The 65,600-nt window shown below is 45.4% G+C and overlaps 1 protein-coding gene across 1 annotated transcript; it reads right to left on the bottom strand.

Moving 5' to 3' along the window:
* Positions 1 to 17,733: 17,733 nt before the first annotated feature.
* Positions 17,734 to 47,053, bottom strand: Acbd3 (acyl-CoA binding domain containing 3). The gene is made up of 8 exons (XM_021170997.3): positions 46,710 to 47,053; positions 39,735 to 39,876; positions 38,545 to 38,685; positions 35,811 to 35,969; positions 33,853 to 34,027; positions 27,068 to 27,254; positions 25,266 to 25,550; positions 17,734 to 20,664 (listed from the first exon to the last, which is right to left on the bottom strand). The coding sequence occupies exons 1-8, from the start codon at positions 46,984 to 46,986 to the stop codon at positions 20,453 to 20,455; spliced, it is 1,578 nt and encodes a 525-aa protein (XP_021026656.1). The 5' UTR covers positions 46,987 to 47,053; the 3' UTR covers positions 17,734 to 20,452.
* Positions 47,054 to 65,600: the final 18,547 nt, after the last annotated feature.

Genomic DNA, 65,600 nt, shown 5'->3' with positions numbered 1-65,600 from the left:
CGTAGTTCAGATTTCTTCCTGTGTAGGCTGGGGATGGAATCCAGGTCCTCTAAATGCTTGGCAATCATTTTACCTGCAGCTATACCCAAGCCCAACAGATCAAAGCATAAAAGGGCAGAAGGGAGCCAGCCAAGCATGGTGGTGGCACATTCCTCTGGTCCCAGCTACACAGGAGGTTGAGACAGAGTCCCCAGGAGATCAGCACAATGCCATGGTGCAAGACCCTAGCTTTCTGCCAGTGGTATCTTTTGCACTTTTATTTATTTTGTGGAGGGATTCCCACATGTGCCACGGCACATGTATAGAGGTAACTTTGGGCATCAGGTTTGTCCAATGAGTCCCAGAGATCAAACTCAATTCATCAGGTTAGACGGTAGTAATGTATGCCACTGAGCCATCTCTCCAGTTCTGATTATTTACGTTGGTTTTTTTTTTGTTTTATTTGTTTGGTTTTCCTGAGACAGGGTTTCTCTGTATAGTCCTGGCTGTCCTGGAACTCACTTTGTAGACCAGGCTGGCCTCAAACTCAGAAACCCACCTGCCTCTGCCTCCCGAGTGCTGAGATTAAAGGCATGCACCACCACGCCCAGCTATTTACGTTGTTTTTGTTTGATTTGAGCCTAGGGATCTTGCTGTATAACCCGCATAGGCCTTGAACTGGATGCAGTCCTCCAGCCTCAGCTTCCCCAGGTCCTACCTGCTTTAAGAAAATCCAGCTGGGGCCTGGCACACGTTAGGCAAATGCTTCACCTATTCTAGACCCTGGCTCATAAGTAAGCCTAGTAGTAAAGGGACTTTGGGGGACAACCTGAGCCCCCCCTGTGCCTCCACCTCTAGCCCCTGGCTGGGGCTAGGGAGTCAGGGTCTGTTTTGTGTTTCAGATGAGAGGTTTTGGCTCTCAGAGATGCAGAAAACATTTCTACATCCATGGAATTAAGCAAGTATCTGCCAGGAATACCTCCAACCCCAGGACTGGAAGGGGCTGTGTTGATGGCTCAGAACAATGACAGCCAAGACCAGAGGATGAGCGGGCCAGATTCAGACCTAGGAGGAGATGTGGCTGAAGCTAGCTGGCTGGGACAAACACTGACGGCCTGTGCACAAGTATTTGTTACTTTCCAGATGTAATTGTCTCCTGTCTTCTGCTTTCTTCAATGTTGGCGACTTTTCTCTTAATCACCTTGGATTTTTCTTCCCACCATGTTGGACATCAAATGTAAAATTATTTTTTTCTTCTGATCTAATTGTAATTACTGGCTAATTGCTAACCTAGGCCTAGTCCTGGAAGCTTCTAGGCCTCATACGAACTTCAGCAATCTGCTCTAACCTTCAGTCTTCACCTGTGTCTAACTTGTTCTCTCTCTTCCGTCTGTCTCTGTACGACTGTCCTGGTAAAGCTACCTTCTCTTTTCATTTCTCTGCACTGCTTTCTCTTAAGTTCCCCCTTAATTCTCTCTGTTCCCTTGAGTGTTGGGAGTATCCTAGTCTGTTAAATCTTTCTCTGATTCGTCACTTTGTCTGCCACTCAGTAGGCATCACTGCTAAACATGGGTACTTCTTCAACGAATTTTGCCTTCATTGTTTAGGATTAAAATTGTGTACTAAAGGCTGAGTCACACCACAACTAAAAACAGGTTTGTTCCCTCCACATCCCCCAGTGAATGACACAGTCTTGGGGTTCACAGTGTGATCAAATATCCTGCAACACCCTTGGTTCATCAGTGTCTGGAGAGCAAAAAAAAAAAAAAAAAAAAAAAAAAACGGGTCTTGGGCTAAAGGGTGTATCTCTTCTTCCTGGGTTGTCCCAGCTCTCCCTTTGTCCCCAGACCAACTTCAAACCTCAACAGTTGGGAAATATCAGTGCTGGGTCTCAGTGAATGCCTCCCCTCCTCCCCTCCTCCCCTCCTCCCCTCCTCCCTGCACCACCACAAAGTTCTGAGGGCCCAGCCCTGGCCATTGGAGCAGGAGTTCTCACCATTTGGCTTGGGGGGAGACGCTAGTTGTTTTGTGGGTGACACAGAGGCTGTAAGAGCTTCAGGGAACTGAGTCTGAAGGGAAGTTAGGCATTTCCCCTTATCAGGTGGCCTGTCTGAGCAGGGAGGGGCCTATTCTTTCTGGATGGGTGGCAGTTCTGATGATGACAGGGAGGTGAGGAGTTAAGGGAAGGAACGGGACCTTCATCCTGGGTCAGGATGGCCTCTGTCCAAGTTCAAGAGAGTGAATTCACTGCCCTGGTGGTCTCTCTCTGGTCGACTGTGTGATCTCTCTCTCTTTTTCTCTCTCCCCCTCTCTCTCACCTTGCAATGCTCCCTGGCGGAGGGACAGAAGCAAGGAAAGAGATGGTTTGGGGAAAACAGATTTTCTCTCAAGGGAGGACCTTGAGGCTGGGCCCTGGCTGGAGGGCACAGTGTTGGAGGTAGATCTTCCTAGTGTAGAAAGGCTTATAGAGTGTCCTGGGGAGGGAGGGCCACTCTCTAAGGGCAGGGAGCAGGAACAGGCCAGGGCCAGCTTCCGGGAAGGTCTTTAGAGACCGTGAGATGATAAGACTGAGGTGGTCTAGAGAGCTTTTCTTCCTGCCTGCCCTGGCTCACCCAGGAGATCTCAGTTCTCAGTCAGCTGCGGGCCACACCTGAGGGGTGGGCAGTGAGTCTCTCCTCTGCGGGAGTGAAGTGGCCTGGCTATCTCTGCTTTGGATTCTGCCTTTTCCTCATCTGACTTGGAGTGGGGTCTGTGCATCCACTGGCTTTGAGAACTTCAAATTTTCACAAAGCCAGCAGGGCAGATGGCTCAGTGGACAAAGAAGTTTGATTCCCTGGAACCCACGTGGTAGGAAAGACTAAGCGCTGTGAATCTGGGGGCTCACACAGGCTAAGCAAGCAGTCTGCCACCCAGAGCACCAACTGTTTTACTTTTTGTCCTCACATTTACTTGTGCCTACGTGTGTGTGTGGGGGGGGGGGGGCTCTCTCCTTCTACCTTTGTGGGTTCTGAGGATTACACTCCAGCTTGGTGACAAGTGTCTTCACCGAGTCATATTACCGCAGCCCATCACTTTTAAGATAGGATCACTCGCCGGGCAGTGGTGGCGCATGGCTTTGATCCCAGCACTTGGGAGGCAGAGGAAGGCAGATTTCTGAGTTGGAGGCCAGCCTGGTCTACAAAGTGAGTTCCAGGACAGCCAGGGCTACACAGAGAAACCCTGTCTTGAAAACTGCTTTCACCTCCAGAATAGCTCGTATGACAGGCCTGGGCTAACTGTTATTTTGTCAAGAAAGATCCTTTGCAGGCAATTTGGGTTCAACTAGCAAGACCAAATCTGGGGAGTGAGGATTTCTGAGCCCCATGCTGCTGCCGCTTTCTCTTCTTCTTCTTCTTCTTCTTCTTCTTCTTCTTCTTCTTCTTCTTCTTCTTCTTCTTCTTCTTCTTCTTCTTCTTCCTCTTCCTCTTCCTCCTCCTCCTCCTCCTCCTCTTCCTTCTTCTCCCCTCCTCTTCCTCTTCCTCTCCTCCTCCTCCTCCTCTTCCTTCTCCTTCTTCTCCCCTCCTCCTCCTCCTCCTCCTCCTCGTCCTCTTCCTCCTCCTCCTCCTCCTCCTTTTTCAGGCAAGGGTCTTATGTGTTTATTTGTTTGTTTGTTTCCAGCAAGTTTGCTTATGGGCAGGACAGAGCTCTTTTACTGAAAAGAAAGATCCGGCTTCGGGTTGTAGATTTCATGCATAAGGGCAAATGCTCAATCTGGGGTAAGGAGTGCAATAGGACCAGGAGGCTCCTCAGCTCCCAGCCTCTGAGACAAGTCCCTGCAGGATTAGAGCCACCAAGGGCCTCCAGGCCACTTCTACTCCACTGCCCGCTGGAGGGAGCCTTGGAATCATACCCAGATAGTGCTTGCTGTCCAGAGACCCAGTTTCAGGAGGATTAGCTGCCCCCTCCCCCGCCACCATGGAGGTCGCACAATGACCCAACTAACTGTGTTCTCGGGCTGGTGATCACCAGTGGCTCGGGTCTTAGAGAGAGTCCTCATGATGGTCCCTCCACAGTGCCAGCATCATTTGACTGCCTTAGGTAGGGGCACTGAGTGAACGGTCTGGGTCTGATCTTCCTCAGCACCCCGACCTGGGTCCTGTGCCCAGGGGCGCAGGGCGTCCGGCCCTCGTGGCGGCGCTCGTGCGCCCTCTGGTGGCCATCTTGAGAGCCTGGGGCGCACAGTCCCCGGACCAGAGCGGGAGGGGTGACCCAGATCCACAGACCCTTTGCGTGTGTCTTCTTGATTGCACAAAGGAAGCATACTTTCATTGACACTTAATCCCTGGGAAGCCAGTGGGGAACGCTTGGACCACCAAATAGGTGAGGAGTGCTCCGGAGACCTGTGCCCTGGGAGGAGCGGGCAGGGACCGCGCACCCAGCGGAAGTGGTGGCTTTTGTGCTAGCGTCCGATCTACCCCTCCCACTTCTGTGGCGGCCGATCCACCCCGTGGATGCCGCGCTCCCTGGGTGTGGGAGGCCCGGAGACCAGCTGGTCAGAGTGGAAGAACCACAGTCACTGTAGAAAACACGGATGGCGACTGAGCATTCCCCTTTCAAATTCTCCCTTGTTTACAGAGCCTATTGGAGGTTCCAGATCATTAGAGAGTAGCTATTTGGCTACTTGGGTTCCTGCTTGGAAAGGTGGCTCAGACACCGCTGCAGCTCTGGCAACCAGGAAGGGCTGCCCTACCCAGGCCCAACACATCCTTGTGTCGAGACCCATAATGGTGCCAGACCCAGGCAACTTCCCGCTAGGGCAAAGGGGTGGGTGATGGGTGGTGGGTGGTGGTGAGGCTGCAGAGGGTGCTGGAGTTAGTCTTGGTCCTGCTGGGGACCTCACAGGAAGGGAGCTGGGTGGGGAGGGAGCCTCGGTAGAGTTCCCTCTAATGTACCTGCTGCCTGTTGGAGTGGCTTCTTAATTCTGGCTGGCCAGGGAGGAGGGATAGGTTCTAGTGGACATTTTGAGTCTGTCAGAACCTGGAGGGGAGACAGACAGAGCAAGGGGAGTACTTGGAAGAGGCAGGCACTCCACCTTGTGGGGCTGGAGAGAAGGTTGGTTAGGTGGTGAGGAATCTGAGGAGGGTATTTCTTCATCTGTGCTACTGTTTACGTGTGGTATGTAATCAAATCAAGTCTGTTTTCAGAGTGCTGGAGGTCTAGAGAACATAGCGCCATGGTAGAGTGCTTGTCTAGCATGCAGGAAGGCCTGTGATCCTCGGGGTGGCAAAAATCAGCAGGGGTACACATCTATAGTCACAGCACAGGGCAGGCAGTGGCAGGAGGATCAGAGGATCTCAGCAACTGAGTAAATTCAGAGCTAGTCTGGGCTATGTAACTCTGTCTCCAAACCAAACCAAACCAAACCAAACCAAACCAAACCAAACCAAACCACTGTTCTGGAGGGTTGGAAGGCCAAGATCAAGATGCGGAGTTTGGCATCTGGAGAGGCTCCTCCAGGGAAGACACCTGTGTGTCCTCCAAGCCAGAGGAATTGAGGCCAAGAGGCCTCTTCCTCTGATTTCTAGCTCCTCTCTGAGGATCCCACCTACTGGGGAGGCTCCTGAGCACTCACCCATTAGGTAACTTGTTGAGCTGCGGATTGGATGTTAGCCTGAATTTTGGAATAGATTCCACCTCTCAAACTGTAGTAGTTCCCCAGAGGAGGCAGCCCCTCTGAGGAGGAAGATGAGGCGGCATGAGGTGAAGTCCAGAGTACACCACCCCCTTAAAGTGAGAGTCATGTCCAGTTAGCTTGTCCCCAGTACATGTTCAGGAGGAAACGGGCTAGTGGGTGTGTTCTCTCTGCTTGCCAGAGGGAAGAACCCTTTGGGGTGTCTCTTCTGGATCGAATGCTGGAGTTGGTCCTTGGCTGTTGGTGCTTTGGGGAAATGGTGGAGCCTAGCTAGAGGAAGTAGGTTACCAGTTACTGGGGGCAGGCACCTTTGAACGTTACAGGAAGCCCTGTCCCTTCCTGTCTCTATTTTTCCATCTAGCTAGAGGTAAACAACCTGTTCTTCCTACACACGGCCCATTGGCCACGATTGCCTCTGCCTCTGCCTCTGCCTCTGCCTCTGCACCTCTCTCTGCCTCACAGGGACCCAGAATTGATGAGATAAAGAACTATGGGTGGAAAACTCTGAATCAATAATTCCTTTTGTTTTTTGTTTGACATGAAGTTTCTCTGTGTAGCCTGGGCTGTCCTAGAACTTGCTTTGTAGACCAGGCTGGCCTCTAAGTCAGAGATTCACCCATCTCTGCCTCCAGTGTGCTGGCATTAAAGGCATGAGCCACCACCCACCATCCAGCTAGTTATTCATTCTTTTCGAGACAGGGTTTCTCTGTGTAGCCCTGGCTGTCCTGGAACTCACTTTGTAGACCAGGCTGGCCTCGAAGTCAGAAATCCACCTGCCTCTGCCTCCCAAGTGCTGGGATTAAAGGTGTGCACCACCACCGCCCGGCTAGTTATTCATTCTTCACGTTGTCCCATCCGATATTTTCTCAGAATGACACAAAAATAACCATTCCACTCTGCAGAGCCTGGAACAGCATGGTGGGAGCCAACTGCATTTCCTGAGTCCCCGCCTACCTTAAAGACACAGTGCAGAACAACTGTCTTCCTCATGAAACTCTCAGTTTCTTTTTTTTTTTTTTTTTTTTTTTTGGTTTTTTCGAGACAGGGTTTCTCTGTATAGCCCTGGCTGTCCTGGAACTCACTTTGTAGACCAGGCTGGCCTTGAACTCAGAAATCCACCTGCCTCTGCCTCCCGAGTGCTGGGATTAAAGGCGTGCGCCACCACGCCCAGCTAACTCTCAGTTTCTTGTGGAAACTGCTGTTAGCAGTCACACCCTGACTAACAGCTGGTCCTGATGCTGTTCCTGCAGAGGCGTGCTGATGTGGCCTTTTATGTGAACCAGGTGTCACCTGTGACATCAGGAAGGGTCACAACCTGGCTTCAGCTCCCAGGGGCCTGGGCAGGTTGAAAACTAAGGAGATTCTTAGGGAAAGAAAGTGTGGATGGTACCAAGCATGCCCTAATCCCAGCACTTGGGAGGCAGAGGCAGTCAGATCTCCGTGAGTTCAAAGCCAGCCTGGTCTACTACACAGTGAGTTCTAGGATGGCCAGGACTACTGTCTTAGTCAGGGTTTCTATTCCTGCACAAACATCATGACCAAGAAGCAAGTTGGGGAGGAAAGGGTTTATTCAGCTTACACTTCCACACTGCTGTTCATCACCAAGGAAGTCAGGACTGGAACTCAAGCAGGTCAGGAAGCAGGAGCTGATGCAGAGGCCATGGAGGGATGTTCCTTACTGGCTTGCTTCCCCTGGCTTGCTCAGCCTGCCCTCGGGACTACAAGCCCAAGGATGGCACCACCTACGATAGGCCCTCCCCGCCTTGATCACCAACCAAGAAAATGCCTTACAGCTGTATCTCATGGAGGCACTTCCCCAACTGAAGCTCCTTTCTCTGGGATAACTCCAGCTGTGACAAGTTGACACACAAAACCAGCCAGTACAACTACATAGAGATACCCTGTCTCAAAACCAAACAAACATCAGCCAAAACAAACAAACAAACAAACCCCAAAGAACAAAAAGTAAATGAACAAATAAGAACAGATGTTTGGAGATAGAGAAAGGGGAGATCAGAGCCCACTAGCCTGGAACTCAGGGGTAGCCTGAAAGTCAAAGCAATCCCCCCACTTTGGCTTCCTGAATGGGGGGTTACAGATGTGAGCCACCGTGCCCAGCTTACACTGTCCTGCAGTGCGGTTGGTAGAAGCTTCTCTAGTGCAGGGCATTTGTATTGTTTCCTCTGCTTCATCACGAACAATAGACTTTTGGCAGCACCCTGTAATCTTACCCCTGAAGAGGAGGAGCATGAATTTGAGACTAGCTTGGGCTGTCTACTGAGATCTTGTCTCAAAGAAGGAGGGAGGGCGAGGAGGAGGAGGAAGAGGAGGAGGAGGAGGAAGGAGGGTGATGAGATGATAGTGATGATGAGGAGGAGGAAGGAGGGTGATGAGATGACAGTGATGATGATATGAAGATGATGGTGGAGGTGGTGGTGGAGATGATGGAGGGAAGGGGAGGAGGGAGGAGGGGCTCACTGGTAGACCTGGCCAATGGACCAGCAAGTTGACTCAATGGTAAAGCCACTTGTTGCCAAATCTGTGGGATCCCCAGAGCCCACATGATGGAAGAGAGCATCATCTCCTGCAAGTTGTCCTTGTCACCCACTCAAACAGTGGTGAGAATCCTTACCACACAGAAAGAAACATAATGAAGATTTTAGAAAAGGAAACAAACAGGAGGTCCAAAAGCAAAATGTGGGACCAAAAGCAGAAGTAAGTCCTTGCAGGCCTGAATGTGTCCACTAGATGGCATCAAAGCTCACAAGATCGCCTTCCTCTCCCAAGGCAGAGCCACGAGGTCTGACCCTTCTGCTCCTGGAAGACCTGGGTGTGCTCTCTGAAGCCCGGCTGAGCTGCCGATGGTTGTTACACAGACAGTGTGGGTTGTGACACAGTCCACAACAGCCAGGGGAGCTACAACTTCCTTCTAATTTGCACAGGTTCAAAAAGTGCTCCCACGGAGGAAGAGTAGGAAGCTGCAAATCTGGAGGGGCGAGGAGGGGCGAGGAATATGCAGCCGACCCCTGCAGAGGAGCCAGCTGCTGCCGAAAAAGTTGGACCATCTGGAAGACCCGCCGTGTGGGCATAAAGGCTCAAGAATGACGACAGCACAGACCCCCTCGCTGAAATAGAATGAGCTGTCTGGAAAACTGAAAAGACAGGGGACAGGGTACCGGTACGGGTACTGGACGCAACGTGGGGTTGAAATTCTTAAAGTCCCCACCCACACAAGGGTCTTTGTCCTCATGTATCTAAGAAAGTTCCTCTGGTCACTACTGCAAAGCCAGCCCTGCTGTTCAGCCACCACCCCCTGCGGGGCCCGCATCTGCCCCTCTTTCCGGAACATCAAAAAGTTTTCTCAGGCTCCAAGTACCACAGACCTGATTTCTGAGCCTGTCAAGTGGGTTTGCAGAGCACCCACCTGCTGCGATCTGAGTACATCAGGCACACTTTGAGTGTGCTCCCATCACTCAAAGGACCAAGAAGGAGGGAAAGAGGACAACAGTGGATGCTGGCCACACAGAAACAAATAACAGTGTATCTCCCAAAGACAGCAGCACCCGCTCTTGAACCTCATCCACTTCTTACAACATGGGGTGGACAGACCTCTTCAGACCCTGGAGTCTGTTTCCTTCCCTTGGATCTGGGAGTTCTTGACTCCCGGTTTTGTGTTCCTGGTGGCAGGGACTCACGCCTGAAGTCCATCTACCTGGGAACCCCTACGCAGCTAGCCTGGGAGACTCAAGGTCTGGGCTGGGTGAGGGGCCTTAGATCAGACAGCAGAACATGGGACCAAGCCAACACAGTGACTCCTCGGTAGCTTTAAGCCATCGGAGCTAACAAAGCAGAACAGAGGGGAGATGGCTCAGGCCACACCGCCGACTCACACGAGCAAACTGTGTTAAGCTACTACCTTCTTCTTTATTTCTCCGGCGGCAGCTGTTTCACAACTTGTACTAGTTAGGTTTTGTTAATGTGACAAACTAGAGTCATCCAGAAAGAGGGAACCCCAACAAAGGAGTAGCTTCTGACAGAATGACCTGTGGGCATGTCTGAGGGACATTTTTCTTGATTAATGATTGGTGCGGAAGGACTTAGCCCACAGAGGGTGTGTCACCCCTGGGCAGGTGGTCCTTCATTGTACAAGAAAGCAGGCTGAGCAAGCCATGGAGAGCAAGTCGGTAGGCCCTGGCTCCTCTGCTGTTCCTGCTTCCCGTTCCTGCCTCGCTTCCCTTGAGCGTGGACTGTGAGGTGGACCGTGCAAGCCAAATAAACCCTTTTCTAAGTAGCTTTTGGTTAGAGTGTTTATCATAGCAACAAAAAGCAAACTAGACCAGAGCCACCTATTAAAACCCAAAGTTCCTGGTGGCAAGCTATCTGTTTGCATGGCACTAGAAGGTTTCCGGGACCCGGGCTTTCGAGTGGGAGTGGTGGCCCACGCCTGTAATCATAGCTCTCTCCGGAGGGCGAGGCAGAGCTATAGAACAAGGCCGCTTCCCCTCCCCCACCCAAGTACCCTCGCTCGGTGACTACAGTGACAGCACCAGACCGACTGGACCAGCTGGTCTCAACAGGGTTCTCCCGTCCAAGGGTGGGTGCATCAGAGACACCTGGGGGCTTGCAAAACCAGGTGTCCTGCTCCCCACCCCCCACCCACCCGAGTTTCTGGTTAGATCAAGGGTGGTGTTTGACACTTTGCATTCCTAACAAGCTTGCCTCTGTTGGCTGGAGCTCGAACTTCCAGAAGGACTGGTCTTAGTGAGATGCTGGGCCTGGTATCTTCAAGTTCCAAAAGCTCAGCATCTCCTCCAGGGCCCAGCCCGGTGGGGTAGCTCAGAACAGAGGGTGGCAATGTCCTTTCTTTGTCAACCAGGAAAGATCTCAGGCCTTCTGGAAAGGCTAACTGTGCCTTACGGCAACAAGGTTCAGCCCAGAAGGGCGAGCCCCTGTGCAGTGAGAGCTGTGGTCTCATCTGGTGAAAGCTGAGAGCAAGCTGTACTGTCAGGGCCATATCCTGAAGAGAGCAGCCATGAACGCCCCAGGACCAGCTTCCAGCAAAGGAAACCAGTGGCCGGAGTTCTAGGTCCAGAAACCACTCTCTTTTGAGTTGTGGGATGGAACCAAGGGTCAGGTGCATCATGTTGGGCACATGCACCACACTGAGCAACACTGCCAGTCTTGGGATTCCTTTTTGCCTTTGGTTTTGTTGAAACAGGGTCTCATATGGCTCAGGCTGGCCTTGGACTTCTGATCTTCCTGCCCCTATCTCCCTAGCCCTGGGGTTACAGGTTACACTGAGCCAGGCCCTAGCCTCGTCTTTTAACTGGGCAGGTTGCAGGCTAATGGCACTTTCTATTTTTCTTTAAAAACCAATGTTTTTTTGCTTTTAGACGCCATTCAGTGGTAGAACACTTGCCTAACAGATGTGAGGCCCTGGTTCAATGCCCTTCCTCCCCCACCCCACCCTCTGCCATGTTCTCAAACCAATCCCCCTTTCTCTCTCCCTCCCTCTCTCTCTTTCTCTCTCCAAGATCTATCTATCTATCTATCTATCTATCTATCTATCTATCTATTTATTATATATGACAAGTACACTGTAGCTGTCTTCAGACACACCAGTAGAGGGCATTAGATCCCATTACAGATGGTTGTAAGCCACCATGTGGTTGCTGGGAATTGAACTCAGGACCTTTGGAAGAGCAGACAGTTCTCTTAACCCTCTCCAGCCCTCTCCAAGGCCTTACACAGCTGAGACCTGGCCTTGAACTTCTGCTCCTCTTGCAGGAGGATTGAACTAGCAAGTTCCAGGACAACCAGAGCTACACAAGCCCTTCTCAAAAACAAGAACAAAAGAAGAAAAAACAAAACTGCTGGGCCTGCCTTTAGTCCTAGCACTTGGGAGGCAGAGGCAGGCAGATTTCTGAGTTCGAGGCCAGCCTGGTCTACAGAGTGAGTTCTAGGACAGCCAGGAGCCAGGGTTACACAGAGAAACCCTGTCTCAAAAAAAAAAAAAAAAAAAAAAAAAGAAAGAAAGAAAAGAAAAAGAAAACAGAAAACTATAGGTTAATTTGTTTGATAAACATAGAAAAATTCTTAACAAAATACCTGTTAACTGAATTTAGGAACACATTAAGAGGATTATACATTATGGCCGAGTGGACTTCATCTCAGAATGACAAGGTTAGTTTAATCTATGCAAATCATTAAGTGTAACATACCATATAAGTATACCTAAGGACAGAAACCACATAATCGTATCAATTGATGTTGAAAAGGCATTTAACAAAGTTCAATATGATGAAAGTTCTGAAGTCTTTTTTTTAAGATTTATTTTATTATATATGTATATATATAATATATATTTTATTATGTGTATGTGTGCACATTGTTTTCAGGTACACAGAAGAGAAAATTAAATCCCATTACAGACATTTGTGAGCCACCACGTGGTTCTGGACCTCTGGAAGAGTAGCCAGTGCTCTTAACTGCTGAGCTATCTCTCTGGCCCCCAGAGTTTTGGAGCCTTTAGAGACAGGACATATCTCAAGACAATAAAGGCTGTATCAACAAACCTACAGCCAACATTAAGTGGAGACAAAGGGAGCATTTCCCTTAGAACCAGGAACGAGACAAAGATGTCTACTCTCCCTCTTATTTTATACAGCCCTTGAATCTTTTTCTCTAAATATTTATTTTTATTTCATGTATTCATGTGGTTTGCCTGCACGTAAGTGCACCATGTGCATGCCTGGTGCCCGAAGAGGCTGCTGGATCCCCTGGAATGAAATTACAGAGGTTACAAACCATCATGTGGGTACCTGAACTGTGAGACGCCTGACTTGCCAGCAAGAAAGACACCACAATAGGATCCTTCTGCACACGTTTATTGGGCTGCGCATTGACTGTATAGGCAAAAGACCCTGAGCCCTGGGCTTCTCACTCTTATATACTATCAGTTCCCATCCACTCACAGCAGGCCACATCACCTCACCAGGTACGCAGCTTCAGCTAATCAGGGCAGCAGGGGCATATCTCCACCAAAATGGCTTCGACAGTAACCTGGTACACCTGTGCAGCTCTCACGATGTTTGTGGTTTATATGAGGAAGTCAGGTGCAAGTCATACGACTTAGCTGCAGTCCCTGGCGCCTTTGGAACTGCCGCCACACCCGCTCCCCACACTGAACCAAGTCAGGTCCTCAGCAAGAGCAACTCCATTGCACTGAGCCATCTCTTCAGAACCACAACCCCTCCCCGTGGCTTTTTTGAGACAAGATTTCCCTATGTATCGCAAGATGTGCTGGAATTCTGTATTTAGACCAGGCTCCCTTGAACTCATAGAGTTCTGCCTGCTTCTCTCCCCCTGCACCCACTCCTGGTTAGTGCTTGAATCTAGATACAGCAAGTTGATAAAGACAAGACAAAAGGATAAAAGAAGGAAGGGAAGAAGTCATACCATCCTTATTTACAGACTACATGGTTCTTCACTTAAAAGATTCTGTTGAGTCAACTAGAAAACTCTTGGATCTAATAAAGACCTACAGAACATTGGCCTTAGCTGGCCTGAAACGATGTAGATCAGGCTGGCCTTGGACTCTCGCCTCTGCTTCCTGGGAACTGGGATTAAAGTCATGCATCATCATGCCCAGCAAGAATTGCAGAAATTCAACACCAAGGAAATAAAACTGTCAACCAACAAATGGGCAAATGAACTCAATAGTCTTCAAAAAAACACAAATGCCCAAGAATGATCTCCAAGTGTTCGATGACTCGAGCCGTCAGGGAGATGCAAAGTGAAACCATGTCGATGTATTTATTACCTCACTCTAGTCAGAATGGCTACCTTCAACAGATCTGACAACACATGTTAGCGAGGGGGACCCCTGCTCACTGTTGCTGAGGTGCAAATTAATCCACCCGCTGTGAAAATCAGTTTAGATATATTTTTTAAAGATTTATTTATTATTATTCATTAGTACACTGTAACTGTCTTCAGATGCACCAGAAGAGGGTGCCAGATCTCATTATGGGTGGTTGTGAGCCACCATGTGGTTGCTGGGATTTGAACTCAGGACCTTCGGAAGAGCAGTCAGTGCTCTTAACCACTGAGCCATCTCGCCAGACCCTAGATATTTCTTAAAAAGTGAAAATTAGAACTACCATACAATCCCGCTATTTCAGTCCTGGGCAGAGAACTCGATACCCTAGCCCGGGCACACACCCAGAGAAGTCCATATACTAGCCGCAGAGATTTTGCATGTCCACGTTTGTTGTGGCTTTATTCACTGCAGAACTGGAATCAACCAAGTTGTCCACGGACAGATGAACGAATAGTGAAAACGTGGCACATGCATCCTCTCCAGGAAGTTGAGAACCCTCAGACTGACATCCACAGACAGACTTGCCCCCCCACCCCCCCACCCCCCCGCCTCCAGTTCTCCTTGGTCCGCAGCAAGCATGTCCCTTACTCAACAGCAGGTACTCTCTGAGTCAAGCAGCCTTGCTTCATGGGGAAGTCTTGTCATTTCCATTACTGATTTGGACCACACAGCCCTTGCACTCTTTACCAGAGCTTCAGCAGCTACTTCTGTGGCCATTTGCTTCTCACAGAAAATGCAAAGTTCCCATAGTTCCCATTCATGCCTTTAATCCCAGCACTCGCAAGGCAGAGGCAGGCAGATTTCTGAGTGCGAGGCCAGCCTGGTCTACAGAGTGAGTTCCAGAACAGCCAGGGCTACACAGAGAAACCCTGTCTTGAAAAAAAAAAAAAAAAAAAAGTTTGCGTTTACTGTCCAGCTCAATGGGTTTCTGGCAGCTGGCGGGCAGGAAGGAGACACCAGCTTCATCTTGACACAGCCAACTAACTCCCTCTGAGTTAATACGTTAAAGAGCCCAGTTTTAGTTAAGTTGTTATTGAATGCAATAGAGTCCCTGATGCAAGAAGCGGCTCCCGAGCTGATGTGGGCAGGCTGATGACACTCCTGTCCCCAAGGACACCACCTGGTTGCACGTGCCAGGATGAGGCATGAGCCTGTGAGCCTGAGTCTGTGGCTCTGTGCCTACCCACATCTTCCACACAGCTCAGGCACCAGGGCAGACTGCACTCCCACTGCCATCTGCGCCACGCTGGACTCTTTAGCAGATCACACCTTCCTGCTTGCCCAGTGCCAAAGTCCACTCTACTTCCTGCTAGTGAGGTGGCACTCCTTATGATGAGGGAGGCACCAACCTTTCTTGTTGGAATTGGAGGAGACCATGGTCATACAGACAGCAGGCGGGGGACACCAGTTCCTCTGGCCAGCTTACTGGTACAATGTCCAAATGGAGAAAAGGTTCACTTGTCCACACCCTGCAGCAAGGTTCTGGGACTGCTGTACCTCAACGGCCTACTGATGGGGGGTGGGGGATAAAGGCCAAATGAGGCACCTTCCCACCCCATGGTAACTACCATTTTTATTGCACTGCCTGCCAAGGCGTTTTACACACACCTTCAACCTGCCAGGAAAGACCTTCAGAGTTAGCTCTCATTTCCTAGACCATGAGATCACAGGTCAACAGGAGCACAGAGTATGTCCCCTGATGTGTGGCAATTGTCAGGTTTTGGGGTTGGTCTTGTAATGTTATGTCAGCTGCAGTGGGATGCAGCTCAGCTCTTAAAGCATGAGGCCTTTCCATCCAGAAAGCTCAAACAGCTATGGTGCTTTTTTTTTTTTTCTCCCCGAGTCAGTCTTGCTGTAACATATAGCATATAGCCCTGGCAGGCTTACCACTCAGTGTAAGTCAGACTTGACTCATGATTCCCTGTGTGTGTGTGTGTGTGTGTGTGTGTGTGTGTGTGTGTGTGTGTAAGCCCCAAGACAGGGATGGGCTTGGGCTTCTCAAGGAGGAGCCACACCACACACTCAAACACAAATTATGTATATGTGTGTCTGAGTATATGTGGAAGTAAATTTGGGCTCCCTGCAAAAACAACAAGGGCTTCTAAACTCTAAGCCCGAGGGTCAAATGACCCTTTTACAGGGGCTGCATATCAGGCATTTATGATTCGTAACAGTACCAAAATTACAGTTGTGAAGTAGCAACAAAAATAATTTTATGGTTGGGGGTTGCCACAACATGAAGAACTGTGTTAAAGGGTTGCAGCATTAGGAAGGCTGAGAACCACTGGTCTAAGCCCTCTTTCTGACCCCCATTCTCCTCTCTCCCTCTCCCTTCTTTGACATAGGGTCTCACTCTGTAGCTCAGAGATTTCTGCAACCTTGGTCATGGTGTCTCTTCGCAGCAACAGAACAGTGACTAGAAGAAAAACAGCTCCCCTGTGAGTCCAACTCTAGGAGACCTGACTTTCTCTTCTGACCTCTGAGGGCATACATCCCCACAGGCACAATTATTAAAAATGAAATTAAAATATACAACATAAACCCAACACCACAGAAACTCATACATATGGAAATAAGCAAAACCCTACAAGGAATAAAAACAAAACACCCATGCACACACGCAAGATACAGACTAGAGTTGGGAAGAAAGGTTTTTAAATTTTCCTTTTGTGTGCAGGTGTGCACACACATGCCATGGTTTGAATGTGGTTTGAAGAAGATGTTAAGTCTCCTGGGCATCCCCACCTTGGGAAATCGAGTCCTGGGGATTGAACTCAGGTCCTTAAGCTTGACAGTAGGTGAGCCACCCAGAACCGTTTGTCAGCCCTTTATGTAAAACGATGTAAACTATTCTTATTTACTTACTTATTTAGGGACAGTCTAGGTAGTCACGGCTATACTAGAACTTGTTACAGAGACTAGTCTGGCCTCAAATCCAGAGATCTCTTGCCTCTGCCTAATGATGGATTTAAGGCATGCACTACCATACTCAGCTTAAACTGAATTAAAAAAATGATAAAACCATACAAAATTATTTAACTGATGGTTGAGAAATCTTAGTTTTCTTGTAGAGGTTCAGGTCCCATCATGGCAGCTGCTGTTAAGTCTTCTCAGTGTATCTGATACCCTCTTCTGACATCTGTGCGCACTGTGTACATGTGTAGTGCACAAGCATACACACAGGCAAAACACTCAAACAAATAAAGTAACTCCAAAAGAAGTTTAATTGGGATAAGTAAAGGACACAGGAAATGTCCAGGAGGGGAAATGCAAACAATCAATAGAAAGAAATGCATTACGCTACTAGTGGTTACCAGGGAAACACAGTGGAATTTCACTGTAGATTTATACTTTATTAATGTGTGTGTGTGTACGTGTGTGCGTGCACGAGCACATACATGCCACAGTTCACATGTGGACATTAGAGGACAACTTTGTGGGATATGCCTCTCTCCTTCCACCCTTCCATGGGGTTCTGGGATGAACTCAGCTGGGCAAACATGCACAGCAATGTGGTTCCCTTTCCCTCGGGAACCACACACATTGTGAGTTTGTAAATGATCTCACATGGGGGGCCACTGTCAAATGCAGGCAGACTCATCTGCAGGCTATCAGTATAACATGCACACCAAACACAAGTGACTTTCATGCTCACACTCGGATCCCAGGACATCGTGTGTCTATACAAACACTCCAGTACATGAAAAAGCTTAAAACCAGGAACACTTGTGGTATCAAACACTTCGGGTAATGGTTATTACACCTGTGTTTAATATCTGGAAACATTTTCTTTTCCTTTTTTTTTTTTGTTTTTTTGTTTTTTGTTTTTCGAGACAGAGTTTCTCTATGTAGCCCTGGCTGTCCTGGAACTCACTCTGTAGACCAGGCTGGCCTCAAACTCAGAAATCCGCCTGCCTCTGTCTCCCAAGTGCTGGGACTAAAGGTATGCGCCACCACTGGCTTGGAAAGGTTTTCTAAAACAAACTATAGAGTTTTTAGAGATTTATTTTTTACTAATGTGTATGCATATATGTGTTTGCATGAGTATGCTCACAGAACATGGATACTCAGAGGCCAGAAAAGGATATCAGATTTTTCTGGAGCTCAAGGTATAATTATGAACAGCCCATGTGAGTGCTAGGACTGAACTCACATCCTCTGAAGAGCAGTACAAGCTCTTAACCACTGAGTCACCTCTGCACCCCCTAGATGCGCTTTTAAAGTTTAAAAAAAAAAAAAACCACCACCAAAAAAACCCAAAACACCCCAAAACGCAAAACAAAACAAAAATCCTTGTTTACATGTATAATCCAATGTATATGTGGCAACTCACAACTGTCTGTAACTCTAGTTCCAGGGAATTAATGCCTCTTTAGGCCTTTGCATGCTGTAGGCATGAACGTGGTGCACAGACATACATGTAGGCAAAACACCTATACATGTGAATAAATTAAAAGTCTAACACTGGCTGGGTATGCGTACATCAATAATCTCAGCACAGAGGGCAGAAGCTGGAGGCCATCCTGGCCACCACGATGGTGAAGAGAAATGAATTAAGATGTGCTTCGCCCCCAACAGATACACAGACGGTTTTACGCTGCATGAAAAAAAGCTGGCTTGGGTTGCTGAAGTGTCACGGTCAGTGGATAACTGACAGCCATTTACAATCTGCAAGCAGGTGCTTCTCTTCTGTAAGACAGTGGTTAAGACCTGGCCTCCAAAATCTGCTGATATCACAGGAGCTCCCGTCTGTCCTTGGGTTTGACTTAAGATTCACCACACCCAGAACAGGGACTAAGATGCATCAGTGTGGTCTGTTCCACATGCCCCAGGAGCCATTATAAAATAGGTTATCTCCCACATCACAGCAAAGGCGGCCCTGGAAAATACTTTATAACCTGGTCATCTGCAGGACAAAAAGCCAACACTTTTCTTCTTGTCAAGTCTGGACAATTTAAAGTCCATTATGATTCACAGGGGAAACTAGCCAGTCAGAAAGACTTTGGTATTTTTTCAACTAGGTAAACAGAAAACATCATCTAAGGCATTTCTCACTCTATCTCAATGAAGAAAGACAATTAAGTGCTTCAGGAAACTGTATTAACAGAAACATCGACGAGTTACAGAGAAACATTTTAATTGATTAAATATATTACTTTCAAGGTCTTTTTGAAATCGCACTTGTACGGTACTAATCAACAGCCAAAGGCAATAAAAAAAGTTATAACCAAAAATGTTCAGCTATGAACATGTGACAGAAACAGCCATGTAAAGTGACATACACTGCTCCCAAGAACAGGGTTTTTAGAAGATAATTTATCTTAACATGTGCAAGGACAAAACTGTAATCAAAGGCTGAAAGAAATATATATTAGTGCTTGCTTTTTAAAAGTTTATTTTACATTTTAAATACAGTATTTTTCTCATTAAAAAAAATCCTAACTCTGTGGTCTCTATATATACAGAAGAGCTGTGGGGCAGCCTAATGAAAATTCTGGATGTAACAGCATAGACATTTGACTACTACTGAAAGAAAATCCAAAAACACAAATTAAGCACTGGTTAGGAGAAAAGAATCCAGTTTCTTAACAAACGAAGAGAACCTATAAAACCAGGTGTTAAAAACAAAGAAATGCAGCATATGAAAACCTCAAATAGCCTGAATGTAGTGACCGGTGCACACTGCAGCTACCCAGTGGGACCCCTGGAAGGGACCTGTGATGTCAAGTTAAACCTAAGACTTCAGTGACAATACACTAGGTGTGCACTGTCTCTGTCATTTGCTATCTACACTACCCTCCCTTCAGATACTTAACCTCTTAGACAAATGTGAAAAAATGAATGTGGATTTGTTTTCATAAGAAAATTAAAGATATTCCTTTTACCACCAGCAAGTCATAATACAGATTAAAGCTGTAACATTTAGGCACGTGCAGTTCCAATTTTCTTTAGACTGTAATTCCACATTGGGACTGTGGAGTGGTTTGTGCCCTAATAACAACTAGAAGGAAATGTGGGCTGTCTCTGGCAGTGATTTCCTGTTAGTGCAATGGTACTCCTCAAATGTCAAATTATATTAAAGTGATTTTTGCATATTTTAGTTCAGATTTTGCATATTTTAGTTCAGTAGGTGCCAGGTGAGTTTATAAAACTCCTGGCTATAGGTTTTTTACAGAAAATAGTTTCAATTTGAGATGGTCCACAAAACTATATTAAAACAAAGTCACCGAGTTCTGTTTTGTGAGCAGCAGTGTGAATGGCAAATGAAGGAAAGGTCTGTGAGTCCAAGGACCTGGTGGGATGGGTGCTGAGGTCTTCTGTGAATCTCCACACGCCAGTATCGACTGCATTTGAATAGTCTAAGTTTAAGATTCTCTCAGAAAATAATTCTCTGTAACACAACTAACTACATAGCTGTACCCAAAGCAAAAGCAGCCTTGGTTACTCAGGTAAGACCAAGTTGAGGCCATTTGTTTTTCTACTATACTTGGTGAAGTCTCAAACTGCTGCACTTAGTCAAAGCCAGGTGCGTTGAAGGAGACCAGTACAGAAGCATCCCCAGTTACAGCTCTAACTGTGGCTCTGCAGAACACAGGCACAGACAGCAATGCGCCCCCCAGCCAGGTCAGGGCAACGCTGGGACGTCTATTTTGGAGACTGAATAGTAACACGAAGCTCATGTAACTCCATTATCCACTAGCAGCTCTGCTGGTCAGCACCCAAGGCTAGATGAGTCTTCCGCTTTTAACCTCAGAGCATTGATGCTAAAGAGTCTCAAGGAATCCTGGTTCTCAGTGAGTCATAAACCCTCAGAACAAAACCGAGAAGATAGACACGGACTCCTATGCGCCACAAAAGTCAAAGGAAATGAAACGTCATGTTCTGCTCAACCCTAGACTCCCGACTCTGTGACACCAGCTTTATCTAGTATAATAGACTCTGTAGTAGACGGACTTGGACCTCCACAGAGAGTAGGAGTTATCGAATTTGAGGAGATAGACTCCCCTCCCTGGATACTGATGGCTGCCTGCATATACTTCCTCGTGACAGTCCCGCCGGTACACAGGTACAATCTCATCCAGCAGAGGCTTGTTGGCGTTCTTTTTTGCTTTTTCTTCACAAGTGACATTTTCTGTAAGACAGTGAGAAAGAACAGAAGACACAAGACAAGTGTTAGACCCAGCAATCACCTCACTCACAAGCAATCAAACTGCACGTTTTGAGGTAGTCTCAACTCTGCATGCAGGCGCATGTTCGTCATTCACTTGAAGGCCTGACCACCACCATGCACAGTTGCTGGGCTCGGAGAGTGCAGTGACAGACACAGGGTGGAGGTAACAACCTGTACCCCAGCCTTCCGTGTTCCTGCTGCTCACATTCCTGGCCTTGTTTTACTCATTCTGTTTCTATTCAGTTCCTAACTCCTTCCTTATACATGACAATCTTAGTCAGGGAACACTGAAGAAAGCTCTGTGCTGATCTCCTACGAGGCCATCTTCATTTTAGGAATGGTAGAAGGTAGCCTAGGCAGACTATAGCTTCTATATATTTTAAATATAAAAACTACAGTAGAGAGGTATGCAGAGGCAGCTACAAAGTGTCAGTTTCCTAGTCCTGTTTAACAGACAAAACACGTGGATAAAAATGAGCTCTGATCAAGACTCTCACTGTTAATACTTTCCTGGGCTATAACAACATCAAGTGAGGAAAGAAACACTACTAGTCAGTCTAGAAGAATGAGTTAATTATTCCAAATTGTCTAACATATTACATATAAACAACCTCAAGGAAAAAAAGACTTCTAGGTTTCTACCATGGCAGAGTGAACCCTGGCAACATCTATTAACTGTATTTTTTAAAAAAGATTTATTATTATACATAAGTACACTGTAGCTGTCTTCAGATGAGCCAAAAGAGGGTGTCAGATCTCATTATGGGTGGTTGTGAGCCACCATGTGGTTGCTGGGATTTCAACTCAAGACCTTCAGAAGAGCAGTCAGTGCTCCTACCTGCTGAGCCATCTCACCAGCCCCTATTAACTGTATTTTAATGCTCACAGCCATGAAATTTAAAAGTGTGAGAAGCTCTCAAGAGGAATTTAAGGAAATAAAACAAGTTGTAGTAGCTTGTAATATATCTTAGAAAATGAGGTAAAAACTTGTATCAATAATGGTTCATTAAGATAAGTATAATGTACAATTTAAGAAGTTAAAAACTAGAGAAGCCGGGCGTGGTGGTACACACCTTTAATCCCAGCACTCGGGAGGCAGAGGCAGGCAGATTTCTGAGTTCAAGGCCAGCCTGGTCTACAAAGTGAGTTCCAGGACAGCCAGGGCTACACAGAGAAACCCTGTCTCAAAAAAAACAAAAAAAGAAAAACAACAACAACAATAACAACAACAACAAAAAACTAGAGAAACTAGCCAGGTAGTGGTGGTGCACACCTGTAATCCCAGTACTTGGGTAGCAGAGGCAGACAGAGCTCTATGAATTTGAGGCCAGTCTAGTCTATTGTATGAGTTCTAGGACAGCCAAGGCTACACAGAGAAACCCTTGGGGGTGGGGGGAATTCTAAACATTTGAAAGCTTGAGAGAGAGAGAGAGAGAGAGAGAGAGGGGAAGGAGACCCAAACACGGTGGCTCACACCTATAATTCCAGCACAAGGGAAACCAGGCAAGAGGGCTGTAATAAATTCAAGGGCAACCTAAACCACACAATGAGTATGAGAGCTGTCTGGGCCAGCTGTGAAATCCCAAATCAAAAGGTAAGAAAAACCAAACCCTGTGCTGACATGATCCGTGATCCCAGAGGAAGGAATGCAAAGGGCATTTTTGTGGACACAAGGCCACTCTGCCTACACACCAGCCTGAGCCATGAAACCCCATCTCAAAAAGCAAAACAAAACAAAATCTCAGCACACATAAAGGAGACCCAATAAAATTAGCTTTACTCCAGCAATGACTTTAATGAAATGTCTTTGATGCTGGGCTGGAAAGCAAGCCCAGTGGTTGAAGTTGCTTGCTACACTGCAGGGACCTGACTTTGGTTTCCAGCATCCACATCAGGTGGTCACAACCACCTCAAACTTCAGCACTCTAACACCTTCTTCTGATCTCCAGACACATGCTCCCACAAATAAAAGTTAATTTTTTAAGAAAAAAGGTATTTGGGGGCTGGCGAGATGGTTTAGCGGGTAAGAGCTGACTGCTCTTCTAAAGGTCCTAAGTTCAAATCCTAACAACCACATGATGGTTCACAACCATCTGTTATGGGATCTCATGCCCTCTTCTGGTGTGCCTGAAGACATCCACAGTGTACTTATATAAATAAAATAAATCTTTAAAAAAAGAAAATTTGCCAAAATTGATCTTTGGGTTTTTTTTTTCCCTTAAAAGAAAAAAGAAAAAGAAAAAGAAAGAAAGAAAGAGAGAGAGAAAGAGAGAAAGAAAGAGAGAGAGAGAGAAAGGAAGGAAGAAAGGAATGTTTATGAGCAGACACCCCGACCTTCCCTCGAGACACACACTGCAGAGCTTAGGTTTCCCAGTTCTCTTCTTTATAAACCTTATGATTGCCTTAGATCTTAATGTTTACTTGTACATTTGGGCCTATTTGTCAATATGCGTATCCTATATAAGCAGGTGTGTGAAAAGGACAGAGGGAGGTGTCAGAACCCCTACCTGAAGCTGCAGGCGTCTCTGAGCCTGCATCAGTGCTGGGAACTGAACCTGGATATCCTGCAAGAGCAGTAAGTGCCTGAGCCATCACTCCAGTCCATTTTACCAGCTATTGCCCCAGTGGCAATAATCCCCAAATTTATTAGCTAGGGGGTCAGAGGAGAAAGTAGGAAGGAATTTTCTTTTTAAAAATCTCTAATTGGGGGGCTGGAGAGATGGCTCAGTGGTTAAGAGCACCAACTGCTGTCCCAGAGGTCCTGAGTTCAATTCCCAGCAACCACATGGTGGCTCACGACCATCTGTAATGGGTTCCCAACTGCTGTCCCAGAGGTCCTGAGTTCAATTCCCAGCAACCACATGGTGGCTCACGACCATCTGTAATGGGTTCCAACACCCTCTTCTGGTGTGTCTGAAGACAGCAACAGTATACTCATATACATAAAATAAATAAATAAATAAATAAATAAACCTTAAAAAAAATATATGGGCTGGTGAGATGGATCAGCAGGTAAGAGCACTGACTGCTCTTCCAAAGGTCCTGAGTTCAAATCCCAGCAACCATACGGTGGCTTCTAACCATCTGTAATGAGATCTGATACCCTCTTCTGGTGTGTCTGAAGACAGCTACAGTGTACTTACACATAATAGATAAATAAATCACCAGGTGTGGTGACACACACCTTTAATCCCAGCACTCAGGAGGCAGAGGCAAGCGGATTTCTGAGTTCGAGGCCAGTCTGGTCTACAAAGTGAGTTCCAGGACAGCCAGGGCTATACAGAGAAACCCTGTCTTGAAAAAAAAAACAAAAATCAATCAATCAATCTTTAAAAAAAAAGAAAAAAGGGAAGAAAAAAAAATCTCTAATGGGCAGGACAAGAGAACATCAACCAGACCTTAGAGCAGACCAATTTCTTTCCTTCCTTCTTAGCTTTTTAAAAGACTCACTTTATGTGCATGGACTTCTGACCTGCATGTATGCATATATGATGTACAGGAAGTGAGTGCATGCCTGGTGCCTGCAGAGTTCCTCTGAACTATAGTTATGGGCAATTATAAACAACTACGTAGGTGCTGGGAATCAAGTGTGGGTCCTCTTCAGGAGGGAATGCTGCTAACTGCTGAGCCATCTCTCCAGCCCTTTGTCTTCAGTTTTTGAGACACAGTCTTTCTTAGTAGCCCAGGCTGACCTGGAACTCACTATATAGCCCTAGCTGGCATCAAATAATGATCTTGCAACATCAGACTCCTCAGTGCTGCGATTAGTTGAGGATATCACATCTAGCCAGAGCTAAGAACTAACTGTGTCTCGTCCTTTTTTGTTTTCAGGTGCTAGGGACCGTGTGCATGCAGAGCACAAACCCTATCACTAGACACTCCTCAGGACGCTTACGAAGCATTCACAAAATCGCTTTCCGAGGCACACACACTTTCCTTTCTATCTATTTGAATGAGTCTCTGTTGTATGAGGAAGGCTGGCACAGGCTTAGCTGCTGGCCCTGTTGCTGGGATTCAGGCAGTGCTTGCAGCTCAACTGTTCAGACCTTACTTTTCCTTGCCCCCTCCTCCTATTTTAGTTTTTGGTAAGTGTTATGGGAAATGTCTCACTCTGTTGCTAGTACTTAGGAATAAATATTGTTAAAAACAAAATGCCATCCCAGCACTCAGGAGGCAGAGGCACGAGAATTTCTGAGTTCGAGGCCAGCCTGGTCTACAGAGTGAGTTCCAGGACAGCCAGGGCTACACAGAGAAACCCTGTCTCAAAAACAAAACAAAACAAACCAAACCAACAATAAAATGCCAAAGCCTTGGAATTGGCTCAGCCGTTAAGATAACTGGTTCTGGGGTTGGTGAGATGGCTCAGCTTTCCAATATACAAGACTGTAAGTAAACAAGGTTCATAACCAAATAGACTTTCCTGGCATTTTAAAGAAACTCATGTTCAGGGCCTATGTGACAGATGGGCCTTTCTCAGAACCTTTTCACCCAACATCCCACTCCTGAATAGAGCACTCCCTGTCCGTGAGTGTTAGCAGGACCCAATGAGAGCCAAGGCCTACCTTCCTCCTCCTCCTCCTCGTCACTGGACTCACTGACATGCACACTGACAGCAGCGTTTGGAGAGTCTGTCCATTCAAAATAAACCCCAAACCCAATGTCATAACTGTCTGTGGCAAATTCCCAAAAGAGGTATGATCCTTCCTCATGAGTCGGGACTCGGACGGTGACTACTTCTCCTCGACGCACTGTAATCACAGAATCTGCATCCTGCCGAATCTTCTCTTTAAAGTCTTTGATTTGTGGTCTTGTCCACATGGATGGAGCTGCAATCACTGGAAGAGAGTCTAAAGGCAACAGGATTTACAAAAGCTGAAGCCAAAGGGTTCTTAGCCTGCAGAGAACATCTGCACAGGGCTACCTGTGTTCTGACACTGAGCGCAATCCAGCTAGCTCAGACCAAGGACGGAGGGAATAGAAAGGCTTCTCAGGTTATTATACTATCCAAGGTCAGAGGTGCTCAGAGGTCATCATACCCTTCAATAAAACAGAAGCCACAATCTTACGAGTGACTTTTCTTAACAATCTGCTTTCATTTCATTCTACCTGTTGAAAAATCTCAACCTCCGAGCATCTTAAAGTTCTAAGGGCTTTTCTGAAAAGAGCTAAGAGAAACAGAAAATCCTGGACAACATTAGAACCACTCACTGGAGGGACTCCAGTGAGTTCCAGGACAGCCAGGACAAACATCTTGTTACTGAGCAGTATTCATGTGTACTGCAGAACTCAGCAGGTTTTCCAGTTACGTTAATGGGATTCACTTACAAGATTTCCTCTCATGTGCAAACCCTTGCAGACCTGGGGACGTAGCTCAGGTCAGAGTGCTTGCTGGGTATGCACACATCCCTGGGTTCAGTCACTAGCACTACATAAAGTAGGAACTAGTATTCAAAGTCATCCTCAGCTACATAGTGAGCTGGAGGCCAGCCTGAGCTGCCACAAAAGGAAACAAATCAACAGTTGTGGTGGCACATGCACCCCTTTAGTCCTAGCACTCACTCATGCGGCTCTCTTGAGTTGAAGGCAAGCCAGGGCTACAGAGTGAGATCCTGCCTCCAAAAAAAAAGTAGGAAGAGGAGGAGAAGACAAAGAGGGGGAAGGGGAAGAGGAAGAGAACAAGACAACCGCTGATGAGAAGCCTCAGTAGGTGAAGGCACTGCCACCAAGCTTGATTACTTGAGGTTATTCATGAGAACCACATGGTAGAAAGAGAACCAAATTATGCAAGTTGTCTTCTGGTCTCCTTGTGTGCACACATATATTTATAGAGTAAATCAATAATTGAAAAAAATACTGGTATAAATTCTTGGTAAGACTAAAGTAAAGAAGGTCTTCTCTGAAGCGATTTTTCTGTTACTTGTTCTAAAAAGTCAAGGAAGGTCAGAAAGCGTTTCAGGAATCCTCCTTACCACGCATGCTTCAACCCAGCTCAGCACTCACAGGCTCAGGTGGAGCAGAAGAAAGAAAAACCACTTGAACCTCCCTATCCTTACTTCCAACTGCTGAGTTTGACAGATCTCTGCTGGAATAAGAGGCGTGTGCCACCACATCCAGTTTCATGTGGTGCCTCAAACTAAACCCAGGGCTTGTGCAACTGCTCTCTCTCAGCAGAACTAGATCCCCAGCCTTGCTTGTCGATGTCTGTATCACCAGAAGCATCAGAGTCAGAGTCAAAGAGCAAAGGAGCTGGGCTCACACTCTCTTAAGTGCTCCTAGAAGCTACTCTGCTTAGCTTCCTGATTTTTGCTTTTCAGGAGGTCTAAGAGTGACACCTGGATGGATAAATATATGTGCTAAACCATACCTTTTGGTCCATTTTCCAAGGCCTCTTCTGCAGCTTCTGGCTCAAGGACTTTTTCGGAATTTTCAGTGTGTGTTTTGGCCTGTCCATTAACTGACAGGGTATCACTTGCTCCAGTTGTGTTCACCTTTGATGATGCAGGCAATGATGCCCCAGCCATCACTACTTCTTGCTGCTTCTGTAATGCTGCCTACAAATTGAGAAAAAGTTAAGACGCTCTTACCAGAAAGGCTAACACTTGCCTAGGAGTGAAGTCTGACACCATGCATTTGCTCTACACTAAAGCATTAAAGATATTACTAATTAACTTTTGCCAGCTTTATCATTCCTGTAATAAATACCATATAACACCAGCCGACAGCCAAACATGATTAAACAGTCAACCTCAGAGAAAACTACTAAGGACCACACTTAGGCACAGTGACGTGTCACTGACCTCCTTGAGTGCTGAGACTAAGGGCATAGGCCACCATGCCCAGCAGTGATATATGTTCTTAAAATTGAATACAAGTAAATGCTTTAGTTTGTAATAAAATTCAACTATAGGCAGGGGATGATAGTGCATGCCTTTACTTTTAGCACTCATGATGGAGTCAGGCAGATCCGTGAGTGTGAGGCTAGCCTGGATTAAAGAGAACCAGCCCAACCAGGGACACACAGAGACACTTCCAAACTACACAACTGGATATGTTAAATATGCCAGCACAGCACTCAAGAGGCTGATGTGGGGGAAAAAAAAAAAAAATCCAACCACAGCACTTGAACTTTCTCCCCATCCTCACCTTCAACTACAGAAATTAAAATTACAGAAAATGAAAATTATACTTCAAAGAAACAAATGGCCACAGAAGATTCACAAAAACAGAAGCTATAATTGGTAAGTTTGACAGATATATAAAGTAGCAAACAAAACCCTCATACATGGACAACTATTCTAATACAGACAGAAATAAATATTCATAAAAAGGTTATAATCATAATTTTAAAAAATTTTTTTAATTTAGGGCTGACACATGGCTCAGCAGTTAAGAACACTAACTGCTCTTCCAGAGGTCCTGTGTTTAATTCCCAGCAACCACATGGTGGCTTACAACCATCTGTAATGGGGTCTGATGCCCTCTTCTGGTATCTGAAGAGAGCAATGATGTACTCATATACATAAATTTTTTTTTTTAATTTAGGTTTTAGGGAGTTAATGTTAGCCTCATCAGGTGCTTATGTACTGAATCATACCCTGGCTCCAACAAAAATGTTTTTAATAAAGTGTGTTTGAGCCAGGCAGTGGTGGTGCACACTTTTAATCCTAGAACTTGGGAGGCAGAGAAGGCGGATTTCTGAGTTCGAGGCCAACTTGGTCTACAGAGTGAGTTCCAGGACAGCCAGGACTACACAGAGAAACCCTGTCTCGAAAAACCAAAAAATAAAAATAAATAAAATAAAAATTGTGTATGTGTGTGTTATGTGTGTGTGTACGCACACACACATGTCCATTTATCCAATTATCCATTTACTGATTGATTGATTGATTAACTGATTGAGACAAAGCTTCAATAGTCCAGGCTGGCCTTATACCTGCATCTGCCTCTCAAGTGTTGAGATTAAAGGCGTGTGCCACCACATCCCCTAAAATTTAATAAAACTATCAATCAAGTTACAAAACCACATTGGTCTAGCCAGGTGGTGGCAGTGGTGCATGCCTTTAGTCTAAGCACTCACGAGGCAGAGGCAGGAGGATCTTCATAAATTCTAGACTATATAGTGAGTTCCACAACAGCCAGAACCACACGAAGAAACACTGTCTTGAAAAACCAAGAAACAAACAAACAAACAAAAACATTGATCTAAGGGTTATGATGATGAAGTGAGAGGTCAAATTCTCACTTAAAATTTTGTACTGGTCTGGGTACACCCTACAATCCCAGCACTTAGGAGTCTGAGGCAGCAGTGTCTTGAGCCTGAAGCTGGATCGATCCACACAGCAAAGCAGGGAAAGAGACAGTACAAAGACATCTGCAAGATCCACTGGCACAGGCCAGTAACTCCAGATACTTGGAAGGCTGAGGCAGGAAGACTTAAAGTCCAAGAACAGTCTGAGATATGAAATGCCAGCCTGGGCAATTTAGACTCTTATCTCAAAATATAAAAAGAGGACTGGGGAATATAGCTCTCAGTGGTAGGATACTTGGCTAGCACCCAGCTTTTTGTTTGTTTGTTTTTTTGTTCTTCGAGACAGGGTTTCTCTGTAGCCCTGGCTGTCCTGGAACTCACTTTGTAAACCAGGCTGGCCTCAAACTCCAGAAATCTGCCTGCCTCTGCCTCCCAAGTGCTGGGATTAAAGGCGTGCGCCACCATGCCTGGCTCACCCAGCTTTTTAAACTGGGTTACACATTCATATAGAGGCCACAGAACTGAATGTGTGTGTGTATGGGGGTTGTGGTGTTGAAATCTGGCAACAGTACAGGGTTTCTGAGTGCACAAGGACTAAAAAAATCCATTCAAAATTAAAGTATAATAAATCTGAGGTAGAACTGAGCTCTACTCAACTGCATGAAGGCAACTTCCACGCAGCCTTGGTTCCGAACACAGAACACGCATGCTCTGTCCATGGCTGTCATGACATACAGTACCAATGAAAGCTGCTGATATACCTTAGCTCAAAATCAAGATTTTTAAAAAAATATTGATTGATTTTTATGTATACGAGTACACTATAGCTGTGCAGATGGTTGTGAGTCTTCATGTGGCTGTTGGGAATTGTATTTAGGACCTCTGCTCGCTCTGGTTGGCCCTATTCTCTCTGGCCCAAAGGTTTACTTATTATTATACATAAGTATACTGTAGCTATCTTCAGACACACCAGAAGAGAAGGTTAGGTCTCATTATGGGTGGTTGTGAGCCACTAAGTGGTTGCTGGGATTTGAACTCAGGACCTTCAGAAGAGCAGTCAGTGCTCTTACCCACTGAGCCATCTCACCAGCCCTCATGATTATTTTATGTTATAAACTGCAGTGTTTTTATTACACACACAAAGTGGTCTTTACTTAGAGAAATAAAACAACTTACTCCTGGAAAACAAAGACATTAAACCTTAACTAGTATGTATTTAGATTGGAGGAGCTGGAGAGAGAGTTCAGTGTCTAAGAGTACTGACCACTCTTTCAGAAGACCCATATTCAGTTTCCAGCATCCAAATGGTGGTTCACACAAGCATCTGCCACGCACCTTCCAGGGTTCTGATGCCCTCTTCTGGCTTATGCAGGCATCAGGTATATACACATGCATAGACATACATTCAGGTAAAATACTCATACATATGAAATAAATAAATCTTCCCCCCAACAAAAAAAAAAATTCCTGATGGCTGGTTAAGATGACTCACATACAAGTTAGTTTTAATTGTCAACTTGATATAACCTAGAATCTGCTAGGAAAGTCTGGTGAAACAATGTTTATATTGGATTGGATTGGATTGGCCTGTAAGCAACTGTCTTTATAACATCAATTGATGTGATTCAGCCCACTGTGGGCAGTACCACTCCCTAGACAGGGGTCTTGAACTGCATGAGTGGGGAAACCCAGTTGAAAGCAACATCTGTCTCTGCTCTTGACTGTGGAGGTGATATGATCTCATCTGTCTCAAGCTCCTGCCACTGTGACCCAAAGACAGGGTCTCACTATGCAACCTTGGCTGACCTTGAACTATCTGTATAGACCGGCCTGAAACTCACAAAGAGATCCAGTGCTGGGTTTGAACACCTCTCTCTGCCGCTACATAAAACACAAGACTTTGTAAAAATACTCTAAGGCTTAGACTCTAAATCACTTCCAAGGAAAAAGTACCAGCTATTCAAAAAACACATGCAACCAAACACATCAGTACATTCAAAACATTACATGATGGTGGGGGGAGAGAAAACATTCTCGCAGGTAACCTTGGAGCTCTGCAGTAAAATCAATAAACTCCCTTCTCTGGATGCCACTGACCGGGACATTTACTTATTGCATACAGCAGGCTGCAATCATTTATACTACTTTTTTTTAAAACACATATACTTTGGGGGAAGTTTTAAAAAGCATAAGAAGATCTGGTATGGCAGTACTTGTTTGTAATCCCAGTACCTGGGAGGCAGGGTTGGCGTCTCAGTCTGGATCACATAAGAAGTTTAGGACTACTGGTAGTAGTGGCACATGCCTTTAATCCCAGCACCTGAGAGGCAGAGGCAGGCAGCCAGTCTGGTCTACAGGGTGACTTTCCAGGACAACGAGTACTGTTACACAGAGAAAGTCTGTCTTGGGAAAAAAACAAAAAAACAACCAAACCAAGCCAAATGAAAACAAACAAGGGGCTGGTGAGATGGCTCAGCAGGTAAGAGCACTGACTGCTCTTCCAAAGGTCCTGAGCTCAAATCCCAGCAACCACACGGTGGCTTACAACCACCGGTAATGAGACCCAACACCCTCTTCTGTTGCGTCTGAAGACAGCTACAGTGTAGTTATGTATAATAAAAAATAAACCTTTGGGCCAAAGAGAGTGGGGCCAACCAGAGCGAGCAGAGGTCCTAAATAAAATTCCCAACAGCCACATGAAGACTCACAACCTTATCTGTACAGCTACAGTGTGTACTCAATATACATAAAATAAATAAATCTTAAAAAGAAAAAGAAAGAAAGAAAACAAAAGGGCTGGAGAGATGGCTCAATGGTTAAGAGCACCAACTACTGTTCCAGAGGTCCCAAGTTCAATTTCCAGCAACCACATAGTGGCTCACAACCATCTGTAATGGGGTCTGATGCCCTCTTCTGGTGTGTCTGAAGACAGCAATGGTGGTATACTCATATACATAAAATAAATAAATCTTTAAAAAAATTATTATAAAAAGAAAGAATACAAACAAAAAATCCAAACAACCCCTGCCCACCCCACCCTCCAAATAAAACAAAGGAGAAAGGCGCAGAAACAAGACAATAGACACTCTAGGCAGCTACACCACCAGAATGACAGGCACAGCAGTTTTGTTCAGTATTTACACAAAAGTTAATACTTCAGAGTAGTAAATTCTATTTCTTCCTTCCCCTCATGTAATTTTCATTAGTAACTGTAAGAAGAGAACCTGAGTGGTGATAAACTGTAAGGCTCAATTCTCAGGTAGCCCACTGGACCTATCTAGTCCCAGAAGCAACCAATTAGAATAGAATTTGATCGTACTATTTCCAACTGCAACTTCTGTCCCATTTTTGAATTTATTCTACCAGAACGACTTTCTCCTCTTAAAGTGACAGCAGCCTATGAAGAGGACAGTGTGTAACCACAATCTTATTAATTATCTCAATGCCTATCAACTAAGCAGGAAAAGGGGAAGGGGATGATAAAAGTAGAAAAAGGCTACCCAAGTGGAGAAGCATCTCTCAAAAAGGATGCTTGTTAAACTGGATTAGCACCTTCTGATCCTCTTGTGGGTTATAGAGAACCTATAGACACTTTTAACATCTCATTGATTTCTATGACTAGGAGAAGACAGGTCATTTTATTTTAAAAATTTCCACTTTCCTAAAAATATTTATTATGGTATGACTGTGTGTTTGTTGACTTTGTCACAGCTCAATATAGTGAGCATTTATAAATCAATTAATTTACCTATTTCCATCCATTCCACCCCCCTCTCCCTTTTACTTGGAAATGGGGTCCTTCTAAGCTACCCAGATTAGCCTGAACTTTCAGTCACCTGGGTAGTTGGTATTATAGTTTTTTTTTCGGGGGGGGGGGGGGTTCTCTGTATAGCCCTGGCTGTCCTCGAACTCAGAAATCTGCCTGCCTCTGCTTCCTGAGTGCTGGGATTAAAGGCATGCGCTACCACGCCAGGCTGGTATTACAGGTTTACACCGCCAGGCCTAGCTACTATCCTTCTCTTCCTTTTATCACCCTGTGAGGTTAGAAACCTTCATCTTGTGTCTTATTCTTACAGAACAGAGGAAAAGCAGGAAATTGGAGCAGCAGTAACACATCAGAAAGCCAAATGACAATGGCAGAACCAGGACAGAACCCAAGCACCAGACTCTTTCCACGACTTTCACTTGAACCACTTTCTCCTGTATTTTTGGTTGAGTCTAGCCTTTAACACCTGAGCCATCCCTCCAGCTCAAACTACCTAAATGTTGAAGCAAATGTTTAGGAATAGGATGCAGGAGAAGAGGTATATGCTGTCATGAGTTATAATAGATCTGGCCCAGCTACGAGGAACCAGCCTATGGGCCTTATGGGAGGGGACTCCATCCCTTTAAAGCTGTCTGTTCCCGACAGTGCATGTGTTCTTACCGGTACTCAGTCCTCATGCTTCCTGGGGCACTATTACTAGTCCATACCAGACTCCCTGTTAGGACACTGACCTACACAACTCCCACATACCCTGTAACATTACACAGTCATCTTCTGAGGTTCAAGATCCTGCACTTTCTCTCTCTCTCTTTTTTTTTCTCCTCAAGACAGGGTTTCTCTGTGTAGTCCTGGCTGTCCTGGAACTCACTTTGTAGACCAGGCTGGCCTCGAACTCAGAAATCCGCCTGCCTCTGCCTTCCGAGTGCTGGGATTAAAGGCGTGCGCCACCACGCCTGGCTAAGATCCTGCACTTTCTTTTGTAACTGCCAACACAATGCTAAACAGACTGCCTAAAAGATCAACCAGAGAGTGACTTTACACCTTAGGCTAGCTAATGCAAAGTTCATCCACGACTGGCAGGAAAGAACCTGCGCTCCAGGGAAACGCAGTGCCTTCTCTAGAGCTGCTGTCATACCTGTTGTTGTGCAAGCTGGACTTGATATAACTGCTGCATGTACTGCTGATAGTGCTGCTCCTGCAGCTGGCGGATGAGAATCTGCTGTTGTTCGTAGTTCCCTGGATACTGCTGGGCTGCATACTGCTGGAATTGCACGGCAGTCTGCGAGTTTAAAGCTGCCATTATCTGCTGCCTAAAAACATTAATAAACACATGCCAGTCTGACAACAGGAGACTGTCCATAACAAAATAAAGTGCCCTTGTTTATTTTATAGCTTATAACTTAAAAATGACTAGGCCAATAATGTATACCAAAAAGCATGCATTCTAGACCCAGAATACTTAGGAAAAAAACTGACCTCTAATTTTTTACTTAGGTTTTTCAAAAAAGTTGGAATGGAGAGTACTAAGCACATCGCCACATTAACATCATTAATTATTAACACTTGCTGCGCTCCTTTGATGTGTCATGTGCTGTTTAAAACATTTACATGCACCAATGCACTTAGCCTTTGACGACACAATAAGGTTGTTTAGTAACTGCCCAGAATTCTACTGCAGCTAGATTCAAGAGCCAGAGCTCAAATACAGAGAGTCTGGTGGCAACACTAACTCACCACGATGGTGTGAGACACAGACTGCCATTGGGCATGGATGGTGTTTGACTTTGGCTAACAGCACAAGGCAGAAGAGCTAATCGATGCTACAGCTCTGTTAAGGATGAATAAAACCACTGAAAACCTGATAGACTGCAGCATTTCATTTAAAGGTGCCTTTATTAAGAATCACTGACGATAAGAAAAGCAGGGCATGCTGCTTGTTTTACTGATCTCTCTCCCTCTCCCTCCCTGCACAGGGTCATATTATATAGGGCCAGGCTAACCCTGACTCAGCCTCTGAAGTGCTGGGATCATAGCTGTACACCACTGTGCCTTGTATGGAGATACCAATTTCTATCGAATTAGTTCAGTTATTTTTATTTTCTTTCAGAGAAAATTACATGGTTCAAAACTGCTATGTGACCACTTACTAAAGACTTCAAATTTATTTATTAAATAATAAGCAGATAAATTTAGTAAAAACAGACTCCAGACTAAAGCATGACACTGGGCCCAGCTAAGGTATTCAACTTCAAATCCAAAAGAGAATAGCATTTAAAACCTCCCTTCGAAGTATACTGAGCCCAGGCTTACTTTGAGGCTAGCTACCACTGAAGGTTTTTCTGAGAAACTAGCTGTAAGCAAAGAGGAGAGTCGATATGCCTTAAGTTCTCCAGCTTAACTTTCTTGCCCTGCCATCCTTGGGACCCAAGCCTTCTTCCCTGTGCTTGCTTTCCTCTTGGTATCTCCAGCTGCTCTTTGAAAGGCCAGGCCTTCTGAGAAAGTGTCTTTTCTGAAGAAGGAAGTTTCAGCTCCCCTGTCCTGCGGTAGGTCTGGGAATGGCTGACTGATATACATTGGGTTAGCTAGGAAGAAGGAAGTTTCAGCTCCCCTGTCCTGCGGTAGGTCTGGGAATGGCTGACTGATATACATTGGGTTAGCTAGGCTCTAAGTTCTCAGAGTTTTTAACCAGGTCTTGGACTCTAGCTGGTTTCTCAGATACACAGAAAATAGATCACAAAATTCCCAAGTGAGACAGTCTTGTGTAAGACAAAGCAGACAGAAACTGTAGATAGCAGTAAGAACAAAGGAAGACTAAGAAGATAAGAGATGGTGAGAATGTAGACACTGGACTCAAGACAGAGTGACCGAGCATCCTCAACTGCTCCTTCTAGCCTCAGGTTTTACAAGCTAACTCCAACTTTCAACACAGTATCCTCTGATAACAAACAAAAGTCACTGGTAAGCATGAAGGATCCAACACACATCTTCCTCCCAGGTGGTCACAGAATGTTCTAAGACACACAGGTAAAATCGCAGGAAACAGGATGGTAGCCTGGCTCACATTTTCAAATAAGATCTAAGCAGCAAACTCACTTTTGCTGTTCCAGCCGAAGCCTCTCTTCCTCTATCCGTCGCCTCTCTTCTTCCTCCCTTCTCAGCCGGTCTTCCTCCTCTCTCTTCCGCTTCTCTTCTTCCTTTTGCAGCCGCTCTCGTTCTTCCTCTTCACGCTGCCTTCGCTCCTCCTCCGCCTTTCTACACGGTATAGAGCAAAGAGAATGAACTCTGCACAGAAAATCTATTTTTAAATCATTTATATTTCACTTTCCGGTAAAAATAAGACAAAAATCTCTGCAGAGAATAGCAAGCAAACTCTCAAAATATGAGAGACATAAATTTATATGGTAAAAACAAAATATGGAGTCAATCTTATAACATACATGACTACACCAAGAATAATTACTAAGTGGATGCTTTCACAGTCTTTAATGACAAAACAAAAGCAAGCAAGAATCAAAAAAGAGGAACTTTCAAAGACATTATATCTGATTCAACAGTGTACTATAGTATATAAATCAACTTTCTACATTATTCAATTTTATTAAGTACCAAGTCTTAGCCTGGCATGGTGGTTCTCAGAACTAGGAAGGCAGAAGCAGGGTGGTATACAGTGAGACCATGTCTTTTAAAAAGGGGGGCGGGGGAGCCAAGTACACCTTTAATCCCAGCATTCAGGGGTAGAGACAGGCAGATCTCTGAGTTCGAAACCAATTTGATCTATACAGCAATTTCCAGGACAGCCGGGGCTACACAGAGAAACTCTTGGCTTGAAAAAAACCAAACCAAAAAAGCTGTGTGAGGGAGGACCAGGATGGGGTTGGGGATGGAAGTGTGGTAGGATGCAAAGTGAATAAATAAATTAATGAGGAAAACAAAAACAAAAAAACTAACCAGACAAAAAATAGTAAGAAAAAAGGATAGGGCAGGGAGGGTGGGAGAGAGCTCTGCAGTAAGAGCATGCACTGACCTTCTGAGAGACCGGAATTCAGTCTCCAGAGGCCCTGATACCCTTTTCTGTCTTCTGAGGACACCTGGACTCACATGTACACACGCCACCCCACACACACATACAAACATACACACACTTAAACCTAAGAATGCATTTTTTCTTAAAAAGACTCAAATTGGGGTTTGAGAGATGGCTTAGTGGTTAAGAGCACAGGGTGCTCTTCCAGAACCCAAGTTTGATTCTCAGCACCGTACAGTGGCTCACAACCATCGGCAACTCTAGGCCCAGGTGAACCAACCCTGTCTGGCTTCTGAGGACAATGTACACACAAGATACAAAGACATGGGGGCTGGTGAGATGGCTCAGTGGGTAAGAGCACCCGACTGCTCTTCCAAAGGTCTGGAGTTCAAATCCCAGCAACCACATGGTGGCTCACAACCATCCGTAACGAGATCTGACTCCCTCTTCTCGAGTGTCTGAAGACAGCTACAGTGTACTTACATATAAATAAATAAATCTTAAAAAAAAAAAAAAAAGATACAAAGACATACATGGAAGCAAAACACTCATGTAAGGAAAACAAATATAATTAAAAGTATTTTCATGGGCGGTGGTGGCGCACGCCTTTGGTCCTAGCACTCGGGAGGCAGAGACAGGCGGATTTCTGAGTTCAAGGCCAGCCTGGTCTACAAAGTGAGTTTGAGGACAGCCAGGGCTACACAGAGAAACCCTGTCTCGAAAAACCAAACCAAACCAAACCAAAAAGGATTTTCATTGGGATATAAAACATATTACTCTGATTACTTATCAATGAAATGTAATTTTTGTCATTGGGTTTGTTTGATTTAGACTGTGCAGCTCTGGTTAGCCTGGAACTTGCTATGAAGAACAGGCTGGTCTTGAATTTTGAGCAATCTTCTGGCTCTGTCTTCCAAATACCAGGATTACAGGGCTTGCGCCATCCAGAGAAGTGCTTCTATAATTCCCTCATGCTTAGGCTATTCTTTGTCTAATTGAACTTTTATTTTATGTATATGGGTGTTTTGCCTGTATCTATGTGTGTAAACCATTTGCATTCCTGGCACTCCTGGAAGCTAGAAGAAAGAGTGCTGGATCCTCTGGACTGGATTACAGGAGCCTGTGAGCCACCACATGGGTGCTGGGAGAACCTTAGAAACACAGTGAGCTCAGCAGTATCGACTTCAAACCTGGAGTAGATAACTAATTAATAAGCCATCTAGGCTCCACAGTCAACACCAGAGAACAGGAGGGAAGGAGTGGGTGAACTTACAGTTGAGTCTTATTATAGTAGGACAAAAGTAGCTAGGCATGGGAGTACAGATGCTTAATACCAGCATTCATTCAGGAGGCCAACCTGGGCTACAGTAGCAAGACTCTGTCTCAGGGGTGGAGGGTGTGAGGAACACTGCTCTAGATGGGACACAGGTTCACTTCACAGGTAAGCAGAAGGAAGCGGCCCATCCTCCCTCCACTCACTCACATGAATAGCTTTGAAAAACTGCCATAAGAATTGGAAGTGCAAGCCGGGCGTGGTGGCGCATGCCTTTAATCCCAGCACTCGGGAGGCAGAGGCAGGCGGATTTCTGAGTTCGAGGCCAGCCTGGTCTACAAAGTGAGTTCCAGGACAGCCAGGGCTATACAGAGAAACCCTGTCTCGAAAAACCAAAAAAAAAAAAAAAAAAAGAATTGGAAGTGCAGAACAGTAGGAAGGAGGATTTCTAACCCAGAACAGACACTCCAGAAAGCAAAGCATCAGTGCCTAGTGCCTGCACTATGTGCCACCATGCCCTGTGACATCACCTTCTTTTTTCTTCTTCTTCCTTCTCTATTCTGTGGGACGCAACATATGCCGAGAGGAGAGGACAACACCTATTTAGAAGCTTCACAAACTCTACCATGGCATCCTCCTTGGACATGTTTCCCAGAGCTGCCCATTCTCTCCTGCAAAGAATAAAAAGAACAGTTACCTTCTCCATGCAGCAGCAGGAGAACCTTGTTTAATTAAATCTACATATGAAAACCTCAATTACAATTAAAATGAACTGTTTTTAGTAGAAGCAAAAAGTTCAAAATTTCAAGTTTGGACAAACCTTCATTAATATATTAAATAAGATGCCATAAACAATCCAAAATATAAGTGTACTTTGTTTATTCACACTTGTTAAAAAGCAATCTAGGGGGCTGGCGAGATGGCTCAGTGGTTAAGAGTGCCGACTGCTCTTCTGAAGGTTCGGAGTTCAAATCCCAGCAACCACATGGTGGCTCACAACCATCCGTAACAAATCTGATGGCCCTCTTCTGGAGTATCTGAGGACAGCTACAGTGTACGTACATATAATAAATAAATAAATCTTAAAAAAAAAAAGCAATCTATATTTTCCTTTCTTTACATTTTTAACCTGAACGGAACAAAAATATTCCATTTTCTGGCAAAATTCTGTATGTCTCAATAAGGAAATCAATAGTATGCATTTTATTTTTTAATTTAGTTTTATGTCCATGAGTGTTTTGCCTCCATGTTTATCTGTGCCCTTGGAGAACACAAGAGGGAATCAGTTACTCTGAGACTGGAATTATAGATGGTTGGGGTTGTTGAGAATCAAACCCAGGTCCCGTGGAAGAACAGCTGGTGCTCTTAACAGCTGAGGCATCTCTCCAGGCCCAGCAGCACATATTTTAAATTCAATTCCCAATAACCAGATGAAGGCTCACAACCATCTGTACAGCTACAGTGTGTACTCATATACATTAATCTTTTAAAAATATAAAAAAATAAATGGCTGCTTTTAATATTATTTAGAAAGAGGTGAAATTGTCCTTGTCTTATGCTAGATAAGTAAACCTCTTCCACAACAGGATTTAGAACTATGAGCAAAATCAATGTTTCAGTTGTTATGCTAAGATAAGAAGTTAACTACTTACACCTTCAGAAATAGACATTCTACTTCTTTCTAACATCATTAAGTACCCAAATAAGAAAACACTGTTACCTCCTATCATTCCCCAACACATCAAAGAATCCAACCTCAGGGGACGTGTCTGGGTTATACGGGCCCAAAAGAACCTGCTTATGCAGTGCCACGAACTTCAGTTTCTCCTCGTAAGTTGGGTGAAAGGCTTTGCCATCTTTTACTAAAAGAAATGAAATTTAAAGAAAACAATTGGTGTTGGCAGATAGTTTCCAGCATCAGAAATGCACTGAAGCTTTACATAGAGTATGCCAGTAACATAAAAACAGCAGGTTAAGGCTGTTAGTGGAAGCCGGGCGTGGTGGCGCACGCCTTTAATCCCAGCACTGGGGAGGCAGAAGCAGGTGGATTTCTGGGTTCGAGGCCAGCCTGGTCTAAAGAGTGAGTTCAGGACAGCCAGGGCTACAGAGAAACCCTGTCTCAACCCCCCCCCCCCCGAAAAAACAAAGAAAAGACTGTTAGTGAATTTACTACATTTTAATGGGGCTTAAAATACAAATCCTTTATAGAAGATTTCTCTTCTTCCTCTCACTCTTTACTGCTTTTCTTTAAGTCAGGTCTTACTAATATAATATAGCCCAGGGTGGGCTCTAGCTTTTTATGCAGCCCAGGCAGTCCTCACATTCAGTTCTCTTGATTCAGCCCTAAATACTGGGATTGCAGGCATATATCACCATACCCATCTTGAATTGCTTTTTGTTGAACAACTATCATTATTCATGTTAAAGTTAACATAGAGAAATACATCTGACAAACTGAGACAGGTACATAAACAGTATCGTTTGACTGACTATTTATTAGACATAAATTTAAAAAAACATATTTTAAAGTGTTCATTTTTATTATTGTTGTCATGTCATTATGTTTGTCATGGTAGGACAAGATCTCACCATGTTGCACTCGGTGGCCTGAAACTCACTATGCAGAAACAAGCTAAGAGATTTGCCTGCCTCTGCCACTATATACAGCTAAAAATGATCCTTTAAAGACAATTTTAATCACTTTGAGTAGGACCATGTATTAAATTATATATATATACTTTGAAAGGCTATATTTAAAGTATATTTGCTCTACTGAGGCTGTCTGATGTTTTGGCATGGGCTTTGGAATCAACTGGACGGCATTTAAATCTCATTTTAGACATTTCTGAGTCACAGTAGGATGAGTTATCTTCTTAGTTTAGTCATCAATGAAAGGAAGGTCACATCTCCATGTCAGAGAGGTTAACAGTATGTTGTTGTTGTTGTTATTACTAACTATGTGATTCTTTTGTTTTCCTTATCATTAAATCTGACAGGCTTCCACTAGGGCTATTAAGAAAGAAGGAAAAGGGCTGGAGAGATGGCTCAGCGGTTAAGAGCACTGACTGCTCTTCCGAAGGTCCTGAGTTCAAATCCCAGCAACCACATGGTGGCTCACAACCATATGTAATGGGATCTGATGCCCTCTTCTGGTGTGTCTGAAGACAGCTACAGTGTACTTAGCTATAACAATAAATAAATCTTTAAAAATCTAAAAAAAAAAAAAAAAAAAAAAAAAAAGAAGGAAGGAAGGAAAAATCAGGCATGGTGGCGCACGCCTTTAATCCCAGCACTCGGCAGAGGCAGGTGAATCTCTGAGTTTGAGGCCAGCCTGGTCTACAGAGTGAGTTCCAGGACAGCCAGGGCTACACAGAGAAACCCTGTCTCGTAAAACAAAACAAAAAACAAAAAACAAAAAACAAAAAAAACAAGGAAAAATCAAAGATGATGACATACATCTATAATCCCAGAGTTTAAGGACAATATAAACTACACAGTAAAGTCAAGGTCAGCCTAGACTAAGGAGCGAGATTGTGTCTCTGAAAAATAAATAAAAGAAAAAGAAAGGCAGAATTAAGCTAGTCTGACAAAAAAGTAACTACCTATATTAGAGAACAGTATAAAACTGAGCCCTGGTAAAATGATAATCTTTAAATACCCTCCCTTTTATAACAGTCTTAATAGTTTTTAATTGATTCTGGTAAAAATAGACTACAAAATTAAAAAAGCCCAGCTGGCAAGATGGCTCAGCAGCTAATCTGACAACCTGAAGTTGGGTCCTAATCCACACAGTGGAAGGAAAAGACTGACTCAAGCTGTCCCTGATCCCGTGCCATGACATTGCCCTCACCAATAAATACAAAAATATAAAAGAATTAAATACAAGCTATGTACAAGTTTCATCCATGCACACATAGTACGGATGAAAAAAGCTAGGCAGTGCTGGCACAGCCCCTAGACCCAGCACTCAGGAGGCAGAGATGAGCATTGAGTTTTGAAGACTGCCAAGGCTATATAGAGAAACTGTCTCAAAGGTGGGGAAAAACATGAATTGAACTATATGAACAGGGAGAAAAAGGCAAAAGACACAGAAGTTGCCAATAAACATCTCTACATGGGTATTCAACTTCACTAATTAAAGACACTGCAGTTAAAGCCACACATACTATCAGATTTTAAAAAGCTAGACAAAATGACTTGATAAGAAGGGGCTGGAGAACTGGCTCAGCAGTTAAAGGCATTGGCTGTTTTGTCAGAAGAACTGGGTTCCATTCCCAGAACCCACGTGGTGGCTCAAAACCATCTACTGTAACTTCATTTCCAGGGGATCCAATGCCTTCTACTGACCTCTACAGGCAGCAGGCAATAAGGGGTACACATACATTCATGCAAATAAAATAAATCAAACAAAACCAACTCAGATCACTGCACTAGTTCTTAATATTTTCATGCCAAAAATATTCAAGTAATAAAGTAACTTGATAGTACTTTTGAATTCTTTCCCTCAGTATATTACCAGAAAGCAGGGTCCTATCTACTGTCACCTATTGCAGGGGTAGAACTACCTGAAACCAGAGAGAGATCAGCCTTTCCTCTTACATGGAGTAAGTGAATGGCCTAGGCCAGGTCTCTCAACTAAGAGACATAGATAGCATAGAACTCTCATGGAAGGATTAAGTAAAATAGTATGTATGCAGCTTTCACCTGACGTCTAGTAAACATCTGCTCTGTAACCACTGACAACCATTAGTTTGAGATCATAAATTAATGCAACCAATCTACCAGACAAATGTAACAGCAAGTGAGTTTTTGAAAAGGAAAAAATCTAAACCCTGAATAACTCAACAAAAACAAGTTAACTCCATCCCAGAAGTATAAAGCTCTGGAATTCTTTAGGACCTTAGCATAAAAGGCTAGGAAAGCCTAGCTTAATCTTGCTAAAGTAGAATTAAGAGCAACTTCTTTCCTCTTTTGAAAAACCTTCCTGGTTCTTCATCTAACAAAAAGGCTAAACTATATACAACTTCATCAAATGCTTCTAGGACCTGTATTCAACTTTCTCATGATTCATCAAACTACCTCCTGTTTTCCATTTCCCAGACACTCATGCCCGGCCCCATGCCCTCTCCACTGTCCTTTCTGGAGTGGCACTATTTCCTCAACCCACACTTGCTCTGCAGGTGTCAACTGGCCCTTTAAGTCTTTGCCTCCATGCTCCTTAAGAGCGAAGAAGATTGTACCATTATACAGCAGCATCCTAGCATTAAGCCTTATCCACAATAAGGGTATAAAGCTTCCTGATGTTTACATAGTAAAACACCAATTTACAGTTTCATCATAAAGAACACCTGTCCCTTATTTACACATCCCATCGCCTGGGGCAGAACTCGGGGCCTAGCTATATATGCTATGTTGTTATACACACTAGGAAAGCATTTCACTTTCACTTTAGCAAAAAAACTCAAGAGTTGTTGATACAGTAGTTCATCACCGGTTTATGATCATCACTATTATAAGTATGTAACACAAAACACTTTTTGGCGGTGGGCGGGGTGGGGTATTTCAAGTACCTATTCCAGAGCGGTCTTGCACTCACTATGTAGCTGAGAGTGGCCTTAAACTTCACATTCACCTCCTGAGTATTGCAATTTCAGGCCTGCCACAGCATAGCTTGCTTATATGGTGTTGTTGATAGAACCCAGGTCCTAAAGCCAGATAGGCAAGCACCCTACTAACTGGCTTCTCCAGCTATTATCAATAGAAAATAATCTTGCTTTCAAGATTACATTTAGTCCACAGAAGATAAAATGTAATCTAAAATGAAGGGTGGAGTTGGGGAAGATGGCTCAGCAATTATTTGCTGTATAAGCATGAGGAAAAGGGCTAGAGATGGCTCAGCGGGTAAGAGCACTGACTGCTCTTCCAAAGGTCCTGAGTTCAAATCCCAGCAACCACATGGTGGCTCACAACCACCTATAACAAGATCTGACGACAGCTACTGTGTACTTATGTATAATAATAAATCTTTGGGCCAGACTGAGCATGAACAGAGCAAGCAGAGGTACTAAAAACACAATTCCCAACAACTACATGAAGGCTCACAACCATCTGTACAGCTACAGTGTACTCATATACATTAAATAAATAAATCTTAAAAAAAAAAAAAAAAGCATGAGGACCTAAGTTCAGACCTCAGACCTCCTTTAAGAAAAATAATCAAGAAACATAAAATAGTGGGCATCTGTAAACTCAGCCCTCTTACATAAAGAGAAGCTAGGACAAGAAAATCTCCAGACGATCATGGCACATGGCTAGACTGGTGTACAAAGCAGCAAAGGAGATCCCTTCTCAAGGAGAACCATGCCCAAGGTTGTCCTGTGACTTCCACACAGAAAATGCACACACACACACCAGAAAAAACAAGGCAGCCTTGTTGGATCCACCCCAGTTTCTGTTAATTCTGCTTTTATATCCTTTTCTCTCTTTGAATTAGTGCCTGATATACTTACAGCAGCCTCTCACGGTTATTGCCAAGTAATGATCCACACATAAAAGTGCCTGAATAGCTTAGAGCATTTAGGAATTGAGCAAACTATCCCCATTGATGCACTTCCTTCTGTGAGGTGACTAGTAACTTAGCCCCTCAGTATGGGTTCTCCAAAGACTCTTGCCACTCAGAAGGGAACTTAAATACTCTGCTTAAGCAATTAAGTCTTAAATGTGAGTCCAGTGTGACATAATCCAGCTTCTCTATGTAGAGCTTGATTCTCGCAGTTAAATTTCTAGGAATTTATATAGCAACAATAATTTAGAATGAGGTTCCTGACCCCAAAACCATGCTAAATTTGCAGCCCATTACACAATTTTTTTAATTTAGTTAATCAGTTTGTTTAGGTTTTTGTTACTGTTGTTTTAAGACGGGCTCTCGCTATGTAGCTTTGACTGTCCCAGAATTGAGCTGGCCTGGCTGGCCTCGATTTCACAGAGATCCACCTGCCTCGGCCTGCCTAGTTCTGGGATTAATTGTGTGACACCATCTCAGTGTTTTCTTCTCTTTACGAAGATACTGCTATTTTCAAAAAAGATGGGCTCAGATGAAATACCTCTCCACTCCCTTTGCTACCCATGCAGCAAAATCAAAGATTAGAAGTTGGTTCTTTCTGGCTCTGGAGCCATATCTCATTGGTAAAGAATGCACAATGCTCTTCCCAAGGACCCTAGTTCAATTCTCAATACCCAAGTCAGGCAGTTCAGAACTTTCTGTGACTCCAGCCCCAGGAGATCCAACACTTCTGGTCTCCTGGGGGACCCACATTGACAGATACATACACACTCACTCACAAAATTAAAAATTCTTAAAAAAAAAAAGGAGAGAGACAGAGAGAGACAGTTAAAGTTGGTTCGTCCCTGTTTCTTGCAACTTATGTTATTAAAATGCAAGTTCCAAAAATTAACTTTTAAGGGCAAGCACTGCTATGTGAACTGTACAGAAACCAGTGGATTCGAATTTATTTACGACAAACTCTAAAATCAAATCGACGACTCAAAAGTGATCCTAAACTCATTACCTACTCCCGGAGTCAGTTACCACACAGGAGAGGCTGAACTCCTTCAGCCGTGGCAAAGAACAGTTCAAGGGTAAACTTTAAAACACTATGAATGTAGAGTAACCATTTACTGGTCTGGAAAGTTTCGTAGAATCTCACTAGTTTGTACAATGAAAGTTAATCTAAAAATAAAACTACCTTAACATGGGTCACTACAGTGAACAACTCAACTTTAGCTGGTGAACTATGTGCAATCCGAAAGCCCTAACTCTGGGAAGCTTGTCATAAATATGGGGTTCTAGAATGCAGGTGGAGCCTAGCAACCCCTTTAAGGTTTCATTTGCCCTTATTTTGCTTTGCTTTCCCACGCAAGAACCTAAATAGCCTTTAAGAATCAGACTATGAGTCAAGATCTTTCCCACTGACCAAATCTTGGAACTGTTACTTCCAGTATTAACTAGAGAAGAAAAAAGGCAGGAAATCACCGCACATCACAACTTTGTTTTAAGAAACAGGAGGGGGGGGGGGCAAAGGCAGAGGCAGAACGAGAACTTCGCGCTTTAGTCTTCATATTCACTTCCATGGTAGAATTTCCTAGCCACTTAGAAATTACAAGAACACAGTGGCCATCACTTACTCAGGCAAAAGGGAATAAACGAACGTAGTATTTTACTTCATTCTTCGCCACATCCCTATCGCCTAATCATGTCACACACACGCTCACGGTTTACAAGGCTAGAAAAGGGATGTGTGGGACCCAATACAATTTTCTTCCACTAAGATACGTTTTTTTTTTTTTCTCTTTAAAAATCGCTTCGATGTTGTCGTGAGCCGTGGAAAACCGATACATAACAAAAAGGCAAAATCCATCCCAGAATAGGAGCCCCGGGGAGCGCGCGCTCCTGTCCACTCTAGCTCGTGGAAACCAGAAAACTTAAACCAGTTGGAACGCCCCAGCAACTAGGCGACACGGGCTGCTAAACCAGGATTCTAGGTCTCTCAGGGGTGTGACCAGGGGCCGGACCGGCAGTGACAAACTCCGGGTGCCACCAAGGACGGACCGGCGCTCCGGTCACCCCGGCCTAGCTCGGGTGGGTGGGGCAGGCATGGCCGGCCCGCAGCCCCGCAGGGGCGAGTGACCCGCTCACTTTTGTAGAAGCGCAGCGCCAGGCCGTAAAGCTCCTCCAGGCCAAAGCCCCAGTGCTGCTCCATCCGCCGCGCCTCCTCGGCCGCGCCCTCAGCCGCCGCCTCCCCGGGCTCCCGCTGCTGCCCCGCGGCGCCGGAGCCCAGTCCATTCCCGGGGGCCGAGGACGGCGGCGTCTGCGGCGGGGCCCCCTCCGCGCCGGGCCGCTCCTCCGAGTCCGGGCTCAGCGTGAGACCGTCGAGCGACACCTCGAGCTGCTCTACGTTCAGCTGCGCCGCCATCTCCGCTCGCAGCGCCTTCTCGGCGGGGACAGGCGGCGGCCACGTATCGACTTCCTGCTGACCTCTCACCTCCGCTCGCCGACACCGGAACTTCCGCCGCCGAGGCGGCTGGGGTTTGAAAGCGCCGGGTGCCCCGCCCCCGAGTGTGTGGGCCACGCCCTCCCGTGTCCTCGCTATGCTGGGGACCTCACGCCCCTCTCGGAGAGAGGCTCACCCCACCGCCGCGGCCGTCCCAGGGAGCCGGGACGTCCCGTGGGGTTCGTGGCGGTCCGCGTTGGTCGGGGGTGTGTGAGGTGAACCCCAAGCGGCGGTGCTGGGGGTGGATGCTGGTCGCGTCCGACCCTGCAGGGGACAACTGTGCAGAGACATCTGTGTAGAGTCGCTGTTGGGAAGTTGTACGCCAGTTTTTTTGTTGTTGTTGTTTTGTTTTTGTTTTTTTTTTGTTTTGTTTTGTTTTGTTTTTTGAGACAAGGTTTCTCTGTGTAGCCCTGGCTGTCCTGGAGCTCACTCTGTAGACCAGGCTGGCCTCGAACTCAGAAATCCGCCTGTCTCTGCCTCCCGAGTTTTGGGATTAAAGGCGTGCGCCACCACACCCGGCTTTGTACGCCAGTTTTGCCAGTTTTACTTCGTCTCCGCTTACGGAGTCTCTTGGAGATTCAGAGCAACTGTCATCTTCATTTTAAAGTAGAAATCAGGCTTTCGTCACCCGCAGTGTTTGTCCTCTCCCTTAATTTATGTTCGTTCTCCTAAGGGACGGAACGGTTGACTATTTTTTGCTATGTAGCTCAGGCTGACTTTGGTCCTCCTGCCTTAATCTCCCGAGGTCTTTGACTATATGTGCAAGCCATCAGGACCAGCAATAAGGACAGCATGAGGCCAATTTAGCTATCCATGCCACAAAGTGTAGGGCCAGAAGACAGAATCTCTGCAGTGTCGGGTATAGGAAAGTAGGAGGTAGTTAAGGAGAAACAGCCAGAGAGTACATAGCAGTCTCCTTTCTGTTTGTTTTTGTTTTTTGAGACATGGTTGTGAGCTACATAGCCCTGGCTGTCCTGTCACTATGAAGGTCAGACCAGACCAGCCTCAAACTCATAGAAACCCACCTGCCTCTGTTCTCGAGTGCTGTATTCTGGGATTTTTGGTTCCGTAGCAGAGTCTTCCAATCATTAAAAGTGAAAAATTGTAAGATTTTCATGCCTACACTGGGCAAGCATTCCAGCTTAGGGCTGTTTCATTGAGCTGAATGAATGGATGAAAGCACACTTCAGTTACATACAATATCAGTTCAGCTCAACATGATTTAAGGACTACCTTGTATATCAGGTACTATGGAAAAAACAAAGGACAGTAGTCCATGTCCTACCCCCAGGCATCATGGTCTAGGAGGTGAGTCCATGCTAGAGCACAATAGTAGGGTGCTGGAAGGTACCTTCTGCCTCAGCACCTGTGAGCGGGTTCCCTAGCTTCTGTTTCCTCTTGGTTTGTTGAAAACACTGGAGTCATGAAACTATGTGTTAATAAGTGTTTCAAGAGGCTGTGACATCACCAGAGAGCCTACTAACCCATCTTGAAGTTTCTGTCACCTCTGCATAGTGCCAACATGGGACCCAAGACTTTAATACATGGCCTTTGGGGGGCATTCCATTCCCAAAGTACAGTAGTGTGTAAAGCAAAATGTAAAGGAGGTGGGGAGGATTGCACACCTGTAATCCCAGCGCTTGGGAGGCAGAGGCAGGCAGATCTTTGAGTTCAAAGCCAGCCTGATCTATAGAATGAGTTCCAGAACAGCAGGGCTGCACAGAGGAACCTGTCTTGAAACAAAAGAAAACAAAAAATCAGTAAGGCTTTGCTGGCTGGTAGTTTTTAATGAAATGTGACCACCATTATGTGCAACATTAAAATACACAAGAGCCCTTACCCTAGGGGGAGCTCACAGGGTAGAGTCTATCCCTGGACTTGACTAGAACAATTGGTATCTACTTTAAATCTGAACTGTTTGGTAGCCTATTAAAATCTGGAATTTTAATGTCATATCATCAGGTTTCTGGCTTACCTTAAAATGAAGCAATCTACTGACTATGGGCCTAATGCTGGTGGTTAATGATATTAGCTGGTGTTATGCAGGTTTTGAGATGTGCCCTAAGTTCACAGCCATTTACTGTCCTGTGTGACAGAGACTGTCCAAGCTGTTATCACGGGTCATGTGACAAGATAGATTGCTGTAGTTATCTGTCTGGTCACTTCTCTTAGGCTGCTTCTGCACTCTAACTACATACCACATCCTGGATGGTTTATAAAGAACAGCTCTTTGTTTCTGACAGTTATTACAGCTGAGATGTTCAAGATCAAAACACTGGCTGTTTTGAAGTCTGGTTGGTGTGTAGCAGCTTCCTCTAAGATTAAAACAATCTGTCCTATAGGAAGCTCCTTAAGCAGGAAGGCAAACAACTCAAAATAGCTTCAGGAAGTTCCTGAAACTGACCAGATTCAATAGATCCCTCTGGTCAGAGTAATTCACTTCAGATCAAAAGAGAGCTGAGCTAAGAAGGAGACTTTGAGACCAGATCAGCTGCCTGGAAGAAGCAGACCCAGCAGCCCTGCCTGGAAGACATTTGGACCAACTGCTGCACATGGAAGGACCCTCTGTAACTGCTGAGCTGCCTGCAGCCTATGCAGTGAGCTCCAGGTTCCCAGTCTTGTGAGCTGTCACCCATGCTAGGGTCAGCCTTAGAGATGCAAGTGTCTTTGAGTCATTTCTGCTCTGTAAGAACTCCTCACCCATATTCCTATAAGCAACTCCAATAAAACTCATAGTTCACCAAGTTGTATTTGGGTGGTATCTGTGCTTTGGTTTGTTGTGGGATCCCTATCTGGGGTGAGTAGACCTGTGTGTTGCCTCCCCAGGAAAGGTTTTGTCACCCGACACTGGTTAAGGGCCCACTTTCTGGCCTGTATGCATCCATGTTCTTGTTATATTCTCACACAGTGGAAGGAACAGAGAAGCTCTTTGTGGCCTTAGGGATGGTTATCTCATGAGGGTGATAACCGCATGAGCGATGGCTTCTCTAACACTACATTAGAGTGTCATTACATGGGGGTTAGACATGACATTCTGTCTGCAATACCATAGCAGGTGTGTGTGTGTGGCTTCTTTAGACAGAAGAGAGCCTGGGCATTTCGGGAAATAGCTGAAAGCCTAGCAGAGAGGAAAGAAAGGGAGAGACGAAGTGTTTAAGGTCATACTCTGCTTCATACCGAGTTTAAGGCCAACGTGGGCTCCCTCCCTCTCCCCCTCCCCTTCTCTCTCTCCCCTGACCCCCCTCTCTCTCCCACACACACCTACCTCACCATCTCTAACTAGAAGGAGAACTCATCTCTTCCCTGGTTTTATCATGCAATGTTGATGGGTTTAGGTTAGCTTATCTCTTCAAAAGTGTTCCAGAAGCTCTACAGCTAAGTGATAAGACAGAATTTCCCCACAGCTGGCACTATGCTCCTCTCTGCCTGCCTGGGCAGAACATCCCCTCACTTCTGGGGTTGGTGGTTTGGTTTGGTTTGCTTTGTTTTTATGAGGCAGCTTTCTCATGTATGTCAGGCTGGCTTTAAACTCCCTGTGTAACCCAAGCTGTTCCCAACCTTAGGCAAATCTGCCTCAGTCTACTGATGGCTGATGTTACAGGTGTGTGCCACCACACCACACTTGGAATTCATTCCCTCCTTCCCTCCCTCCCTCCCTCCTTCCTTCCCTTCCTGCTTGCTTTCTGAGAGAGAGTTACATACAGCCCAGACTGGCCTAAAACCTGTTATTTATTTATTTTTTTGTTTTTTGTTTTTTTGGTTTTTTTTGGTTTTTCGAGACAGGGTTTCTCTGTGTAGTCGTGGCTGTCCTGGAACTCACTCTGTAGCCCAGGCTGGCCTCGAACTCAGAAATCCGCCTGCCTCTGCCTCCCAAGTGCTGGGATTAAAGGCGTGCGCCACCACGCCCGGCCCCTGTTATTTATTGAAGCATGACATTGAGCTATTTTTTTTTCTTTTTTTCTTTTTTCTTTTTTTGATTTTTTTTTTTTTGATTTTTTTTTTTTTTTCGAGACAGGGTTTCTCTGTATAGCCCTGGCTGTCCTGGAACTCACTCTGTAGACCAGGCTGGCCTCGAACTCAGAAATCCACCTGCCTCTACCTCCCGAGTGCTGGGAGGGGTGCGCCACCACCCCCAGCTCTTTTTCTTTTTCTTTTTTTTTAATTTTTTTTCACTTTTTCTTCCTGGTACTGGTATTTTATTTCTTCTTCTTCTTCTTTTTTTTTTTTTTTTTTTTTTTTTTTTGTACATTAGGCCATGAATTCGTATGGAATGGGCTCCAACAGCTCAGGCTCTTTTCCGTTAGTCCTCACAAAGTGTGCTTCTCTAGGTGGCGCAGGCTGGCGTTTCAGCTGCACCCAGGTGCCCTTCTCTTTGGCTTCCTTTTTCTTCTGGTCGTTCTCCTTCACCCGCTTCAGGAAGCTGTCCCTGCTCTTTGAGTGCTTGATGTGCTCAGTCCGCACATTGATCCTCTTGGCCAGAATTTTGCCCTTAACTTGCACGGCATGTTGGGTGACATTGTAGACTCTTCCGGTTTTGCCATGGTAGCACTTATGGGGCATTCCTTTTTGAACAGTGCCCATTCCCTTGATGTCTACAATATCACCCTTCTTGTAGATTTGCATGTATGTGGCCAAAGGAACAACGCCATGTTTCCTAAAAGGCCTAGAGAACATGTACCGGGTGCCTCTCCTCTTTCCCTTTGTGTTTGTCATTTTGGCGAATTACTGGAAGATGGCTGTGGCGGCCAACTTTTTTCACTTTTTAAATTATTCATTTGTGTATGACATGGAGCATGTCGGGGTCAGGGAACAACTTGTCCTCTCTCTCCTTCCACCATGTGTGGCTTTACTGATCTAACCCAGGTCATCAGGCTTGGCCACAATAGCCTTTACCCATCCGCTCATCCATCTGTCTCACTGGCCCAGCAGTGAACACTGGGTCCCCTTGCCTCTACCTCCCCAGACTCGGTCTCATTTGTGTTCTCCAGACTGGCTTCAAATTTGTAGGCTCAAGTCATCCTCTTGTCTCAGCCTCCCCAGTAACTGGGACTACAAATGCGTATCACCGCACTTGGCTCAAAACAATCTTTTCATTTTAAGGATTTATTTCATTGTTGACTTATGTGAATGTGTGAGGGTGGGTGCCTGCAAAGGCCGGAAGACGGGTCAGATCCTTGGATTGCCCATAGCTGGAGTCACAGGCAGTTGTGAGTTGTCTGACGCGGTTCCTAGGAATTGAACTCTGATCCTCTGCAGGGCAGAAAGTGGTTTTGATGGCTGAGCCACCTTTGTAGACTCTCAAAACATTCTTACAAGCCATGGTCCATTAAAGGGACTGGAGAGATGGCTCAGTGGTTAAGAGCACTGGCTGCTCTTCCAGAGGACCGGGGTTCAATTCCCAGCACCCACATGGCAGCTCACAACCGTCTGTAATTCCAGTTCCAGAGGATCTGACACACAGGCAGGCAGAACACCAATGCACATTTAGGAAAATGAATTATGGATATTTTTTCATGTTCAAGCACATGCCTTTAATCCCATCACTCAGGAGGCAGAGTCATGTAGATCTCTGTGTGTTCAAAGCCAGACCTTTCTATATCCTAGTTCTAGTCCAGCCAGGACTACATAGTGAGACCCTGTCTCAAACAAACAACAAGAAACAAAACCAAAAAAAAAAAAGAGAGAGAAGGAAGGGAGGGAGGGGAGGAGAGAGGAAGAGGAGGAGGAGGAGGGAGCTAAAGGCCTTTTTTCTAGGGATCCATTCAAGACAATCCAAGGTCAAAGCTTAAATTTCAGGGTCTCTCTGCGCCACCTGCTGCCCAGCATTGGTACTGCTGCATCTGGTGGGCAGATGGGACTGTCAAATGTACTCTACCACCCACTCCTGGTGGGAGATGGATGGTAAACTTGCAAGGAGGGATGAGGCACTGTACTGTGGACATGCCTGGGAGCCAAACAAGCACAGCTGAGGACGAGTCCACCCCAGGCAGTGTTTTGAGGAGGGCAAAAGTTTTCGAAATGTCCCTAATAAAGTTCAACAGGACATGGTCATATGATTTAAGCTTCAGTGTGTGTGTGTGTGTGTGTGTGTGTGTGTGTTTGCTGTACAGGTATGTGAGTGGTGCATTTCTGGAAGCCAGAGGAGAACACTAAGTGCCCTTTTCTATCACCATGCACCTTGGAGACAGGGTGTCACTGAACCTGGAGCTAGGCTGGCAGCCAGCAAGCTGCAGTATCCTTCTGTATCCGTTCTCCACAGCACACACAACAGTGAGGGCATTTCAGGAGTGTGCATGGCCACACACAGGGTTCTTGCTTTTTTTAGACAAGACTCTCTGTGCAGCCTGGCTGACCTGGTCCTTGCTATGTAGACAGGCTGGCTTTGAAGAGATTCTAGATCATAAGAGTGCTGGGATTAAAGGCAAGCACCACCTTGCCTGGCCCATGATGCTAGAGTGCAAACACTTACCCAGTGAACCATCTGTCCTGAATAAGCCCTTCTTGTCTTGGCAGTGCTTGGAATTAAACATAATGCCTCACACATGTGAAGCAGACACTCTCCCAGTGAACTACTGTGCTGGCCCTTTAACCAGAACATTCTTCAGGGACTCTGTCCTTGCAAGGCCAGGGTTGATACACAGTGCACTTCTGGATACCCAGACAAACACTCACATGATATCCTACCAGTGGGAGTTCTCGGAATATTAATAACGGCTTGGTGTTTTATTTCACACTTATTCTGACATGCTTGGTCTAACGTCTTACTCAAGAATCTCTCAAGCTGGGTGTGGTGCACATACCTATCTTAGCCTGGTATCCCCTCTTGCGAGCTCTAAGATAGGGTTGGAGCGATGACTCAGCGGTTAAGAACGGCTCTGCTCTTCCAGAGGTCCTGAGTTCAATTCCCAGCAACCACAAGATGTCTCACAACCATCTGTCATGGGATCCGATGCCCTCTTCTGGTGTGTCTGAAGGCAGCTACAGCGTACTCATATACATAAGATAAATAAATCAGTCTTTAAGTAAAAAAGAGCTCTAGGATAACCCGTGCTCTGGGACTCACATGAATACCAGGGTTTGGAACTTAGGTCCTTACATTCGCATAGATGGTCCTTTCGCTCACTTGCTGTGTCTCAGCCACGTGGAGCACAGATCTGCAATCCCAGCACTCTGGAGGGAGAGGCAGGAGGATAAGAAATCCAAGGTCACCTTGGCTACAGAGTGAGTTTGAGGCCAGTTTTGGGCTACATCATGAACACAAGGCCCTGTCTCAAAACAGAAAAGATCTCTTTAGATAGGTGTTAGTTCCTCATTCTATGGAGGAGAAATGGAAAGTCGGGGAGATGTGTCATAATAGAATGTTAACAGCAGAGAGGTGAGCCAGTCTGCACAGCTTTGGAGGCAGGCAGCCCCAACACTTGTGCCTCCAAAGCTCTGTAACCTTGGGCATGACACAAACCACTCCATGCCTCAGTTTCTACATCTACAAAATGGAACGGTGCTCACAGAACCTAATCAAAACACAGCACAAGCAATACTTAACACATGCAGCCCTGCTTAGAAGAGTGGCCAGCACAGAGGACCTTCCCTTAGTGTCAGCTCTTTTATTATTATCGACTGGACAGAATTGTCCCAGAGTCTTGAGTCACCGAGAGGGTGAGAAAGATCCCAACACCAGACCTCCAGACCCAGATCCAGCTCCTACCCTGTACATAGGCTTCTGGGAGCAAAGCTCCAGGGAGCTGTGCAAGAAAGCAAGCTCTTGTTAGGTTGGTGGTGTGTGCCCTACATTCTAGTGCTTACGCGCAGAAGCAGAGGCAGATGCATTTCTGTGAGTTCGAGGCTACATACAGCATGCTGGTCTATAGAGTGCTACAGCATTCAGGTCAGCAAGGGCTACATAGTGAAATCCCACCTTTAAAAAAGGCAAGCTTTTCTACCTCTCTCTAGCATATGCTATATACTTCATAATTTTTAAAAGGATTTTATTTATGTATAGTGTGTGTATACCTGCATGAATCTATGTTCACCACATGAATGAAAACGCCCTTGAAGACCAGAAGGGCATCAGATCCTTTGGAACTGGAGTTATATACAGTTGCGAGCTGTCTGACATAGGTCCTCTGGAAGAGCAAATGCCACTAACCCCTGAGCCATCCCTCCCCCACCCTTCATATTTTATCTAAGTTTTTATACTGTACAAGTAGATTTTTGTCACAGAAGATACTTCAACATAAGAAAATATACAGAAAAAAAAAATCCCAGACCATTTTGCTACCTGAGAGCGTCTGTCAATTACAGATTCTATCAGTGCCAGGGAGGTGATTGGTCTTTTTTTTTAAGATTTTATTTATTTTTTATGTATGTGAGCACATACCATCACTGTCCTTAGACACACCAGAAGAGGGCATCAGATACCATTACAGATGGTTGTGAGCCACCACATGGCTGCTGGGAATTGAACTCAGGACCTCAGGAAGAGCAGTCAGTGCTCTTAACCACTGAGCCATCTCCCCAGCCCTTGTTTTGTGTTTCAAGACCGGGCTACACACGGTAGACCAGGCTGGCCTCAAACTCACAGAGCTCTGCCTGCCTCTGCCTCCCAAACGCTAATATTAAAGGCCTGTGCCCCCCACTGCCTGGCTGCAAGTATAATTATTATCATTTAATTGTTCTATTTTAATAATTATTTTAATCCCTTACACTGGAGCCAGGGAGAGCGCTAAGGCAGTAAAGGCACTTGCTGTGGAAGTTGAACAACTTCAGTTTGATTTCTGGGACCCACAGGTGGAAAAAGAAAACTCACTCTTGGAGCCCTTCTTTGACTTCTACATACATACCAGGGCATCCGTGCCCCTCACACTAAATAAATAAATATAATTTAATCCTTGTACTGCCTAACTTCTGAACTTGACATTACTATAGGTAATGCTACTCGGGAAAGAGCAGCAGACACAGGGGTTAGCATCTGTCTGGGTACGGGGATGGGGGTGGGGGTGGGAGTGGGGGGTGGATGCTACACAAAGGTTACTTTTTAAATGTCTGAGAAAGAAGAGTCTGCCTAATTTTTTTTGATGGTATTTGTTATCAGACCTAGTGCCTCGTACACGCTAAGCAAGCGCTCTGCCAAGACTGACCTTAAACTTACTTTATAGGTGTGCTGGGTCTGGAACTTCTAGTCTTTCTGCCTTTGCCTCCTGAGGATTTGAGATCACAGAGCTGAAAAAAAAAAAAAAAGCTACTAGACCAGCTTGTTTTCATTTTCAATCCGTTTTCTCCTTACTCTTCCTGTCTTCCTTCTTTTGCTCCTTTCTTTCTCTCTTTCTCATCGATCTATTCCTTTTTTAAAACTCAGAGACAGGGTTCACCACGTAACTGAGGCTAACCTGGAACTTGCTGTGTAGCCCAGGCTAGCCTTGGCGTAGAGCTCCTCCGGTTTCAACTTCCCAAGTGCTGAGATTATAGCCATGAACCGCCAAACCCGGCTACTAATCACATTTTTTTTTCCAAAGTCCGTGCAATGTTGCCTAGTGCTCAACACATAGTAGATACTAAATAAAACTTGTCAGTAGATGAACAAATGTGGTATGTAGCTCAGAGACTCTCTCTTGCCCCTTACTTCCCTCCTGAGGCTATTTCTTAAATTCACTGTGTGAGCCCCTCAGAGGTCCCTCACTATGTGAGCCCCCCACTTCTTAGAAAGCAGCTTAAGTTACCAAGTTATCCTAGATGTGATTTTTGTAACCTTCGGCTTCTTCCAAAATTCGACCATTTTCACCTTTTCATTATGTATGTATTGGTCTCTTACTCTGCGAACAGGGCAAAGCAAGGAGCACCCTTCCTCCCACCAAAGGGGGAAAAAAAATCCGGAAGGTGATTTTTCAACAAATGTTTCATTCAACAAATGTTTAAGCACCTTTCACAAAAACAAGTACAATAATATCAGCACTTGAGAGGCCAAGGCAGTAGAATTTCCATGAGTGTAATGTCAGAACAGGCTGCAGAAAGAGATTCTATCAAAACAAAGAAAGGAAGAAAGGAAGAAAGGAAGGAAGGAAGGAAGAAAGGAAGGAAGGAAGGAAGGAAGGAAGGAAGGAAGGAAGGAAGGAAGGAAGGAAGGAAGGAAGAGGTGCAGAGACTGTGTGGTGGTTACTCTTCAGTATGCCATGCTATACACCCAAACTGCAGGAGAGCTGAGGTTCTCGACTCTTGAATGCTGGGCTCAGACTGTGCCATCTAATATCTGGGTGGTCTCTCTCTCTCTCTCTCTCTCTCTCTCTCTCTCTCTCTCTCTGTGTGTGTGTGTGTGTGTGTGTGTGTGTGTGTGTGTGTGTGTGTTGTGAAGGTCTCACTATCTAGTCAACTTGCTTTGTAGACCGAGCTGACCTTGAACTCTCCACCTCTGCCTGCCTCTGCCTCCCAAATGCTGGGACTACCAGTGTGCACCATGCCTGGCCAACACCTGGCTTCTTATCTTTCTTACCTTTCCTGCTGCCTGACCCGCGTTCAGTGCTAAATAAACATTTGCTGTGGATTGAGTAAACATGGTAGTCAGGCCATTTCCCTTCAGAGACCATTCCTTAAAGCCTCTTTGTCAAGGGGATCCTTTTTAGTAGCTTTTTTTTTTTTTTTTCTACCTTGAGGAAACTCATCCCTCCAAAAGCCCGTTCGCGTGGTGACTTTGGAAGTGTCCTGCAACATGGGAGAGAAAAGCACCAAACCAGATTGAGATTTCAGCTTGACTCCTCTGCCAAGAGTGTAGAGGAAAGATGCTTGCTCGCCTTTCTCCACAGAAACATCAAGAAGACGTCTGCCACAGATGCACGTGGAAGGCAGCGAGCAGTGGACTTGTAGATGCTGCCTGAGTTTTGTTTTTTGTTTGGCTTCTGTGGTGCTAGGGATGAAAGAAACCCTGCCTCCCACATCTAGGCGAGTGCCGTACCATTGACCTATACACCCTAGCCCAGAGATACAGACCTTTAAGTTACAAACAATTTCTAAGAAAAAAAATTAGTTTTTATAGTTGACCCTTCGCTGGAAATTTTGGTGCACATTAAAACCTTTCCCAAGCTGGGCAGGGGTAGTGCATGCCTTTTATCCCAGCATCCTGGAGGTGAAGGCAGGTGATCTCTGAGTTTCAAGGCCAGTCTGGTCTACAGAGTGAGTTCCAGGACAGCCAAGGCTACACACACACACAGAAAAGACAGACAGACAGAGAGAGAGAGAGAGAGAGAGAGAACCTATTTTGAAACAAACAAACAAACAGAAAGCCAGTCATAAGTTCACTATATTGACATAAAATGCAGGTCTTATTCTGAGGCCATCACAAACTGGTTTTTCTCAGTGGCTGGCCAGGCAATGGAGGGTGAGCAAGCCTATGCACCACAGATCCTCTGCTGCCCCCAGGACTGAGCAACGCCAAGTCTTCTGCTTCTAGAGGAGACTCCCTGAGAATGCTGGGAGACCCAGGCAAGCAGGAGACTACTGCTGGTCTGGCTGCATAGCTCCTAGCAGCAGGAAGTCAGACATCCAGGGACATGTGTGTGCAAGCCACAGCCAGGGCAGGGTGTGGGTTTCCCAGGTGTCAGACACCAGGATTCTGGCTAGGGTAGATACAGAGGTGCTAAACAGACAGAGTGTCAACTAGAAAGGACCTTATAATAAGTACTAAAGGCACAGGCGACCCAGCCTTCCCCAGCACAGACTTGTGTGTCAATCTGCATCTGTTCATTTTTTTTTTAAAGCAATATTGTAGTTGCTGTTTTTCTTTTCTCTTTCATTTTGTTTTACCAGGCTGGACTTGAACTGACTGTATAGCTTAGGATGTCCCCAAACTTCATTATTTCTAATTTAATTTGTTATATTTTATGTTTTTTTTTTCCTTTGACAATTTTATACATTCCTCAAACTTCTGATCCTTCTCCCAGGTTCTGAGGTTAGAGACATGTGCCACCACACCTGTTTTATCCGGTGCTATATGATCTATCCAGTCCAGGGCCTCGTGCACACTAGGCAAGCAGTCTGGCTACATGCCCAGTCATCCGTATTTTTGAGACAATTTTTGAGATGTAAGCTATCATGCCCTGCCACCTTTTTCTTTCCTCTTTCTCTTTCTTTTCCTCTTCCTCCTCATCTACATCTTCCTCCTCCTCTTCCTCCCTCTCCTCTTCATCCTCCTCCACCTCCACCTCCTCATCCCTTCCTATAAATAAGACCGAGTCTCACTAGATTACCCAGACTGGCCTCTAAGGCCTGGGCTCAAAGAATCTTCCTGACCAGCCTCCCGAGTGGCAGGGACCACCAGTCCTGCTACTTTGCCTGGCTGTGAGAACCCCAGAGAACAGACAGTCAGGGACCAGATAGTGAGGTCTGACAGTATTTTCTTCTTGTTATAACTTTATCTCCTTTTAATTTTATTAATTCTTTTTTTTATTATTTACTTATTTCATGTGCATTGGTGTTTTTGCCTGCATGTATGTCTGCATGAAGCTGTTAGATCCCCGGAACTGGAGTTATAGACAGTTGTGAGCTGCCATGTGGGTGCTGGGAATTGAACCTGAGTCCTCTGGAAGAGCAGCCAGTGCTCTAAACTGCTGAGTCACCTCTCCAGCCCTGAGTTTTATTAATTCTTAATAGTAATTACAATTAATGTGTTTCAACATATCATGTATATTAGTGAATATTAAAAAAAAATAAGCTGGGCGTGGTGGCGCACGCCTTTAATCCCAGCACTCGGGAGGCAGAGGCAGGCGGATTTCTGAGTTCGAGGCCAGCCTGGTCTACAAAGTGAGTTCCAGGACAGCCAGGGCTATACAGAGAAACCCTGTCTCGAAAAACCAAAAAAAAATTAAAAAAAAAAAAATAAGTCTGGGGAGATGGCTCAGTGTGTCAAGTGACTGCTGTACACGGATAGACTGAGTTTGGCTCTCCTGTACCCATGTAAAAGACAAGCACATGCCTGTAACCGCGGTACCTGGCAGCAGAGACAGGCAGACTTCACTGGCCAGCCAGTCTCGAAAAAAAAAAAAAAACCAGCAAATTCCAGGTTCACTGAGAGACCCTGTCTCAAAGCATAAGGTGGGAAGATGGCTCCGGTTCAAGCACAAGCTAAGTGTGTGAACTGGGGTCAGATTCTCGCTGGGTGCTGGGTGTGGTGGTCCACCTGTAATTCCAGCCCCGGACAGTAGAGACAGGGTTTCCAGATAAATCGGAGATGTTTAGAGGCATCAGCCTGGGCCCCTACATACACACAGATGTGGATATACACCCCACACACATGAAAAACATACACATGAACACTACACACACAGAGCTTAAAACTAAATACCTTTCACAGTGATAAAATCATTAATACAACCTGTTAATTCCAGCACAGGCGGAGGCAGGCACATATCTGTAAGTTTGAAGACAACCTGGCCTACATTGAGTTCCAGGACACCCAGGTACAAGGAGAAATTCTACCTCAAAAAACAAACAAACAAACAAACAAACAAAACCCTTTACTTTTATAGCTTCTAACACATTTACTTATTAATCACAAAATAACACATATTTTCAAAAAAAGAATTCACACAAAAAAGGACCTGGTGATGCAGACCTGTAAACCAGCTAGTGTAGAAGTTGAGGCAGGAGGATTATAAGCTCAAAGCAAGCTCTGTCTACAGAGTGAGATGGGGGTCATTATGGGCAAATTAGTCAGACATTATCTCAAAATAAAACAAAACAAAAGTCAAAAAGAAGGACAGGCTGTGATGGCACGCACCTTTAATCCCAGCACTTGGGAGGCAGAGGCAGGCAGATTTCTGAGTTCGAGGCCAGCCTGGTCTACAGAGTGAGTTCCAGGACAGCCAGGCTATTCAGAGAAACCCTGTCTCGAAAAAGAAAAGGAAAAGAAAAAGAAAGAAAGAAAGAAAGAAAGAAAGAAAGAAAGAAAGAAAGAAAGAAAGAAAGAAAGAAAGAAAGTTTTGATGCACATACAAATTTATGAATAGACCTTATTATCATTTCTTCTTTCATATACTTTTCTCCCATCTTAGTCATATTTTATTTAGTTTTTGAGACAAAGTCTCCGTATGTAGCTTAGGCTGGACTCCAAATCTGAATCCTCCTTCTTCAGCCTCCTCAGGATCTGAAGGGAGAGGCGTGTGTCACCACACCTAACTTAAACTCTTGAAGCACATTACCATTAATTTTCCTCACTTGTGTCCTTTAAAAGTTTATTTTTAAATTATGTGTGTATAAGAAAGTATAGGCTTGTGTATATGAGTATGGTGCCTGCTGGGGTCAAAAAAGGGTATGGGACTCCCCAGAATGAGGCGTCTGACGGGAGTGCTGGGGCTCAGACTTAGGTCCTGTTAGCCATTAAGCCATCTCTCCAGCCCCACAATGCACTGTACAACCTGCTTGGCAGCATATTCCTCATCTTACTCCTTAGGAGACATCTTTCTGTGACAGTATGTTGAAAAGCACAAACTCTCTTTGTTGGCCAGTTGGTTTCACTGAGTTTCAGAGACAGTGTTTGTGTCCTAGGGAAATGGCATGGCTATAGCAAAGAGGCATGAGGACTCACCTATGCAGGGAGGACTCTCAGACACACCTGGGCATGAGGACTCACCTATTCAGGGAGGACTCTCAGACACATATGGGCATGAGGACTACCTATTCAGGGAGGACTCTCAGACACACCTGGGCATGAGGACTCACCGATGCAGGGAGGACTCTCAGACATACCTGGGGATGGGCACAGGACCATATCACAAAAGGTGTTTGTGTTGGATAATGGAAAAAAAAAAAAGCCAGGTTGTGATGGATCACACCTTAAGTCCCAGCTTGCAAGCGTGGGAGTGAGAGTGGCATTGGCAGGTAGATCTCTGTGAGTTCAAGGCCCCCCTGGTCTACAGGGCAAGTTCCAGATAGCCAGGGTTACACAGAGGAACCCTGTTGCCTGTTAGGGCAAGGGGACAGACACATCATGACAGGTAAGGAGATCGCCATGAAGAGAGATAGGACTCAATGCCAAACACAACAGGGCCAAGTGTGTATGTGCAGCCATGGAGCAAGATGGAGCCGGTGGGAAGCATCAAGGGTTAAACTGTCCAAACAGGTTTCTGGCTGAAGATGGTCACTGTCTGGATGGACAGTCACTGTCTGGTGGATGGAGGAGACCTGAAAACATTATTATTATTATTATTATTATTATTATTATTATTATTTGCTATGATAAAATAATAATAATGTGCACACCTATATTCCCAGCACTCAGGAGGCATAGGCAGGCAGATCTCTGAGTTTGAGGCCAGACTGGTCTACAGGACAGCCAAGGCCATAGAGAGAGACCCTGTCTCAAAGAAGGAGAAGGAGAAGGAGAAGGAGAAGGAGAAGGAGAAGGAGAAGGAGAAGGAGAAGGAGAAGGAGAAGGAGAAGGAGAAGGAGAAGGAGAAGAAGAAATAGAAGAAGGGGAAGGGGAAAGAGGGTGCGGGGGCAGATTTCTTTTGGTTCAGAGTTCCAGTTCATGATCATGGGGCTCCCTCCATTCTTTTCTTTCTTTTTCAAAGATTTACTTATTTTATTTTATGTGTATGGTTATTTTGCCTCTCTCTGTCTCTCTCTGTCTCTGTCTCTGTCTCTCTCGCTCTGTGCATGTGTGTGTGTGTGTGTGTGTGTGTGTGTGTACACCACACGCATGCCCACTGCCCATGGATCCCCTGGAACTAGAGCTGCAGAGTGTTGTGAGCTGCCCTGCAGATGCCAGGAACTAAACATCCAGTGCTCCTAACCATTAAGCCATTTCTCCGGCCCCACGGGCTGGCTCCCTGTTTCTAGGCCTGCGGTAAAGCAGGACCTCATGGTGTAGGAAGTGATGGAGCAAAACTACTTCCCTCAGGGCAACTGTGGGGTGTGGAGAGAGGAAAAGAAGTGGCAAGGAGGGGTCCATCCCATAGTCAGCCACCAAATGCAGACACTATTGCATACGCCAGAAAGATTTTGCTGAAAGGACCCTGATATAGCTGTCTCATGTGAGGCTTTGCCAGTGCCTGGCAAATACAGAAGTGGATGCTCACAGTCATCTATAGGATGGAACACAGGGCCCCCAATGGAGGAGCTAGAGAAAGTACCCAAGAGCTGAAGGGGTCTGCAACTCTATAGGTGGAACAACAATATGAACTAACCAGTACCCCTAGAGCTCGAGTCTCTAGCTGCATATGTAGCAGAAGATGGCCTAGTTGGCCATCATTGGGAAGAGAGGCCCCTTGGTCTAGCAAACTTTATATGCCCCAGTACAGGGGAACACCAGGGCCAAGAAGTGGGAGTGAGTGTGTAGGGGAGCAGGGCATGGGGAAGATATAGGGACTTTTGGGATAGCATTTGAAATGTAAATGAAGAAAATATCTAATAATAATAATAATAATAATAATAATAATAATAATAAAAGAAGTGGCAAGGAGAGGCGAGAAAACAAGCTATAACCCCCAAGGGCATGTCCCTAGAGTTCTCCCATCATTCACTTCACCTCTGTCTCCTAAGCGTTCATCACCTCTTAAACACCCATCAAATTAAGAACCAGTTAGTGGACTCACCCATTGACAGGTCAGAGCCCTGTGGTCCCACCATTTCCCAGGAAACTTACCTCTAAACATTGCTGTACCAGGGGCTCAGGCTTTCAACACACAAGGCCCTAGGGGGAGTCTTTTCGGATCCAACCCCAAACGTATAACTAAGATGTCAGACATCAAAGGTGGGAGGTGTTTTGCTAAAATGACTACTGTATTCTGTAAAAGAGGATTTTACAAGGAAGTACAAGATGAGCCTAAGAAAATGCTCTAAAACCTAGTGAAAAATAAACAAAATACACACACACATACACATACACTAAATAAGAGCATTGGAGTATTGTGATGGTGAAGTTAGACTGTAGTATAGTATAGGGTAGACCTGAATTCAAGTCCAGTCCTGCATATAAAACAGCTTAGATAATCAAGTTTGAGGTAAATTATTTAGTCTCATCTTCAGTATATCAGTGAAAAATAAAGAAACCCACTGTCTTTGTTAGGGAACTTAGAATAGGCAAATCTGTAGGCAGGAAGTACTAATGTAGAGACAGGAAGCGCTAACTGGTGGCTGCTGAGAGGAGTGGGGAGTCACTGGCTAGTGACTCCCTACTAGTGGAGGGCTAACAGGAGTATTTTGGCTCTAGACAAACCTAATGGTCACACAACCTATGAATGTCCTTAATGCCACAGTGTTGTATACTTTTAAATAGCAATTGGTTGGAGCACCGGGATGGCTTGGTGGGACAAGGCACTTGCTGCCTAAGCCGGAGAAGAGGTCACTCCCCAGAACCCAAGAAAAGGCAGAAGAAAACCATCTCCACAAAGTCGTCCTCTGACAGCCTTGTACACAGCATGCATGCCCCTTCACACACATCATATACACAACAGTAATAGAAAGAAAGACTTTCAATAGGGACTAGCATCCTGTTTAGGAGTGCTGAGAGACAGGGAGAAGGACACCATGGCACTGACAGGCTACTGCACAGCAGGGATCACCAGTTTGTCTTGTCCCTAGATTGGTTGTCTGAAGGCAGGGTTGTTATCTCAAGACTACACTCATCAGGGGTGCTCAGAGAGGACATGGCTTGATTCCTGGTGCTCTTGTGTGCCGGGCAAGGTAGCAGAGTTCTGAGGCAGGGACTCTGGCTTCCCCACTCCCACCGCCCCCATCCTGAGATGTGGGAGTCCAGGGAGTGAGTAGAGTTTTGAAGTGTGAGCAGATCCTTCCCTCATGCCCAGTGGGAGGATCGACACACCAGAGAGAGCACACTGGGGCTGGTCCGTCTCACGGACTCTTGAAAACCACTCAGCACCACTCTGCTGCCTCCTCCCAACAGGCTCAGTCCAGGGATCTTGCAGGAGCTGTCCCAAGTGACCACCTGTTTCTAAGTGTGTGAGAGAGATCTGAGACCCTTGAGCAGCCTTAGAACTGGGTCCGTGTGAAGTGAGAGGTCGGCCCGAGTCCAAGAGAAGAATCAGCTGACAATGACACACCCGTGTCTCCTTGTTGAGAGACAGATAGAACAGAGCTGCTTGGGCAGCTGAGGCTACTTCCCACTGCACATGATTCAACCAGGGAATAACTCAGACCCCCAGAGCCCTATTCCCCAGGTGAGGGAAGGCTCTAGAACACAGTGGTGGAGACAAGCATCCATCCTAACAGCGGGAGAGCTGAGTACCAAGGCTCTTGGGATAAGTGAAAGCCTAACAGGAATTTGACCATCCCATCGCGGTACCGTCCATCCCTACAACTTTGAACACAGCAGTAGTCATATGTCCTTGGGCATGGCAGGTCCCTTCTTGTCACCTAGGTCTGCAGGGCACAGCTGGAGCCTCCTCACCAGTGTTGATGAGGCCTGAGGGAGAGGGACCAGCCTTCAACTTTAAACCTCTCCCATGTGTGACAGTCTTGGGACTCTAGAATAAGCCTTGCCACTCCTGGAAAACAGTGTGAGGAAATAATCTACTTGCTACTCTTTTTTGTTT

The sequence above is a fragment of the Mus caroli genome, unplaced genomic scaffold (genome assembly GCF_978045245.1).
Source record: "Mus caroli unplaced genomic scaffold, Mus_caroli_1 scaffold_1, whole genome shotgun sequence".
Classification (NCBI taxonomy): Eukaryota; Metazoa; Chordata; class Mammalia; order Rodentia; family Muridae; genus Mus; species Mus caroli.
Note: the sequence above shows the minus strand (reverse complement) of the source record. Positions and strands in the feature narration are given on the sequence as shown.

Excerpts from the sequence above, each read along its gene's own strand:
- Acbd3 (XM_021170997.3), bottom strand. The coding sequence starts at position 46,986 with ATGGCGGCGCAGCTGAACGTAGAGCAGCTCGAGGTGTCGCTCGACGGT. Across the intron at positions 38,686-39,734 it reads GTGTTGGGGAATGATAGGAG|GAGAGAATGGGCAGCTCTGG; the intron begins GTAACAGTGTTT and ends TATTCTTTGCAG. Across the intron at positions 25,551-27,067 it reads CTTGGAAAATGGACCAAAAG|ACTCTCTTCCAGTGATTGCA; the intron begins GTATGGTTTAGC and ends TGTTGCCTTTAG.